Source organism: Vitis riparia, chromosome 12, assembly GCF_004353265.1.
Source record: "Vitis riparia cultivar Riparia Gloire de Montpellier isolate 1030 chromosome 12, EGFV_Vit.rip_1.0, whole genome shotgun sequence".
NCBI classification, from domain to species: Eukaryota; Viridiplantae; Streptophyta; class Magnoliopsida; order Vitales; family Vitaceae; genus Vitis; species Vitis riparia.
This window is the reverse complement of record NC_048442.1, coordinates 5,932,601-6,004,237: the sequence shown is the minus strand read 5'-3', so window position 1 is coordinate 6,004,237 and position 71,637 is coordinate 5,932,601. Positions and strand designations below refer to the sequence as shown.

General features: G+C 31.8%; 1 protein-coding gene and 1 long non-coding RNA gene across 3 annotated transcripts; one reads left to right on the top strand and one right to left on the bottom strand.

Moving 5' to 3' along the window:
• Positions 1 to 13,814: 13,814 nt before the first annotated feature.
• LOC117926388 lies at positions 13,815 to 14,797 on the top strand. Its single transcript, XR_004653124.1, has 2 exons — positions 13,815 to 14,424; positions 14,512 to 14,797. It is a non-coding gene; the product is annotated as an uncharacterized LOC117926388 (long non-coding RNA).
• Positions 14,798 to 38,241: 23,444 nt separating this feature from the next.
• Positions 38,242 to 61,426, bottom strand: LOC117926722 (phosphatidylinositol 4-phosphate 5-kinase 8-like). 2 transcript variants are annotated; one of them, XM_034845977.1, is made up of 11 exons: positions 61,317 to 61,426; positions 61,160 to 61,220; positions 57,676 to 57,837; positions 56,441 to 57,559; positions 51,699 to 51,866; positions 47,209 to 47,374; positions 43,565 to 43,675; positions 43,301 to 43,488; positions 42,920 to 43,083; positions 39,103 to 39,268; positions 38,242 to 38,673 (listed from the first exon to the last, which is right to left on the bottom strand). In XM_034845977.1, exons 3-11 carry the CDS (start codon positions 57,690 to 57,692, stop codon positions 38,394 to 38,396), a joined length of 2,379 nt encoding a protein of 792 aa, XP_034701868.1. In that variant the 5' UTR covers positions 57,693 to 57,837; positions 61,160 to 61,220; positions 61,317 to 61,426; the 3' UTR covers positions 38,242 to 38,393. The 2 variants fall into 2 exon arrangements, with proteins under 2 accessions (XP_034701868.1, XP_034701867.1); XM_034845976.1 differs by having other exon boundaries at positions 57,676 to 57,805.
• Between the last annotated feature and the right edge of the window lie 10,211 nt (positions 61,427 to 71,637).

Here is a 71,637-nt window from a genome sequence, read left to right as displayed (position 1 = left end):
CTTGGATATTTTGTGTAACTCCTAATCTACCCAAGTATGTACAATGTAAGTGATACTAGGCTAGAATGCTCATATGGTATAAGACATGGAATAAGGATAAATAAAAGTAAAACTGAAATATTATTAAATAATAAATCCACATTTGTTACATCATGTCATGTTTTTTAAGGCTCTATCTTAATAAGAAGAAGTCAAGAAGGATGGTAAGTTTGACTTTGTTTTATTAAATGATAGGATCTTGAGATTTAAGACTTAGACTTTGTGTCCTAAATAATGATGACTGAAAGAGGGAGCTTTTGGAGGAAGCTATTGTTTTAGGCTTGTAATCCACCCTAGAGTGATGAAGATGCACAAAAATTTGAGGCGGAATTATTGGTGGTTAGGCATGAAATGAGATATTGCAACATTTGTGGCTCAATGTTTGGTGTGTCAACAAGTAAAAGCTAAGCACCAATGACCATTATGGTTTTTGTAACCACTTTGTATTCTTGAATGGACGTGGGAATATATTACCATGGATTTTATGATAGGGTTGCCCAAAACCTTAGGTGTAATAATGTTGTTTAGGTGATTTTTGATGGACTAACAAAGTTTGCTCATTTTTTGCCTATGAAAGTTAGTTTCTCAATGAACTAATTGACTTCTTTTTATGGTAAGGAAATTGTGAGAATGTGTGGAGTGCCTGTTTCTATAGTATATGATAAAGATCCTCATTTTATTTCTATATTTTAACATAATTTACTGAAAATTCTAGATACCAAGTTGAGTTTCAATACTACTTTCTATTTTCAGACTGATGGCTAGCCAAAAATGGTAATTCAAGTTTAGGAAGATTTGTTGAGAGCTTGTGCTGTGGAAGGTAATTGGGATGACTACTTACCTGTAGTAGAGTTTGACTATAATAATAGCTTTCAAACTAATATTGGGATGACAACTTTTAAGGGATTGTATGGTAGAAGGTTTCGATTTCCTATTTTCTAGGATGATGTTGGAGTGAGGAAACTTTTAGGGCTAAAACTAACATAACAATTTCATATCAAATCAAATAAAATGTTTTCAAAATATTTTTATTATGTCTATAAAATAACAAATGGTGTCTAATTGGATGGGGTTTATTGCCTTATTAGGGGAAGTTTACTACTTGATTGGGGAGCAAGTTTATAAATGGGTGGTAAGCCTCAAATATATTCCTTCTAAGGTAGACATGACTAAATACTACAAATACAAATAACCTCTAACCAAACCTTAGAGGTTGAGGTTCAAAGTAATTACATTTCCAACCAAGGAATGTAAACGTTAATAATAATACCCATTGATTTGGGCTAAATAAATTGGAATCAAATACTTTTGTTTAATTTATTCAAACTTATAGAAAACATAGGGTCTGTTTGTTTGTTGTTTTCAAGAACTGTTTTTTATTCTTGAAAACAAAAAACATTGAAAACGTGTTTGGGAAAGGGGTTGATTTTTGTTTTTGGTGTTTTCTGTGTTCTTGAGAGGCTTATTTTCAGAGAACAAAAAAATTTTGTTTTGGTTGTTTTCTTCACTATTCAAGGAAGAGTTGTTCTCCGTGTTTTCTTTTTCTGTTTTTTGTGTTTCCCTACATGTGGTTTCTCTTTCCGCAGCAAGAAATGAAGGTCATGGAGGATGAAGATGACAACCATGTTGGTTGACTATGGTGGTCTTGGTGTGAGTAAATGGTTGTGGGTGTGAAAGGTGTCGGGGACCGTGTAGTGCTTTGAAGGGCAAGGCCATAGATGGAGATGCCGTGAGCGACGGTGTGTGGCAGCATGGTGGAAAGTAGTGGTGGTAGGATTCAAAATATCGGCTAAGCTTGGTACAACTCGGCCAAGTCCTACCTGCCTCGACATTGATCGTGCCAAGTCTGATGTTAGGTACAACGAGTCCGATAATGAGATTCTCAAATCCCAATTTCAAACCATCAATCTTGTCCGCCATGAAGATTAAAGAAAGAGAAGAAGAAGAACTATTCTCGTTTAACCCAACCGCTACCTCTTTCGAAGTCTACTAAGATGAGATATCAAGGGATGAGAGCTCCCTTACCTCACTACAATTGACGAATCGCGGGAGCTTCAATGCCAGTGGATGGTGACTCATCGTCGCCAATACCGAGACTGAACAAGATTCCTTCTCTAGCTCCGACGACCCTCGACTATAATTAGGATTTGGGGGAGAGCTTTGGGTTTGGGGATTTGCTGGTGGTTGTTGGGATAGGGAGAACCCTATCTGGTAAACTTGTAATTTTATAATTTATAATGCAACATCAAATTTAATATTTGGTAAAGTTATATTTGTTAATTTATATGTAGCATCACATTTAATATTTGGTAAATTAATATTTAGTAATTGATAATTTATACATTATAAAAAAAAAACTTGTAAATTTTATAATTTATATGCAATATCAAATTTAATATTTGGTCATTTATATGCAATATCATATTTAATAAATAATAACATGGTTTGTATAAGATATATTTATATGTGGATCAACTTCTGACATGTATTTATACGGTAAATAGATTATATTTACATTTGAATCATTTTTAATTTATTATATCATGTAATTTTTTTTATCTTATAATATTTTAAATTGCATTAGAAAATCAATAATTATTTTTAAATGGTATAAAAATTATATTTATATTTGAATTATTTTTTATTTTATTAATTTTTTTTACCTTATTTATCTATATCATATTCTATGTTCATATTTATCTACTAAAAGTTAACAAAAATTATAATTGGTGTAAATAAATTTGAGAATAATTTTTTTAATTTTAATAAAATGTGAATTTAAAAATTATATATATGCTTACGATATCAAGTTAATTGAAGAAAAAAAACCTTTAAATATGTTTTTTATTTTACTTGTTCTAAAAACATTTTTTTATTTACTCAACCAAACATGTTTTTTTTTTTTTTTGAGAACAAAAACTGTTTTCTAGAATCTAGTTCCCAAACACAATTTTATTTATGAAAATACCAAAAACTGTTTTAAAAACAACCAAACATGCCCATAATATCTCCATTTTTTTTTTTTTTTTTGTCATGAACAAAAAATGTTTTAATGTATTTATCATGTAAAATGTATTTAATCAATGCAGAGAAACAAAGATAACATTTCACATAATCAAAACAACATATAAAAAAAACATTTTCTTTTACAAAATTTACATTAATTTCCCTCACCTTGAAGAAGCACTCAAAATTTTGAAAAATTTACTCTTAAAGAAATTAATCCACCTAATATAACAAAAAAAAACTATTATTATTAACTATTTATCTAAAATTATAATTTGACATTTCTAAAGTTTTTTATATTAATATTATTATTTCTATTAATATTAATTTAATTAATTTATTCCTTATTTAAGTAAAATTAATAAATTTCTAATTTATATAAAACTATTTTTTCAATTTTTTTTTTTATAAAAATATATAACTAAATTGATTTAGCTAAACTAAAATTTTATTTCATTTATTAACTTAAAACTAAATATATATATATTTTTTGTTATTTTATTATACCATCACATTATTCCTCCTTCACCTCTTTGTACTAAATCTTTATTGACAACATCAAAATCTCCACCAAGCATTCAAATACCACTGCAGCCTTCCTTTATTTATTTCCCTTATTTACTATCTTTATTTATTGCTTATACCGACTGCTTCACATGCATAGCCAATGCATTGTTTTCCCTTCACTCTACAATCCTACACGCACAACCATCATCTCCAATTATTTTCCTCTTTCTCCCATGTAGCTGTCACCCTCTTCCACCATTTTTTTATTTGGGCAATAATGTATGTGTCCTTCATCCATTCATTTTCCAATTTTTTTCCATGTAGCAGCCCTTGCACTCTACCACATTTATCACACTTCCTAGTATTTTTTACTATGGTGGTTCCATTCTATGCACACACTATAGTTTTTTTTTTTTTTTCCCATACCCTATGATCTGTAGATTTTGTCCTTTTTTTTTTTCTATTTTATTTTTTATTTTTATTGTTTAGATCTACTCATCAAATATTCACAATTTCCTTATTTCCACCAATAAGTCTACTTATGTTCATATATTTCAAATGATTTAATTAATTAATTAATTATAATAAATCAAAGCCTAATCTAAATTTAGATTTTCCAAAAGAATATTTATTTTTTTTAAAATTAATTATTGAATATAAAATACAAATCTAAGGGTAAAATCTTACCTAGAAAAACTTATTTTCAAACCCTAAGCGATCAAATCTTCCACCCTGGTTGCGCTATGTTTTTTGATCTCTTTGATTACTGTGCAAAAGGATTTTTGTATAGAAAAGTCACAAAATCTAATTTATACCTCAGGTTTTTAATATGAAAAGACCTTTCCACCATTTTTTAATTACTTAATTTATTTTTTATTTTCAATTTATAATTTTACCCTTAAAATTTAGTATGGGGCATAAAAAAAAACCTCTCGAAACCTAATCTACACCTCTTTTGTCTCTTTCATTTTTTTGAAACATATAAACCTATGAACCCTAATTTCTCCATTTTTTGCTTCCTCATTTCTCTCATTTTCTAAAACCCACGATGTAACGAACCCTAATCTTTACCTCTTTTCTCATTGAAACAAAGAAAAAGAAAAAAAAAAAAAAAAAGGAAAAATCTCAAACCCATAACCTTAATATTTGTCTCTTCTCCTTCGCACCTGTTTCTTCAAACCTACTAACCCTCTAACCTATATAGATAGTCTAACCGAAACGGACCTCTATAATAGCTTCCAAATAAATACTATTAAGTATAGTAATGGCTTGATCTCACACGAACTTTTTGACGCATATTCTGAAACCTTTGATTGTAATGCAATAACCTTGTGGAGCTTGGCACTTCAATGAGAGAAACCCTTACAATGGTAGTTAAATGCAAGTATACCATTGCAATGTTTATGATAAATTAAAATTATGATGAATGAAGATTCTAACCCTAATTTTTATTGCAAAGGTAATTTTAGAATATGTTAGATTCCAAATTTTTAGTTACAAAAATCTATAAGAGGATCCCTAAAACCACGAGATTCATTTTATTTTATTTCCATATTTATTTTGTTTCCTTATATTTTCTTGTTCATATACGGATAAAATATGGATGTATGTTAATAAAATGGAATATTTTGGTAGACTTTATAAAAATAAATTTTCATGAATTCACTTTCTAAATAGAAGTATTTATTTAAACCGGAAGGTGTTTGAAATAAGAATTTTTTTTTTGTTTTTATAAAAAGATTAATTTTTTTTAATTATTCTTAAATATTTTATTCTAAAAATCTTCTCAAAATCTTATTTGATCTAAAAATACCTTGAACTCATTGGGTTTAAAATGTAAGGCCCTAGTAACAATCATTTGGATTTAGGTTGGTTTTGAAGCCTGAAATCATCCAAATGGACTTGAATAAGTCCCCAAAGATGTCAACTTTAAGGTTTCATGTTTCATTTGGTCCCAATTGTCAATGCATTAGGGTTCAAGATCTATGTGCCAATCAAAAGCATTCCCTTCAAGTGAATGAACAAATTATTTGACCAAGAGGTTGCCTTTTGTTCTACATTGTTGCAAGTTTCGATGAAATGAGCAACATATTGCTTTAGATTTTCTTTTCCATTGAATGGTTGAAATTTTGAAGGTTGATAACCTATAGGCATTTGTAGGTTATCAATTATCTTAGTTTAAGGTTTAGAGTACATAAATGTACTTTGTAATGATCCACTATATTGTACTTTAATGATGTTCATTATCATGTCCTAAAGTTGTTGGATAGATAACAAGGCCATTAAAGCTCAATAGCTTGCCTTCTAACTTATATGTACTTAGATGCATATGGTGCATCGCTTTAAGATGCAATCCTTAGGGGTGACTGAGTCATTGACTTGACTCAATTGTATTTTATGTTTGTGCCTCAACCTTCTTCACGATGGAGGATATTTACTGATCTTTCTCCTTAATAATCATTTCTAGTTTAGTCATGGCATGAGCCATCTCAACCAATTGTTCTTCTATGGAGGCAGTATCGATCATCATTATTGGTATAGTCATTTAGAGGAAAGAGTTAGAGGAGTTGGAACATTTTAACAAGTCATCATCCCCTGACATCTCAGTTGATGATTTAAAATGTGAGTTAATTGGTGCTAGGGTTGGCATCGGCAATAGAGTAAGAAGACCTTGGTTTTTTGCCTTCAGCGAGATTAAATTCATGAGTGATTAGTGATTGTGCATTTCTATTGGTTTTAGCAAGCAAGTGTACCCTCTTCCTTGTTTTGTCGAAACTACAATGGATGTCTTCACTTTACTACTAGTCATGGGGTATGAGAGTTGTTATGCATTGATTTGAGAAATGATAATATCGTCATTGCCCTTGTTAACATGCACAACTTGAGTCTTTTTTATGTCATCATCTTAGTAATTACCATTTTTTTTTAAGAAAAATAGATTAAAGATAGAGAAGTCACATCAAGAGTGCTAGAAATTTGTATGTGCAAATTTGGGAACTCCTATAAAAATAAGTAAAAATAAATAAATAAATAATATGTGAACAAAAGTGTTTGTAGTAGAAAAATTATGAGGTACAACTCATTGTGATAATATTTGATTGAAAATCAAATATGTGCTTCAATGACACATTGTGACTACAATTTATGCAATATAAAAACTTCAAATCATCTAACTTAACATAAACTAATAATAAGACCCTAGTTATGGATCTAACTTCTATTTATAGTTTAATTTCATGTTTAAGAAATGAAAAGAATACAAGTTGTAAGAGTCATTTTCATCCATAGTAGAGTAAGGTGCGATTAAATATTCATAAATGAGAGATTCGAGACTTGTGGAGCATGAGGAGACATAATCAAGGACAAAACAAGCAAATCATGGGCATGAAAGATGAGCAACGAGTGTTGTGGATAGAGTTAGAGAGTAAGTAAATATGAGAAGGAAGGTTAAAGGCCATAACTTGAAGATCAAAATGGAATTCGAAATTTAAAAATCTAGTAACAACATATACATTGACTTTGAGGTGAATTATGAAGCACTTTTTAAAATTATTTAGGAGAAAAATATATATTATTTTGAATATCAGGAAGTTAGGAGTCCAACACTTTAAACGATGTGTGAACTAGAGTTGAAAAGAAGAAGTTATTGTCGTTTAAAGTCAACTAGGTAGAACATGTGTTGATTTTGAATTTGGAATCATGACAATTTTGAATTCGTTCCTTGCCAAGTTAAGATAGGCAACTTACCAATTCAATTCCAATTTGAATGGGGCCTAATTTTGAATTCTCTCACTATCACTTCGATGTCAAGACGACTCCACCACAAAATTTTCACTTTTGGAACTCCACAACTTGAAGTTGATCTTGAAAATTGTAATTTTATTATTCTTTATTTATTTTTAAGAAATTATTTTGGAATAAGTGACCAATTAGAACATGTCACATATCTCTTTAGGTTTAGGCTATATATATTATTTATTTTAGGGTTAAGAGGATATAATAACAAAGAGGGACGGAGACATAAAATGAAAAAGAGAGAGAGAGAAATTGATCTCTTCTTCTTGAGTTCTTCAATAAATTTTTATTTTTCTTTCTTCTCTTTTCAACCTGTCTATTCTATTTTCTTGGCAACCAAACATGTGTTATGAGGAGAATTTCTCTAGCTATCATGTTTGGATAACTTGATTGATTTAGAGATACTAATATGAAGGTGAAGAATCCAAAAAAGTAGCAAGAATATGGTAAAGTTATGGTTTTCTTTTTTGTTTTCCAGTTTGACTCTTTGATTTTAGCAACTTGTAAAATATTTCTTTTTAATTTCCTTTTAACTCTAATTATTTGATATACTTTTATTTTACAAGATTTGATCTTGTAGTCTTCCAAATTTTATCACATGTCACCCTTTGAGTGACATGTCACATGTTTAACGTATATGACTTATCACTTATTAAAATCAAATTTGTTAAGTTGAAGAGTCATAATTTGGTGATTACTTTTGTGGGAATTTAATCCATCAAAATTTTAACATCTATAGAAGTCTTGGTCATTTACAACTCCCATGCCTCAATCATCCCATATATCTACTATCGAAGAATCCATTGAGAGAAGAAAGTAGATATTAGATGAGGAAAAAGTGTGTAGTTGGTGAATCACCACATATCTACCATCTAACCAAAATTAGTTGGTTGACGGTCAAGTACTTTAGATTTGGGTCGAAAAAGAAACCAATATAGTCTAAGAACAACTAATTACTTTAATGTTTGATGATTTTTTTTCATATTAGATTCCATTAAAGTAATTAATATTTTTTAGATTATAGTAAATTAATTTACATGCAATTGATCATCTAAATAAAATCAAACGGACTTTGATCAAACTTAACTTGATGCAGTGTTTCTATCACTAAAATGTTGGTTTAGTTTTTATTTAAATATAAGTAGTTGATTAGGTTTTAGATCACACCAACCCACCTACATTACATTCCATCACTCATAGCAATTTCATATTATCTAGAATTGAGGATTAATGGGCATCCATTCTTTCATTCTATGGATTGGTCTCCTCATTTTACAGGAGATTTATTTTAATGCAATAAAACTTTTTCTCAACAAAATTTAATCAATAATAATAATAATAAAGAAATAAATAAAGGAGGAGAGAGAATGATTGAAATTGGTGTAGCGGTCAACCGAGGGAAAGACACAAGTTGTGACTAAAAGCAGACGCACTGACACCCATCCCCCGTTTCGCCGTTCCGGGGAACCCGCCTTCTCTCGCTTTCTCTGACCCACATCTATCATCATTAACACATAATTGCCCCCCACCGGCCCCACCCCCTCCCCCTCACCAATCACATCATCCCACATCGTCACCCTCTGTCACCTCCACGCACACCAACGTAGTCTTGTCCTCTCACCCCTTGGCCCCCCAGACCCCACCGTACATACCTCCGCATTTAATTAGACCACGTGGTGGTCGATGAGCCGTACATCCTTCCAGCAAATCTCCTCCGTTCATCTCGGCGCGTGCGTGATGCCCGATGCTGTCTGCTTTTGACTCTCCTGGGGGTTGTTGGGTGGGGGCTGTCAAGTACTTAATGCTCATTTAAGGATGGGAGGTCCACGCGCTGTATGGGGAGGGAGCGTGGAGGTTGGCGGGGTGGCAGTGAAGCGTCGACGTCGGCGATTAACTCGGTCGGTCCCTCGTTACTCGGGCTATTCTTCTTCTTCCTCCTTCCGTTTCGCGTATTTGCCGCTCCCGCTGACATACCCACCTTACCGGTTACCGGGAAGATGTCATTTTTGTAATTTGACGGCTCAGATTTAATGATTCCCAGTCTTCTGTTTGTCGTTGTTCCGAAATCAGCGGCTGTCAACATTAAGGAAAAATACTCTTTAACAAACTATTTATTTATTTAAAATTTCCACATTCGTAACTTATTATTTTTGTTTGAAAGAAGCCGTTATCATTCCTTATCGAGAATAATTTTTTTTTTTACTTAAAAAGTAAATAGTGATTAATAATATTAAGTATTAAGTAGTTTGTTTTTATAATATTTTATTTTTATTAAATATTGAAAAATTTAAAAAAAAAATTATTTTTTAATTTAAAATTTTAAATATTTTAACTTTTTCTATTCAGTAAAAAGTTTATAATAAATTATAAAAAATATAAAAATAATCAACTTAAAATCTAAAAAAATAAATAACTTAAAATTTGAAAATAAATTACTTTCAACATAAAACTAAAAAAAACACTCTCGAATTTTTATGTTGGTTTTACTAATGTGAGAAAGCTTTTATTACCCTTTTTAAATATTCAAAATCTGAGTCATGAATAACCCCACTAAAATCAAGAATCACTCTGTTTCACGGCATAAAAGCGTTTCACCTTTTTTTTTTTGTGAGAACTTTTTTTCTTGTGTTATTGTTATAAAATAAAATAATGAGAAAAGGAAAAAAAAATACAGAATAAACATAAATACTCAAAGAAAAGTAGAATGTTATTTCATTAGAAAGCATCCTCCTGGAAAAGATTTACAATATGGATGATTATCCGCAAGCAGCCTCCTGAAAAAGGTTTATAATATGGATGATTATCCATAAGTTCGCACAATCCGATAAATTTTCATGTTTTATAATAGTTATGAATTTATATGTATATTTTTTAATTATTTAATTTTTATATAGAAAAATTGAAATAAATTAAATGAGTTTTACTATATCTACAAATATTTATTTACATTAAATCTATTTTTTATTTTATACTTTTCATCTTTATTTTTTTTCCTTTTAAACATGCTATTAATAGTATATACATATGTGTCACCATTTTTAAAAATAGAAGTTCTTAATTAGGATATATTTATCATCATTTTTAATATAAAGTCATAATTAAATATAAAAAATTATTGTATATAATGAAGAAAAGTGGATCTTGGAAGCATAAATGATCCCTCCAGCGTTGAGTCAACATCATGTGCACTGACTCATCAATTGCCTTAGAAATAATTTCAAATTCTGCACTGTTCTAATTTATTGGTATTTAATATGAATCCATATATTTTATACTATGTACTACTTTAACACTCTTCACCATCAATGCTTATATAATGTATTTTAATTTGAAATTAAATCTAATTAAAAAAATGAATTGGCCATTTTATATTTGGCTAAAAATGGAAAAATCTCAGCAGAAAATAAGAAAGAAAATATTTTCTACTTTTACTTTTAAAAATATTTTTTATTCCTAATTTTCCCTTAGATGACATGTGGTTGAAAAAAGCCAAAAAATAAAAATAATTATTCCATTTTCTTGAGATGTAATTTGATTGAGAAAAATGAAATTTCCGGTTTCCAATTAGTATAAATTGTATTTTTTTTTTTTTGTTTTACTTTCTCTGCTCTACCTTAGGGTTCTTGGCTTTAAAACGCATTTACATATAAGGATGACAACAGGATAGGTTCGAGACAGGTTGCTCCCATTTCAATCTCACCCCGCTTATTTAAAATAATTCTCATCACATCCCATTCAAAAATTTAAGTGGGGCAGATATGAGAAATTCCTATTGCAGCTCGCCCCATCTTGCTTTGTTCAATTTTTAATTTTTGAACATTTTTAATTTTTAAAATTTTTTTTTAATTACATTAACATAAATATATTTTATAAATAATTAAATTATTATAAATTTTATAACTTTTATTTTATTTTATTGTAAAGTATTTTATTATTTTATTATTATCTATATATTAAAAGTAGGAAAATAAAAATTAAATTAATTTTATATATAATTGTGGCAAACAATACCGAGTTTTAAAAAAAATTTCAAACTCATCTCAAATCTGTTTATTTAAATTTTAAACATGTCCCATTAAGGGTGGGACAAGGAGGTACGCGAAAAAATTCGCCCCATTGCTATCCTTATCTACATGTTTAAGAGAAACACATATGTACATAACATCAAAAACTTTTCCTTTCATTTAATATGGGATATCACGATCACCTCTCATGCAAAAACAACATTCTTGTGGGTTCAAACAAACTCTCATGCTAATGTCTCATTTGCAACGATGTTTTAAAACAAATATATATAACTAAAAATAGCTCATACATATATGGTTTCAAGAATTTTTTTTTTCAATATCATATGACATGTTCATTTAGTACCATAAGATTTTTGTACAATCAGCCAAGTCAAATAAGCAAACAACCTTTGTAAGGTCAAATAAACTCTTATATAAGAATATAATATTATTTATAACAACTCGGTTTTAATTAGATAGATATTATTCGACTCATAGGCAGTGACTTGGTTAAGGAAACCCATTGGAGTTATAGCAAAAACAAGTCTTCATAGAGCAATTGTCACTGCTTATGGATTCAAGAGATACTTTTTCTCGAAATATAGACAAATGAGAGTTTAATTCCTAAATAAGTACTTTATGAAGCCTCCCATAATTTAATTGATTTATTTATTCTTTTTCTATATGCGACGGGTCATGCGAAAAACGATAATAGATCTCATTGTTTAAATAATGATACTTCATTATTTATTAGTGGGTGGTGAACCTTATGACAAATATGTTAAGGAACATAGACACCTAAAGACGAGGAAGGGTGTAATAAGCGATAAAATATTTCAAGGAGTTGAAAATAAGTAAGACGATTTAAATTATTCTAACATTTGATTATTTAGTAGGTGCACAAAAAAAACTTTTTGAATTCCCAATACAAGGAGATTTCGCTAAAGCAAAAGCCTGTACTCAATGGACTATAATAATTATAGACAAGAAATTCATTAGTATCCAAGTTCGCATGTATGATTCAAGCTCAAACATGAATTCAATACCCCCTATGCCAAATAGAATAAAACAAAAAGAAGCAGCAGGGCATCCATAAAAAATGGTGGGCCAAAAAGGTTGGAAAAAAAAAAAAAAGGAAAGAAAAAGGTTGAATAAAGCTAAAATTAAATAATAAAAACTGAGAGCTTTTAAGAGTTGGGGGTGGTCAGCCGTACACAAGAGACTTAAATGCAGAAAAACAGATTTTTTTTTTTAAAAAAAACAAGGGTAAAGTCAATAATAATAAGGTAATGATGAAGAATCATTATTATAATTATTAATTAATTAAGCCCATCCAAGTGCAGGTAGGTTGACGTGATGTCACCCCTCTGTAAATACCAATGGAATCTACAACTAACCTTTCAATATATCCAAAATTTTAACTTTTAAAAATATTTTAAAATTTACCTTTTTTTATTACATTTTCTTTTAAATTTAAGTGGGAGATTTAAGGCTATATTGGATTACGGGAATTTGAAAGAAAATGTAAAGGAAAAAAAAATATAAAAAAAAGATTAAAAATAAGTAAATTAATTTAATTCATCAATATAAGTATTAAATAATTTAAAATATAAAAAAATTAATTAGTTTTAAGTTTTAACTATATTTGATTTTTTTTTCATAGGAAAATTTCCTTTTTTTTTTGTTTTTGTTTTGTGTGTATTTTTTGGGAATCAAATATAATCTAAAACTCGGAAAAAAAATTATGGTGGAATAATTAATTTAGAAAAAATAAAATAGAGGAAATTTATTTTTTCCTAATTTTAATTAAGTCTAAAATTTGTTGACTTTGTGATTTACTGGTGAGCGGTAAAAAGGGATGGGGTGGGGGAAGGTGACCGGCAGCAGCCGGTAATGAGATAAAAATGAAAGGTACAAATCACTCAGCTTTGTTAATGGTGACGGGTGACAGTGCTCCAACTCCTCACATTTTTAGCGAACCCCAAATTTAGTGCACTATTTGGTAACGCTCCATTCTGCGCCTGTCAACCCCCACTACACTTTGAAGAGCGTGCAACTCACTTTTCACTTGAATCAATTCTATTTTCAATAATTGGGTGTCTTAAACTCGACTCTCTTTGATTCATAAATGGAATTATATGAATGATTTTAAAAAAAAAAAATTCAAAAAAAAAATATTTGTGAAATTTTGATTTACTTTTATTTCTTCAAATATTAATCATATTTTGTAAAATAAAATAAAAATAATTTTTGTTACAATAAATACGTTTTTGCTTCATTTTTTGAGTTTAATAAGGTGGAGAAATGGTTTTTTTTTTTTTATTATTTAAATTACTATTGGAGCGTGGTTTGCACGAGAGAAGAAAACTCGTTGGGGGTTGAAATATCAACAAATAAGGAGATAAAAATTGAAGTCTCTGTGCCGCCCCCATCTCCCCATCTCTCCAGCTCTCTATCTCTCTATAAAAGCTATGTGGGCTCTAGGGTTTTCTTATCCATACATGTAGAAGGTAGAAGAAGTGTGTTTATTACCCTAGGGTTTGAGATGTGTTCTTGTTTTAGGGTTTTAGATTTAGATTTCCCTCACCCTAGGGTTTTGAAGAGGGAGGAAGAGAAAGCAGAGTGAGATGACTGGCTGTTTTTTGAGGGGAATGTTGGCTGGCTCGAGGCATTCACATAAGATGAAGATATATAAGTGAAGGTGTCGGACCAGGCTTCATTCCTCTCAAATATACATGTTCTATCTATATGCATTTGAATCTCTTCCGTATGCCTCTAGGGTTGATGATGTATAGACTGTTGTTCAGTCACGGCAATCTAGGGTTTTTGTCTCCTTTTGTTTTCCTAGAAAATTCTGAGATTTTAGGTTTAGATCCTTATGGGTTTTTCATTTCCCCATCGACCATCTCCCAACTCTCTCAAGGTTGCAACTCTCAGGTAATTGATTAATGGCAAACCCTCTTTCTCTCTCTCTCTCTCTGTCTTTTTGAAGGTTGCATGGAATCAGTTCCAACCACTTGTTGATAATGAAAACAAACACAGATCACTAGATGCCATTGACTTTGAAAGGGTAGGTCCTTTTTTTTCTGTTCTTTTTTTCTTTTAATGTTGACCCATTATTGTTCTTTTCGTCTTTATCTGGATTCTGTTGTTTCAGTCTTTCCTTTTTGTGAAGTTGAAGTTTCTCCCCCAGCAAGAACACAGCCTTTGCTCATCAACACTTTCCCAATTGGAATGGGTCTTTGATTTCTAGTTATGTTGCTGCAAACAGAAAGATTTGCTTCTCCAAATGACCAAAATGATCAGTTGCTGAGAAAGATTTATTGAAGAGGACTCTGAAAACCAAAAATCTTGCATCATATTAATTGTGGATGTCAGTCAAGTTTCCTAGGCATCTAGGGTTTCTGAACAACATACCTATAAGATCCTAGCCTGTTTTTCTTTTTTTTTCTCTCTCTCTCTTTTTTTTTTTTTTTTTTTGTATTTACACATTAATTTCTCCATACTCATGTAAACTTCTCTCTATCTTCCATTTCTTTTTTTCTTTCTGATGTAGTTTTTCTTGAGAATGTTCAACTAGACAAGCTCTGTACTAGATACATTCATGTCTGATCTTCGAAACCAATAATTTATGCAATAATGCTTTCACTTGTGATGAAAGCAAAGCTCTTGAAATGGAAAATAAATGATCATCAGATTTGTATGTATATGGGGTTCGGTTCGATTCTCTTTCTGTGAAAACTAGAGACAAGGAAAGCAGTGATGTACACGCATTCACTGTCAACTCATTCAATGACTTTCATCCTCTCACCCTCATCTCAAAACCCTACTGGGTAAACTTCATTGGGGTTTGATATGACATTTGGAACTCCGCTTGACATTGTAGGCTTGCTCTCCCGTGCGAACTGTATTAGATATTCAATAATTACTGGAAGATCTTAAGTGATTTTAAGTATGCAGTTTCATATTAGAGCATGGGTATATGGAAAGCAATGGAGTTAGTATTTGGATTTGGATATAGGCCTTGTATCGTATGATTTTCTCTATTTGATTTGATGCAGATCCATAAACCTTGTTGCTTTGGCAAGCCTGCAGCTGCCTTGTGATCTATGATATGCATTGTTCTTGTGTTTGGCCTATCTAGAAAGCTACATCTTTTCTCAACCAATGGTGAAAAGATCGAAGAAACATGAACAATTTTTTATCAGTTGCAACTTTCGGAGTCTAGGGAGACTCTACACTAGTGGGTTTTGTTGATGATGGCTTCTGTAGAAGTGTCATGAATTTTTGGCTTTTTCTATGGGGTTGTTTACCAGAAAGATTTAGTTCACCAAAGCCAATCAGTCTACATAATTTGAATAAATCTTAAATTCTCAATACAACTTCTCCTGCCCAAATTAATCTACTTTTCGGTCTTAGAACTCATGTCGAATCTAGTCTCTAGAAACTAAAATGACATAGTATTTTTTATGAAGAAATTAATTTTTAAAAATGTTCTAATGATTCTTTGAGTTAAACAACACTACCAGAATGCTGTGCCTTGGTTAATGTTCTTTAGGAAAGCACATAAACTATTACATTTTAAACTTTTGGTCTTTTTCCTTAGTTAATGTTCTTTAAAACAAAACAATGAGGTCGTAATTTTCTCGGAGCTTGTAACTTACCTAGAAAAACTTGTGGATCCACTTTCCAATAATCATAGATTAATCCATAGGAGTTCATATTATTGAATTATAAGCTTGGTCAGATTAATTTGTCATGTTCTGTGGATGCTGATACGAGAGTAGTGAAAGTTGTACCCCGTTTTGACATATCAATATATATATGTGGAGCCATATATAAGTGTTTCTCATATATAGCCCACATGAAACTTGTGGATTTTCAATGGAAATCGACATGAGGAGCCATATTATCAGATATTAGTACATGAAATAAATGAAGGGATGTTAAGATGACAGATCAATTTTCAAAGAGTGGAACTGGTCTATTCATATTTTTTGAAGTTGTCATCATGGTACGATCAAAAGGAAGAGGCACCAAAAGGGGTGTCATTAATTCAAGACACAAAGGAGGGGTGACTTGTTACAGCAATTGGCAGCATCTAGGACTGGACGATGCATTGGCAGGCATGAAAATGAAGGAAAGAAACACTAGTGCGTGCGTCCATTGCTTATCCCAACATTGTAGCTAAAGTCTCAATTAGTGAACAGTTTGGTGGAACACAACCACAAATTTTGCTTTGGCAAGCGCTAGTGTTTGTGTCCTATGCATTATTAGTGAAGCAATAGAATAGTTAGTGTATTGTTGAGTTGTGTTTGGAAACAATTTCAGAAGCGTTTGATACTCGTGTCTTTGGCTGCTGCTCATGAAATTGCAAGTAAGAGCATTTGGTTTTCCTCCTTGGGGACTCCATAAGGTCCCATTTCATGACTTCTGAACCTGGTTTTGGGCTTTTTAGATGCCGCCTTCCAAACAAGGCCTTAATATTGAGTTTTCTGGTTTCAAAACAATTATATTTCAATTGATTCCATTGACAAGTCTGACAACTCCCTCTCTGTCATCAAATGCGAGCCAGCTTAAAATGAATGCCTCTTGCTCCCTCTCTAATTTCTAAAGCTCTGCTAGTTAGGGTTTTGTTTTTTGGAGAAGATGTCTTTGTCCCCTAGGGTATTGTTGAGGGCTCATAGAGGAAGAGAAGTTGTAGTGACATGGCTTTTTTTAGGGGAAATGTTGGTTAGCTCATTGCATTCACACAGGAATTAAGAGAGAAGTGATGTCATAGGCATTTGAGGTATTTGTTATCCTTTTGGTCTGTAGTGAGAGGTTAGGTTGATAGAGGAAGTTGTTTGGCTCAAAATCACCAGGGTTTTCTCTCTTCTTTTTGAAGCTTTCTTGGTTCTTCCCGTACTGGAAATTTTGAGATTTAGCCCCACTAGATGGTCAAGGTCCAGGTCCAGGCTTCATCCTTGTCCACCTTGCTTATGCCTTCCCTTTTTTTATCTTACTATTTGGCAGTAGCCAGCAAAAGCATTAAGAAGGAGAAAATGAAGAAATAAGGCCTGATCAAGGCAACCATAAGAATTCAGTGGCCACAGAAGGAAGATATAAAGCAACCGTCACAAAAAGAATACTTACTGCCATTAGTTCTACACCCAAGGTCTAAGCCTTAACACATAGCTTCCTGGTAAAACCAGGGAATATGCAGCACCTCTCTTGCCCAACTGTTGCAGCAGAAGATCCGAACAAGCACCATACGACCAGAATTCCATGGTTATGGTAAGGCCAATGCACCAAAATCCGATGATCTAAGAATTTACAAATAATATATACCCAGTTAAACTTGGATCATTCTCAATTGAAGCGACCTTCCTGAAGAAATTAATTGATTTCTCCTTGTGCCACACACTGCTTATAAGTCGCGTCCTTGATTTATATCCTTGTAGTCATTTCTAAAATTTGTGGAGTTCCTCTGCTACCCAAAGTGGAGAACAAGACCAAGGCTATCCTGCTTATTGAACTAATTGCTTTTACAATCTTGCATGTTCTTAAACTCTTCCCATGATTATTTGATTCTTTGAGGTCTATCATTCAAGTTACTCCTTTTATCATTTCTATAATATGAACAAAGAGTCTGTAATTCGACTTGGGCATGTTATGTTTTGGAATGTTTGATTAGTTTAGGGTATATTATGTTTAGAATGTTGGAACAAATAATTAGGTTCTCGTTCAATACTGCATTTAGATTGTTTATTAGAATGAAAATACGAATAAGAAAAATTTTCTCATAACAACCAAATCTCGTCTAATCGATATTTTAATTCCTCTCTTCTAAGTGTCAATCTGTTAGTACCTTGACTACAAGGATGTAAAACGATGGCCCTCGTATGTTGGCATCATGTAGAATGACAAAAATTATAAATGAGAAGTTAAGGAAATTTTCATTTATATGATTATCGTGTTGCAACTTTTGTAATCTAATTATTATGAAATTTATTTTGTACGAAGATAATGTAACCTATGTAATTATATGAATGCATTTGAGTTGGTAACTCACTATTATTCATTAACTTATTGCACAATATTGGTAAATGAAAAGTATAACTCTCGTGTAACCTTTGATGGGAAGACTAAGTATATGTTTGGTAAACTAACTTAAAAACTTAAAGTGACTTAGTAACTTAATTTAAGTCATTAAATAAATTAAGTTTGTTTGGTAAAATAACTTAATAGTATGACTTAAAGTAAAAAACAACTTTAAGTAATAAGTAAAAATAATTAACTTATTTTTAAGTCAATATCTTCATTTTACCTTTTTATTCACATTTGTCTTAATTATCTTCATAATCTCTTTTACTACTCTACGACCTTTATTGTTACTCGACCTCTTTTGTTGTAATTATAATTTATGAGAATAAATATGTCAATTTAATAATTTATAATAAAATTTAAATTAATTTTATCAAACAATTTTAATACTTAAAGTAAAAATTAAGTAATAAATTTTAAATCAATAATTTAAGTATAATTTAACTGGTGGTGTTTGTTTTTTGGTTGAATAGAAAAAAAAAAATATTTTATTTTTTCTATTAAGCTAAAAGTAACTTATTGACATCAACCAATATAACTAAAGTGAAGCTATATAAAGTAACTTAAGTCATTAAGTAATAAGTATTAAGTTTTGCCAAATACCCTCTAAGAGTTATAAATCTCTTTTATAAGGTTAAGGTCTTAAGTCACACTCCCATTCTTAAATTTTTTGTTATTTTCTTTATAACAACATACACCAATCCAAGTGACATGTCTACTCTACTGGAGTGGTAAGTTAAAAAGATATTGAATAGAAAAATAAAAATAAAAATAAAAATCACAAAGTGATTCAACCTTACATCATAAATGTTATTGAGATCACAAATCAAGGCAAGAATATAATTATTGCTTTGTCATTCCTTTAGTGCTTGAATATATTATATTTTACACACCCAATTAAATTGATTTTTAAAATAATTATTTTCCTCATAAAGTTTAGTTTATAAAAGCTTCTTAGTCATTTTGCCTATTTCAAACCTAGAGAATAATGGCTTTTCAAAAAAAAAAAATTAATATGAGGATGAGAGAGCGAAGTGTGCAATGTTAATATCTTCACAAATCAAGTCTCACAATAAATTTTTGAGATAAAAAAAACAAGTCTTATAATCCTAATTAAATAGGATGTAAAATACTAGGAAATAAAAAATTATTAATCCTATTTAAATAGGATTTCTTTCACACAATAATTCCTAAACTTTCGGGAAATTAAAATAATAATCTTATTAGATGGAATTTGTCTTGTACAACTTTTCCTAAAATTTCAAGAAATTTATATTAGAACCCATGAGATTTGGAAATAAAATAGTGTATTTCAAAATTTTAAAAATAATTAAATCTTAATTTGGACCAATCTATCCTTATCTAAGATCCTCTATAAATAGAGAAATTTATTATAATAGAGGGTCCACAGAATTCCACTAGTGTCTTCCAGCACTCTCTAAATTTGTTTCAAGCTTAAATTTCTTGTTAAAATTCTAATATTCTCAAAGTAGAAAAACCAAGATCAAGCCTAGTCAACTACATCTTCAAATCAAGATTAACTTGAGAGACGGAATAAGAGGATTATATATTCTTATTTTAAAGAATGTTGCATAGGAGTGTACTCATATTCCTTTTCTTCTAAATAGAAATTTGTCCATTATATTTTTTGTCCCTTAATCTCATAAAACACAAATTTTGTGTATACGATCTAAATGCAACTTCTTCTCCAAAATCTAGGAGATTTACAAAAATCCAAATTGCTAAAACAAGAGCCATCTCAAAAGCCCTAATGCCTTATTAACATAATTCGCGTAATGGCAAATTCTCAAATTCATAAAAATGAAAAAAAAAAATGAAAAAATTAAAAAATCTTTCCATCCTAAGTTAAGTCATAAATTAAGATTTCATTTAGTAGTGATTTTAAGAAATGTTATTAGTCTAAAAAATGTTTTTGACAAAAAAAGTAGATGTTTAGCAAAATTTAGAAAACATTTTTTAAAATATGAAAAATCATTTATAGTATTGAAAAATCACTTATAATATTTTCTGAAAAAAAAAACATTTAATATGTGATTATCTTAAAAACACTTTTATATAAAACACTTCAAGTAAACACACTCTAAAGTGTAGTATAATAGTTTGACATGTAGAGCGTGTTTGGTAATATTTTTACTACAAGTGTTTTTAGTGGAAGTGTTTTTTTAAAAAAAAAGTATTTTTAAGAAAATCATCTATTAAGTATTTTTTTTTTTTTTATATAGGAAATATCAAAAGTGATTTTTCATATTTTTAAAAGTGTTTCCTAAAATTTGTCAAGCTTCTATTTTTTTTTTTTTCAAAAACATTGCTTACTAGAATCACTCTCGTAGAATTTATTTGACAATGCTTTTGGAAAGCACTTCTAGTATAAAAAACGTTTTTAAAGAAAGATCCAACATTTGACAAAATTTAGAAGCACCTTTAAAAAGTTGAAAAATTAGTTGTAATATTTTTTTTAGAAGCATTCGATAGGTAATTTTCATAAAAACATTTCAAATAGAAACATTATCAAACACACTTTTAATGTGTTTTACTATAATGTTTAGTATAATCCTATATCATTCATTTTCTTTTAGTTATACAATTTCATATAAAATCATAACACCATAACTAAAATGAAGATAAGTGTTTGACGAAAAAAATGTAAGAACTACATGCAAAATAAAATTTTCACAAAATCTATATTAATCGGTTTTTATTTCTCTTTTTTTTTTCCTTCTTACTGTTTTCACTCCATCATTTCACTATTTTTAAAATTTTCTAATATAATTTTATTAATCATTTTTATGGTTCAAAAAAGTAATACTAAGAATTGGCAATCTAAAAACTACATTGTTGGTTAATTAGCTTAATTTCCAGTCCAATTATATATATAAAAGATAATTAATTATTTATTAAAAAATAAATTATTTAAATTCTTGCTAAAAAAATTAAGTAATAAGTACATTTTTTTCATAATATAACATGGAATACGATAAAAGTTTGATCAATAATACGATAGGATAAGTTGTCTCATCAAATATCATATTTCAATCAAGCTTAACAAACTTCTCTTCTCCAACAATCACAAACACTTTTTTGATTGTCGAAATTCAATGTGTAATTTCATCCTTCAATGTGTTTTCCCAAATAATGTCATTTTTCAATTATTATATCATTTCATTTTATCAAATTCAATGCTAGCCCAATTAGTCAACATTTATATGTTTCAATGCAACAATAAGATGTTATTTGTACACACTTTTTTCTTAATAATCCGAAGTTGAAAATGGGATGTCTAATATATCTATCCCATACGTCATAAATGATCCTCCCATACATTTTCTTCATTTTTTTTCTCAATTTTTTTGTCACTTATTTTATACAACCCAAAGAAAAATAGAATTAAAGAAATATATATACAATTTATCCAATATTTAACATATACATATTTCTTTCATATATTTAACATATTGTAATATTTTTATTTATAAATTTTAAATATTTTTATCCAATGTTTTCAGAATTGGACCGGTCATTGAATCGGAAAAGTTGTCGGTTCACGGTTCACTGATCAGACTAACGAACTGGTGATGTCATAAATATATATTTTATTATTTTATATATTATTAAAAATTAATAAATTAATAAATTCTATCTAAATTTTGACAACATTTACTTTGTTTGTTGAGTTTTTTCACAAGTTTTTTTACCTGTAGAAGTCATCAATCATCATATATGATATCTATAACACAATATAAGATGTAATACATTCATAATGTCAATAAACCCAATATTTATCAAATAATCAAACCCTTGTTATCCTATAATAACCAAATTATCAAAGAGTTGTTAGCTTAACACATTGTCCATAATAGATAATACAAATGTCAACCACAACACTTAAATAATTACTCAAAATATAACATGTCAATGTTTGAATATTCATGAAAATTTTTGCATACTAATAAATATAAAATTCATGTCTTCGTTCATTTTGGAAATTAAAATATGGAGATTGAAAATGAGCATCTAGAAAACCAAAGTTCTCCACATCAAGCCCTTCTATAGCCACGCCACCACCATCCTCATCATCTACAAAATATTGAATATATATCAACAAGAAATCATTTTTGAAGAAAAAAAATATATAATTATTGAACTTTTATAAGTTTAAATATTCTACTAACCAATGTGAGAACTTGAACCTTCCACTTCATTTATTGGAATTGACCCTTCTTCGTATAGAAGATTTTCCAATTCTTCAACATTTAGCTCTATTGGCTTATCTTCATCAACTATCCAAAAATCGGTCTCATCAATGCATGCATAGTCAATGGGATCATAGATTCTTTTCTTGTTATAGAACCTAAAAAAGAAAAGCATATACTTATTCATAATTGTGAATAAAAGAATTTAAATTCAAAACAACTAAGAAAACATTTATATCGATTTTTTAGCCGCAAATTGCAATGAACGTATACAAGATCATTAAGCCTTTGATGTTCCAATCTATTCCTTCTTTTGATATGTATATGTTCAAAGACACTCCAATTCCTCTCATATCCAGAAGACGATGCAGTTTGACTCAATATTTGAATGACCAACTTTTCCAAATGTGGTGCATTGTATCCATGTAGCCTCCACCATTCATCTAGTTACCATTTCACATTAAAAATGAGAAAAAAAAAATGCATTAGCAAGTTTAAAATATTAAATAGTAAGTAGGTAACTAATAAAAAAAAACAAACACACTAATAAATGAAAATAATCTTTTACCAGGTTGAAGTACTTCAAATGAAGAATAAGCAAGGTCTCTTCCAAAACTTCCCAATCGATCACGAAACAACTTCATTTCATTCATTGGAAACATGTTCGCTTATTAAAAAAGTTCGCTTATTAAAAAAGTTTTCCTTTACCAGGTTGTATCAAGTTTACCTTTCAGAACTTTCTGATCAATAACATCCATGACACCTCTAATTACAGTTCGCTTATTAAAAAAGTTTTCCTGATCATATTGGAAACATGGATTCAACCAATAAGCTACTGAATGAATTTTTTTCTTTAGTTGTTGATCCCAACATTGCTTTATGATCTCTGTATAAGGCTTATATAGTCTTTTACTGTAGTTAAACAATTTCTTGATGCCCAAACGAACCCCTATACATGCCTTCATACACATATCCCATCGAAGGCCTCTCATCACAATCAACAATACGCAATAAGCGCATTAGTGGAGACATAAGATTCACAACAATCAAACAATCATTCCAAAATCTATTATCTAAGATGATGGAAACTACAACTTTGCTTTTATTATCCTTTGAATATCTAGAGTCCACAAAGAACTTACTAGTCACTAAAGCTTGCAAGTCATGTTTATGATCATGAAGACTCTTTAGTGCAATGAATGTAGTAGCAAAGCGAGTTACACCAGGTCAGAGAATCTCTCTCCATCCGTCTCTTTTTCTTAACCAACTTAACAAAGCAACATGATTATACACAAAAATTGTCACCTTTAATGCACGTCTTACAAGTTCAGCAACATGGTCCATCTTATTAATATCCTTAAAGATCAAATTAAGACAATGAGCTGCACAAGGTGACCAATTGATGTGTTTATGCTTTTGAGAAATCAATCTCCCCGTGGCCGCATAATTTTCTACATTATCAGTCACTATATGAACTACATTGAGTGGACCCATCCATTCAATCACCTCATCAAAGAACAGAAACAAATTAGTTGCATCATTGACAATGTCTGAAACATCAACAGATTTCAAAAATAATATTCCTTCAGGACAATACACAAGGAAGTTGATGAGTGTTCTTTGTCTATTATCTGCCCAACCATCACCCATTATTGTACAGCCAAATTTCGCCCAAATTGCATGATAAAAGTCCACAAGTAACTAAACTTCCTTCTTGGCATCCTTTAAAAGATTAACCTGCAGCTGATGGTAATTTGGACCCTTATATCCAGGACCAATTGTAGATATAACATCCAACATTGGCTTGAAGTAGAAGGAATTCACAGCAATAGTAGGAATGCATGCATTATAAAAGAATCTCCCAACCGCCATATCCATTCTCCAAATAGCTCATTTTCCAACTAATACACTCCTCATGGAAGGTTAAGCTCCTCAATTATTTCTTGGTGCAAAATACTTACCCATTGTTGATTTTTTTCTTTTTTCACTACTAGTTGTCATAGGACTTTGCATTTCTTGAACCTCTTCTTCACCTTTTGCCATATCCCCTTCAAATTGTGATACATTAGGACCATAAGGATTTCTATATCCATATGCTTCTTGGGTTGCTTTCTTGAAATTCATAAACTCTTGCAAAGAATTTTCCATTTGAAATTTGACATCAGGAGGAACCGATTTACATGGACCAATATCTCCTTTCACTCCAACAAAATGTTGTTTCATTCTATGAATACCCCCACCTTTTGTAATCTTTTTACAATACAAAAAAAAATAAAAGCTTTCCTTCCATTTGCATATCTTTCTTCAGAAACATGTTCCCATGCAGGATCGGTCTTACTTCTAGTTGATTGTGAATTGGTAGTTGAATCATGACCAAAGGATGGAATCAAGTTTGATTCCATATTTTATTTCTCTATCAAATTAGAAACAAAAATCCCACATTAATCTAGAGAACGAAAGTCATCAACAATTTATAACAATCACATATCAATGGGTAAATTTATCTAAATGAATAATGGCACAGAGCAATGGGAGTTGTTTATCAGTTTATGCTAGAAATATGATATTTTGTCATATCTCAATTGGCTCCAACCCCATCACCCATTGCCCCCACATTCAAATTAAAATGCCTCTTTCCTATGATTGTTTCACCTGTAAAGAAACTAGTCAAACTACCAATCTAATTGAAACCACTAAAAAGAAAAATATCAAACTAGAAAGACAGAGTTTTTTCTTTGCAATTAAACCCCCCAAAAAGAAACTACCTAACTAATTGCATGAATAATGACAATTTTTTTTTTCTTTTTCCATTTCTTTCTCTTTCCCTCTCTTTTCTCAGTTTCTGATTGAAATGGTCAAAGTGCCAGAATGGAACAAGAAAGGCGCCTGATTAGAGCATTTTCATTGCAATCCGTACAACTCCTGAACCCATTGGTGTCACCTTTCCTCCATTTACAGCCAGTCGGGGGTGTGGGATGTTAATAGCTGAGTGGAGGGGTGGGGTACTAGCCGGTCGGGGTGGTTTCCAACATCAAGGAGGTTTGCCGACTTCCAACGCTGCGGTGGGAAACTAGGAAGAGGCGACGACAGGAAAGCTTGCCAGCTTGTAATGACCGCTAGTGGGAGCTGTCTGGGTGTCGCAGGCCACGGCACGTCGAGGCTGGGTGGAGCGACAATTGCTATAAGGGGAGAGGAAGGAGGGTTTACACTTTGTTGTCGTGATTTTATACCCTCCAAAACGGCGTTGTTTTGATGTTGTTAAAAAAAAAATTAAATTTAATCGAACTGGCCGGTTCAAAGGGAACCGGTTGGACCACCGATTCAAGCAATCCAATCCCGGATCAATGTAATTCCGGTCTAATCGATCGGACCGGACTAGAACCGTGACTGGCCGATCCGGTCTAGTTTTTAAAATCATGTTTTTATCATAAATATTATTGATAAATAAAAAATAAAAAATGACTTATTATGCTAGTTTAGAGACATTTTTTTTGTAACTTTCATATAAGGTATAATAATTATTATATAGAAATATAAATTTATTTATATCTTTAATTAAAAAAACTAATTTTAAAGGTTGAGGTATTAAATTTTTTTAATACCTTAAAGTCGGTTTGGTCGTGTGATTTAAAAACAGTTTTCTATTTAAAAAAGAGAAAAATGTTTTTAAAAATTTGTAATATTGTTTAGCCATTATTCTTTAGAAACAATTTTTAAAAACAAAATAAAATAAATCAATTTTTAGAGAACAACTTATTTTTAAAAAATAAAACGAAAACATAGGCCTGTTTAGTCAACGTTTTCCGAAACTTGTTTTTAAAAATTGGTTTTAAGTTAAAAAATAAAAAAACAATTTTTAAAACAAGTTTTAGAAAACATGGTCAAACATACCCTTACCTTTTTAAACAGTTTTTAAAAATCATTTATGTTTTTAAGATAAGTCTAAACAAAATTTATTACATTTTATTGCCTCAAGAATAATTTTCCCAACACACTTAGGACTCTATGACATCCCATCTCTGTCTCTATAAAGGATAGGTGGGCACAAGGGTTTTCATATGCATACCTATAGAAAAATTTTGAGTATAAATGCTAGGATTTTGGAGAAAAAGAAAGAAGTGGGACTGAGATGAACGATTGTTTTTTGAGGGGAATGTTGGATGGTTTAATGCATTCACGATACAAAGTGAAGGTGTTGAACTAGAACCTCATTCCTCTCAAACATGCATGTTTTAAATTCAAATTCTTGATGGGTCAAGATTGCTACTCTCTGGTGATTATTAACTCATGGGTGACTAACTTTCTTTCTTTCTTTGTGTCTTTCTGAAGTCTGCATGGAATAAGTTTGGGTCTTTTCTTTGTTGACTCGTTATGCATCTTTTCGTCTTTATCTGGATTCTTTTCCTTCAATCTTTCCATTTTTGTTAAGTTTCTCAACAAAAAAACTTTAGCTACATAAGGTGAAAGATGGTAGAAAAGCGATACTTTTCGATCAACTGCAACTTAATATTGTAAGTATTTTTTTTTCTTTATGAATTTTGGCCTTTTCTAGTGGGTGAAAAGTTCTTGTGAAGTTTTCTTGACGTTCAAGCAATGGTCTATTATTATCAGCCAATGCTTTTAATGAGGTTCTTAATATTTAGTTCCACCAAAGCCAATCAGCCTACATAGTTTCAAACTATTTGGATCTAGTCCGATATTGTAGGTTGGAAAATCACAAATCATATAGAATAATTATAGAATCTGATAAATTGAATAATATATATGCCAGAATCTTATACTAAATCTATAGGATAATAATATCGGAAGACATACCTGAATTCATTAAATTATGTACTTGGATTTTATCTTCCACATCTCAAACGAGTATTGCAGTTTTGAAATCATTCACTAATGGGATGTGAATAATTAGCAATTTTTCTATCTCCTCTCATTTAGACTAGGGACCATAACCCTATTTATACCACTTCTTATTTTATTTTATTTATTGGCCTATCATTAATAAATAAAATAAAATTGGTCTCTATAAATTGAAAAGCTCATACAGTCCATATATATAGAGATACTTTGAGGGCCCATCATGAACGTAATTGATCACATTTAATTAAGCCCAAAAATAAGATAGTTTAATGTACAATGTGTTAATATGTAGGTCCATAATTACTAAAATATCCAACAATCTTCCACTTGGGCCACATAGGTCATTAAATAATTGAACATTACAAAAATGAGCTCAGTATTTGCTATCTTAACTATAAGCATCTCAAAACAATTTGGTCCAAGAATTATACCAATATAGAACCAAAGCGATCTTCGTTACATGTTTCGTAACTAAACCCATCAATGATCACCACATTAATACAATCAATGACATAGATCAAGTATGGATGTGTAGCATGGAAATTTCATGTAATTTGATCCCATATTATGCCTATTTTCAACTGGTCCAACTTTATAACCCAAAAGAGTTCAACACATTCTCAAACTTTATGCAAAACTGCAATTAAAAGAATATAACTTTATTTCAAAGTTTTTAATAAGCAAAACAAGAATAATACTTAAGTCTGATCAGAAAAACATATCATTAACTAATGAACATCAAGCAACAAACTCCCACTATACAAGCACATCACCAAGATGAACAACACCCATACAAACCACATGCTCATGAAACACTTTAGGTGGTACACCTTTCCTAAGCGAATCCGCAATCATGAAGTTTGTACTAGAATGTTCAATAGACACCTAAAAACTCGGAACTCTCTCCTTAACAACCAAAAACTTCAAGTCAATATGCTTTGATTTTGACGAGCTTTTATTGTTGTTAGAATATAATTCTGCAGCTTTATTATCACATTTTATCCTTAATGGTCTCTCAATGCCATCAACAATACGCAATCCAGTGATAAAATTTTGCATCCATATTGCTTGATTTGATGCCTCATAACAAGCTATAAATTATGCTTCCATGGTGAAAGTTGCTATGAGTGATTGCTTAACACTCTTCCATGAGACAACTCCTTCAGCCAACATAAAAACATAGCCAGTAGTGGATCTTCTGCTATCAATGCAATCAGCAAAGTCGAAATCAGAATACCCTATGATTTCTAAATGATCAGATCTCTGATATGTGAGCATGAAATCTTTTGTTCTCTATAGATACTCATGACCCGTTTTGCTACCTTCCAATGGATCATTCTTGGGTTACTTAAATATTTGCCAAGCATACCAACTACGTATGCAATATCCGAACGCGTACAAGCTTAAGTATACATGAGACTCCCTACTGGTGATGCATAAAGGATGTTTTCCATCTTTTTCTTCTCAATTTCGTTATTTGGGCATTGAATCAAAATGAATTTATCACCCTTAGCAATGGGAGTATCTTCTAGTGTGCAATCTTCATGCCAAATGTACTAAGGACTTTATCAATATATGTTTTTTTGTGATAAGCCAAGAATACCACAAGAATGATCTCAATAAATCTATATGTCCAACACAAAGGATGCATTACCAAGATCTTTCATTTCAAAATTATTTGAAAGAAATCTCTTAGTTTCATGCAACAGGCCTATATCACTTCTTGCTAGCAGAATATTGTCCACATATAACGCCAGAAGAATAAATTTACTGCCACTGATATTTTGATAAATACATTGATCAATAGTGTTTTCCTTAAAACCAAAAAAGGTAATCACTTGATCAAACTTTCAATACCATTAACGAGATGTTTGCTTTAAACCATAGATGGATTTTTTTTAATTTGCATACCATATGTTTTGACTCTTTGGATTCAAAACTCTCTGGTTGCACCATGTATATGGTTTCTTCAATGTCGCCATTGAGAAACACAGTCTTCACATCCATATGATGTAACTCCAAATCATAATGAGCTACAAGTTCCATAATGATTCTAAAAGAGTCTTTCATTGAAACTGGAGAAAGTCTCTTTATAATCAATGTCTTTCTTTTAAGTGAAACCTTTGGCGACTAGACGTGTTTTATATCTTTCGATATTTCCTTTTAAATCTTGCTTGGTTTTATAAATCCATTTACAACCAATCGGTTTTGCTCCTTCAAGCAATTTGACAAGATCCCAAACATCATTATATTTCATTGATTTCATCTCATATTTCATGGCTTCTATCCATTTCTAGGAGTTTACACTTTGTTTGGCTTGACTAAAAGATATTGGATCATCTTCTAGTCCCATATCAAACTCATGTTCTTGGAGATACACGATATAATCATTTAGAATCATCGTTCTCCTCTCCTTAGTGGATCTCCATAATGGTACTTCCAATTGAGGTTATTGTTGTTCTTCCTCTTGAACAAGAGTGGGTTCTTCATTATGAGTAAGAGGTAACTTAGGAGTGTCTAGATTTTCTAGATTTGCATCCTGAATAATGCTAAGCATAGTTACCTAAACATTTTCAGTTGCAACTATAGGAATAATAACACATTCCTCTTAAAAGACAAAGCTCCTGAGTCCAATACTCCCACCATATTCAACATCCTCAATGAATTTAGCATTGCCCGTCTCAGAAAAGGATTTACTTGAGGCTACAAGGTACCCTACAAAGTAGCAACTTACTATTCTTGAGTCCAATTTTCTTTCATTAAGCTTATATAACCTTGTCTCAGCTGAACAACCCCAAACATGAAGATGCCTAATACTAAGCTTCTTTCTAATCCATAGCTCATATGGGGTTTTAGCTACTGCTTTACTTGGAACTCGATTAAGGATATAAAATGCATTTTTTGTGGCTTCTCCCCAAAGTGATTCTAGCAATGAAGAATGATTTATCATACCATATTCTTTAGGGTCTGGTTTCATCTCTCAACTACACTATTTTGACTTGGAGTCCCTGGCATGGTGTATTGAGGAACAATGACACATTCTTATAAGTATCTCGCAAAAGGTCTTGGACGTTGTTCACCTGATCCATCATATCTACCTAGTACTCACCATCATGAACAGATTTAACGGCTTTAATTTTCTTTCCAAGTTTATTTTCAACTTCAACTTTATATGATTTGAAAACGTCAAACGATTAAGACTTCTCATGAATCAAATATAAGTACCCATAATGAGAATAATTGTCCATGGAAGTAATAAAATATTATTAACCATTCCAAGAAGTCGTAGGGAATGGACCACAAATATCAGTATGAACTAATTCCAAGACACCTGAACTCCTATTGGCACCAATTTTTCTGACGTTTGTTTGTTTTCCCTTAATGAATTCAATGCATATTTTCAAATCTGAAAAGTTAAGGGAATCAAGAATTCCTTCTAACACAAGTCTTTGAATCCTTTGTTTAGAAATATGTCTTAAACGCTTATGCCACATGGAAGAATTTTCACCAGTTAATTTATGCTTTGTACCACAATTACTTGCATGCAAGGATTCATTAATATGTGAGACATTAATATCCAATTTGTATAGATTATCAACCAAAGAACCTATACCAATCATATTTGAATATTGAAAAGTCATTTTTTCCATTTCCAAATGAATAAGAGTAGTCAGATTTGTCCAAACAAGAAACAGATACCAAATTCCATTAAAAATGATGATACATAAAAAGTCTCATCTAAATCCAAATAACAACCAGATTCTAATTGCAATCTAAATAAAGTAATTGCCTCAACAAGAGCTCTATTGCCATTTCCCATATAAATGAATCTTTCAGCATCAATTGGCACTCAACTCCCTAGACAACCCTTCATTGTCACACTTATGTGAGTAGTTGCACTTGTATCTATCTACTAAGTGTGATTTGGTATTAAAGCCAAGTTAACTTCAAAACAAAAAAAGTTGAGAAGTTTACCCTTTTTGACGTGTCATTTTGCCTACTTAAGACAATCCTTCTTCACATGTCCACATTTCTTGCTAAAGAAACAAGTGATGACCTTATCTTGTTTTTGTTGCACCTTAGGTTGTGAGGTCTCACTATTTGCAGTTCATTTTCCTTTATTATTATTTCTCTTTTTTCCTTTTCTTGTTGGCAGCATTATCATGAGAGGTAGCAACTAAGTAAGCTCTTTCTATCTTTTTTTGTTTCAATCTCTCTTCCTTTGGCACACATTGAGCAATGAGCTCATTAAGAGTCCATTTTTCCTTTCGAGTATTATAACTTATCTTTAAATGACTAAATTGTGCGGGGGGAGAGATCAAGACTAGGTGCATAAGAATGTCATCAGACAACTCCAACAATAGTGTCCTCAATCAAGGAACAAGATTAAACATTTCCATAACGTACTCTCTTATGTTCCCTTTACTTTGTACCGCATTGAAACAAGCTTGGACAAAATGGTGCTTGTTTCGACCTTTTCAAATCCAACGAATTGGTCTGCTATTTGGCTTAGAAAACTCTTAGCATTTTTCTCCTTGGGCACTGCACCCCTAATGGTATCTGGGATAGAGTGCTTTATGATCATAAGACTCATGCGGTTAAACGCTCCCACTTTTCAAAGTTAGCCTTTTGTTCCATAATATTGTCATTAGTAAGGGCAGGAGGTCATTCAGTCCGAATCGCATAGTCCAAATCCATACACCTAACTAAAATAGTAATATGTTCTTTCCATTTTCCAAAGTTAGTGCCATTAAGCACTAGAATGTTGTTTCTGTTGGCATATATTAGATATAACAGAAGCATTAACTGTATGTAGAATAAAATAATAAGCTCACAATATACAACAATGTCATTTACTTTAAGCATGTAAGAATTAACTACATGTATACATATGACAATAAAGCAATAAGATGGGCTCTTATAATATACCTAACACAACTTTGATATTTAGTCTTTGGATAAAAATAACAATTTGTAAATGGTACTATTATAAAAAGTAGTCAATAAATATTGATAACAAATTCTACTAACAATATGTCTATCTTTGGATTGACTTATTGCATGCATGGACATCACCAAAATATCACATATTTACTACCACAAGTGTCTAAAATCTGGCTAAAAATAACCTTCCTTTAGGTCGATTATTTTATGCATAGATTTAGATACTACTTATAGAATTCCATAATAAAATCTACATACTTCAAGATAAATAAATTTACATAATAGAGGTCACTTTGGTGACATATAATTTCAATTTAATTTATATTGAAATACTGGATTTTAAACATTCCAAGTTTTTTTTGTGGGTCAACTATCAAAGTCAGTGATCAAAGGGGTCAGTCAAAGGTCCACTGGATCGATCAAATGGGTCAGTCAAAGGTTCAACTAGGTCAGTCAAATGTGTGAGTCAAAGGTCTGACCCTACCCAACACTTGACCCAACTTAAATGGACTTGGGTCCAACAATCCAAATGACCCAATTTAATGACTTAGATCCAATGTCCAAATGACCTTATTAAAAGACTTAGGCCCAATGCCCAAATGACCTTATTAAAAGACTTAGGCTTAATGTCCAAATGACCTTATTAAAAAACTAAGGCCCAATGCTCAAATGACCTTATTAAAATATTAGGCCCAATGTCTAAATGACCTTATTAATTAAAAGATTTAACAAAATGTAACAAGATAATGACGGAAAAAAAATGTCATTATCACCCAACCACTTCATCTTTATCCCCAAAATTTTCAAAAAAAAAAAAAAGACTTATATTTTATCTCAAAAAAAATATACAAACAATTCAAGAGAAAATATCTTTTGATAAAAAAAAATGATATTTATTGAAAAAATTATTTACAATAGAAAATCTGGGGAATCTGGATTAAAGAAAATTTTCCTTGAAACCAAACACACAAAAAAATGGTGAATAAATGAATGGAAATCAGATTATATATATATATATATATATATATATAAACTTTCATCCACCATGAAACAACTTTAATTAAAACCTAATAGATTAACAAGAGTGACTCTGATACCACTTGTTGGAAAATCACAAATCATACAGAATGATTATATAGAATCTAATCAACTGAATAATATATATGTCAGAATCTCATGTTAAATCTATAGGATAATAATATCGGAAAACATACCTGAATCTATTGGAATTATGTATTTGGGTTTTATCTTCCACATCTGAAACGAGTATTGCAACCTTGAAATCACTCACTAATGGGATGTGAATAATTAACAATTTTTCTATCTCCTCTCGTTTAGACTAGGGACCATCACCCTATTTATGCCTCTTATTATTTTATTTTATTGTATTTATTGGTCTATCATTAATAAATAAAATAAAATTGGTCTCTACACATTGCAAAGCTCATACAGTCCATATATAGAGAGATACTTTGAAGGGTCATCATTAAGTTAATTGATCACATTTAATTAAGCCCAAAAATAAGATAGTTTAATGTATAATGTGTTAATATGTAGGCCCATAATTACCAAAATATCCAACATTGTATGTATAAATCAATTTTTAAAGATGTTTTAATGATATATTCCTTGACTGAAAACAGTAATTCACCATAATCTTTATCTTGATCCATGTTCTTTTGGAAAGAACTTAAGTAATTAAATTCATGCATTACTAGTGTTTGTGGATTTTCTTTATATGTATAGTGAATTTTTGGTACACAAGGAGCTCACGTTAGCCATTAGAAAATAGATCATAAGTGTTAAACCTAAAATTTTGCTTGGTTGTTATCTGTGTTGTGAAATGAGGCTTCACCCCTCTGAAGCTAGCTATGTGGGTGTTTTCTAAAAGAGAAGATGGGTTTGTGCCCAAGGTTTTGGTGGGAGTTTATTGAGGACGAGAAGTTGCAATGACATATATGGCAGAAGAAGGGAGACAGGAAAAAAAAAAAGTAAGTTTCTACACACTCATGTAAAAATGATTATAAAATAAGAACCCTTTAAAAATAATTCAAATTTCATGAACTCATTAATCAAAGTAGTACCTAAGATGGTCAAAGGTATAACCTAAATCGTTAAAAGATAGTATCTAAATAGTCAAAATTTGTACATTTGATCAAATAATGAATAAAATGATAATTATTTTTAAATTGTTATTTGAAATTTGTATTTTATAAACTTGGATTCCTATTTTATGGTTTTTGTTATATGAGTACACGGAAATATACTTTTCCCAAAGTTATAGGCAGAAGGTTGCATCTGCTTTTGTGTATTTGGATTTTAAGGTGGGAAAATTCTACAAGCTTTTCTTATGTACCCTCTATATGTTCCCATTTATTTCGATTTCAATTTCAATTTTGGTTCCTTGTAGAATCTTCATAGTATATACATCATGTAACTAAATTTGAAGTATTTATTAAAGATATAAAGAGATACGATTGTATTGTTTGATTTTTTAACTGATTGTTTAAAGTAATTTGCTTTTAGATTTCTAGTTATTTAATCAAAATATTTGACTTTTTTCAAATACAAAAAGTAACTTATTCATCTCTCATCCTCGACCCAAGAAAACACACTATCAATACTCGTTCCATCCCAACCACTCAACTTCATACCTCGTTCAAAACCATGTCACTATTGTCATTACCACCACAACTATCTATCACTATCCAACGTATCACCACTTTCTTTTCATTCACACAACAATGACTTAACCACATTTAATTTTAAAATTTTTATTTTTATTTTATTTATTATAATAAATTATATAAAAAAATATTTTTCTTAATATAAAAACAAAAACAAACAATTTAATATTTAACACTATTAAATTAAGTTATATTTAAAATCAGGTCCAAAAAATAAACATCACCTTAGTTAAAAGAGGAAAAAAACTTTATATCTAAATACGAAAAAGATATGACCAATGTGATGGATATGGCCACTCTTTGTTTGGTTTATATTATTCATCATCTAATATTTTTATTGTTTATTAAAATGAGACTCATATGTCATATCTTATTTTATACTTCCTCCTTTATTATAATCCTTTCTATTATCTAAGACAATAAAAGTATTTTCATTTTCAAAATAAAAGTGTTTTTTCTTTCTAAAATTTGACAAAATTAGTTGTTGAAGTTAGCATTTAATAATTAATTGATTCCATTAAAGTCATGTTTGGTACATAGGAATGAGTATCTCATTTCTTTTCTCATCTATTCCTGTATTTGGATAGTTTAAGTGACAATAGGAATGAAATCAATAATAATTCCTAAGGAAATGAAATTTTTCTTATAAATAAAATTTCAATTCACCCATAATAAGAGGTATTTTGATTCCCTAATGCAAGTTATTTTGAAAAAAAAAAATCAAAAATTTAAAAGGCAAAATTTTTTTTGGATAAATTGTTCTCAAAAACAATTTTTTTATTTTGATTTTGTAAAAAAAAAACAAATTATTAATTCAATTTATATAATATAAAATAAATTTAATTCAAGTCTTATTAAAATAAATAAATAATCTTTAATAAAATATGAATAATAATATTATGATAAAATCATAAATTATATTTTTTATAAATATTATAAAATATATATTAACCTCGTATAAAAGTATAATTGATTTATTTTGTTAAAAATAAATAATAATAATTTAAAACTAGTAATTGATAATACTATTTTTTTAAATTATTAAACTTATTACTTTATTTTTAAAAATTAGTTCTAAACCGGAACAACCAAACAGTGGCATTAATTTTTAAAAACATTTTTTTTTTTTAAATCACAAGTCCAAATAAGTTTTATCATTTAGTAAAAAGAAACTCTCAAAAATGTTTTTTAAAATGAAAACAAAAATTATTTTAAATTATATATATAGTGAGTGTTTTTTAAAAATGAAAATAAAATATTATTTTAACTATATTTATGGAAACTATTAGTAATTTATTTCTTTTTTTTATTCTCATTCATATTTTTTTCATTCTCATACATTTTATTACTTAACATTGAAATAGAAATAAATATTCATTTTAATTTTACATTCCTCTATGCATCAAACTACAAAAAAAAAAAATAGAATCTCCAAATTCATTCCTATTTAAGGAGAAATATAAATGAAAAGAAAATTTTCATTCTCATGTACCAAACATGCTCTAAAATACTTTCTTCATAAATGAGTTGGCGGTCATAAAGTCGGTAAAAAATTGACTTTATTTTGTAATTAATATGAAAATAAAATAAAAAGGAAATGGAAGATGAGTATTGTTTATAAAAATTAGAATTTTTAACTTTTATAATCACACAAAATATGTGAAGGTAAAATTTAAAGGGAAAATCACCAAATAAGATGAGTTGATGGGGAGAAGTCCTTCAAGGGGTCACCAATTTTGGTAAAAGTGACTAATTTTGACAAGTACTCCAAAACGCGAAAGGAAAGGTGAAAAATTCCTCCAAAGTTCTTATAGTAAAAGTATAGGAAAAAAAATACCAAAAATAACCTTCAACTACTAACATCATGATTTTGTTTGTACATAGGTTGGTCATATTACAATTATGATAGAAATATGCTAATACTAGAAATTTATGAATTTTTTTTTTTTTTTTTACGAAACTAAGAAGTTGTGGATTATCATACTATGTTTGCTAGCATATGTGTCTTATGTTGTAAACCAATCTTAAAAGCCAAATAAAACACCAATTAGAATTCACAAGCTAAATAAACTTCAAATGATAATATAAGTGCAATAGCAAGGATAGTTAAAAAAAATTATGAAGTGACATTTTTTCATTACTTAGAAGGACAAATTTTACTAAGATACTCATTTCTTCTAATGATGTAGGAAGCCCATTTCCACAAGAATCCGTAATCAAAAGGCAACAAGCCACATTGAAAAGTAAAAATCTTAGAAGTGGAAAAAAGGGTACAAATTGAAGAGAGGTGGAGGCAAAGGGAGACATTGATGAAAAAAATCTAAAAATTCCATTTGAAAAGGACCTTCAAAACAAACCAAAACCTAATGCCCTAATTTGTTGTTTTAAATCTCATTGCTCATTTCCTCAAAAATCTGAGTATGAAAATAGTAAAAAGAATGAAACCCTAGAAATTGAAATCATTGTAAAACCAATTTCTCAAATACTCAAAATGAATCCTTAGAAATTGAAATCGCTGCAAAGGGATTTCTCAAACATAATAAATCTACAAGAGAAAGAGATTAATGCACTTGTGAAGAAGAGTTTTCTCAAGCTTCTCCATGCCATCATGTACGAAGAAGTAGAAGAACCACAACAATGATGAGATGATCGGAAGGTTAGAGCTTAATCATCCCACAAACACCCATCTGCCAGGACTCTTTTCTCATCTCGCGGCTTAGAGACTCTCTTTTCATCCCAAGGCTTACAGCTAGGATGGAGTTACTCTCATGCTGGAGTGTTCATCTTAAGGTTTTTAACATGGACTTTATACACACTTGTACAAAGCTTTTTGCCATCACATGATACACTCATTCGGAGACTTGGTTATAATTTTGAGGCTTGGCGGAGACTCAAATATACCTATCCAGAGGCTTATAACAAGGATTGACATTTCAAGGCTTACACACTGATCCTAAGGTCATTTGTTGAACCGTCATTTTCTGAGAGACATTATTGCCAATCTAAAAAATCTCTCCCTCAACACGATGTAGCGCTGGTTCTATGGGAACTGTCTCAGCCCAATGACCATAACCAAAAACTAAGCTAATAAGAAGACGATTCATACATACAACAAGAAGATGGGTGCATTTATTGTGTGATATTGTCATTTTACAATCAATGACCGCAAAAGAATTAGTATCGGTTATCACGGAAGCCAAGTACCAATATAATTGTGACAACTAGCAGAAAAAGATTAAAAAAATACCGATTCAAGGTTGTTCGGGAAAAACTTTCTCCAAGAAATTGATGAAGCGTCTCGAGTACAGCTTGGGTTCAACAACAGATATTGTAAGAGGATCGAATTGCAGTGATTTGTATGCATGCTCAGCTTTCTTTCTGACATTGTATACCTGCAATATATCGATGATGCCAAGATAGAGAACAACATCATAAACCTCAAACAGCTCAACTTCTTTTGAATTGGCTTCATCCTGCAGAACCTTGCGATTAGCCTGAGCAGGCATGTTTACTCCCAACTGGACCCGTAACCTGAGGAAAAAGCAAGCACTTGTCATCTATATAAATATGGTTCAACTAGATGTTGGAACATCCAACAATTCCCCTTTGAACCTTCACAAGCGTGAAAGTTCTTGGAATACGGATCCACATTAAGGGGATCAACTATTCTGAATGTTTAAGTTCATCAGAAATCTATATTTTTTGAAGTTGGGAAAATTGACAGCCTCAATAGTTGTCCAATAAAAAACTTGAAAAAAGTCTTTGGATCTGAATTCTTGGAATCTCTTATCAGGTCTATGAACACAAACAGAGCAAATGTTTCTTGAATTTCAACTAAAATCTTGGGCCAATCAGTTCTATGGCATCTAACATGAACTCAACATATGCTTCACCATTAACAGGTAAAGTTAGCAAATTTTCAGTCCATAAGCAAGGCAAAATTGAAAAGAAAAAAGCTACCTTCCAGTACCAGGCAGAAGAAGATCAACTTCTTTGTCACCTACAGAGTGTGCTCTCAAGGGATTTCCTCTCATATGAGGACCCGGGGCAGTGCTGCCATTGGGCTCATGGGTTACCAGGATCAGACCCGATGGAGGAATCCAAAGGTCCCCAATTGAAGTGGCACCTAATGAAAAACAGAACATAGGCTGAAACTACTAAATAGCTTAAAAAATTAAAGAGAAATGAAGGGAGTAATCTAAAAATTCCAAGTAAACATTGTGAGTGACATCAGAACCCACACATGCACAATTTATTTCAAATTTCAAATCCTAATATCATTTAATTAGGGCATATTTTGAAAGAATAAAATATTAGAGAAAATTGTGAAGGTTCTTAAGGTCTCTTTGACATGAACCTTATTTTAGATATAAGCAGAAAATTTAATGCGGGAAGCAAACTCAACTAATTCTCACATAGACATGAAGAATTAGTTCAAGTATCAAATATAATGACTAAAGCAACAAATTAATTTCTCAACCTTCCACTCTACCAGACATATGATGCCTATGCTGTCAGTTCATTCAAATGACCTTAACACCTCTAAGTTTTTATTTTGTGTGCAATGTGTGTTGGTAAGTAGGGTGAGGAGGGGGTGGGTTTTGGGTTTGTTTGGATTAAGCAAGCATGTATATGTTTCAAAGGAGGATACTCCAAATCTTCGTCTATGATATGACCACCGAAAGGTATTTGATATTGTGGTCAAGATCCTACAGGGCTTTGAATCTGCAAAATGAAAAAGTTAGTTTTTTTCTAAAAATCAGTGACATCTAGACCAATATCACTATCTTGATATTAACTGCAGCCGCTTGCAGATATTAACATCTAAAAGTAGTTATTGAAATTTTTCTAGCTAAAATTATTTTGTTAAGGCTATCTTCTGTGCCTAAAACCTAACAACTTCAGGCTAAATCCCAAATAAGCTTGATAGACATTGTTGCTTTACCACCTAACAACTCAAACTTTTAGGTCAATTCATAATCTTGAAACCATTGGTTTTAAAATACTACGACCGAATATTCAACACCATTTTATTGAATGTTTGCATAAGTTTACAATGGTTTACAGAAGAAAGAGTCAGCTTTATTCCCATCCAACAACAAGAACAACAACATAATAATAACAATAATAATTATAATAATAGCAACGATGACCACCACAACCACAATGTCAAGAGATGATGATGATTATAAAAACATATTTATATTTATAACAGAAAAGCAAATAACAAAAAGCATAAAAGATCTATATACTTAAGTGAAAAGAAAAAGAGAAAAACAAAACAAAACAAAGAGCTACATGAAAAAGAAATGCATGTAAAAGTATTTGCAGCACCTTATCAAATTTTAACAGTTTCTACTCTCTGTCGGGTCTTTGCTGGGGTATCATCTCACTATACTAAAACTTTAGATATAGAAGGATGACAAAAGTTTCAATTTTGGTAAACAAGTTAAACTCTCTTTCAACCAAATGCTGGTGAATGCAATTGAAATGGGTGCCAATGTCACAATAGCAATGATTTTGGATGGTGGTGTTAGGGATAAGGGCATTCATGTATTGTTGTACTGTTTATTTTTTGAAAAATACCCCTTGATACAAAGTATTCTTTATGTGTAATGCATTATCGTGTCCAATAATTCTGTCATATTTTTATTAAAGATCTAATTCATGGCTTTCCACTGCTTTGGTGGTTTTTTTACAGTACTTTTACTTATCAAAAAAAAAATTAAAGATCTAATTCATGGCACCAAGCATAATGCAATGCTCACACCATTAACTAGCATGTATCCTTGTTACTGAGAGGTGGGGATTGTGGCTTCTAGATCACTGTATAACTGAGTTTTTGGGTTTCATATACTTCTATTTCTAGGACAGGACAATGGTGGTGGCTTACATGTTGGATAATATGGCATTATCCCCACCCTTGATTAGTGAAAGAGAGAGAGAGAGGAGTGGTGGGTAAGGGGATTTGTGTTTTAATGTCTTTATTGAATCTTTAACAGTGTTCATATTCAGGTTATAAAGATGTTTTCAAGTTTCATATTTTGGGTCTGAAAAACATAATAGTAAGTTCTAGATAGATGCATGTTAGTAGCTTTTCACTTGAAGGCTTTTAGATACTTAAGACAAGTTAATAAAATTACAGGACAACAATTCAGCACCACTCCTTTCTTATCATCACTTTCATCTTTTATCACTAGGGTCCTCCTTGTCAGAACCACTAAATGGAGAGTTATCTCATGTATCTGAGAGAGATTGGAAGTTCTTGCTTGGCTTGCAGGCAACAGTAGAAAAACAAGATGTTTCTTGATTTCGTAGAGATGAATTGCAGTTTCTTTAGCAATATACAATCGCCAATATACCATATTTTCAGTTTGTTTAACAAAACAAAGATTCCGATGCCTACAGAGTGGACGGCGTTATTCGTAGAGTCATCTTTTATTATCTATTTACTCCATTAGTAATCTTCTTTTCCTCACTATTTTATTAAAATCTTTCATTTGTCCACTTTTTTCTAAGGATATTCCTCCTTCATCCTCCCAAAACAATGGTAGTTAATGGTTTAATAACATTTTCTGCAGACCTGTTTCAGTTATATATCATAATCTACAAGACAGAACCATTGGCAGACAAAAGTCGCAACTGAACTCATGAAGATGTTTTTTTGATAGGCAAAAAATGTCCTGAAAATATTCTTGCAGTCCAGGTTTGAAAAATCGGATTTTTTCGCCGAAATATCAGCAAAAAATCGGTTATCAACGATGGCCGAAACGAAATCGGCCACCAATAATCGGTCGAGCGCCAAAATGTCAAAAAAATCACCGATATATCTTTTTTTAAAAGTTTGTTTTTTTAATAAATATATATTTATCTTTTATTTTTTAATTATTCATTTTTAATTTATCTTTTATTTTAAATTTATATTATCATTTTATTTTTAACTAATTTTCATATTTATCTCATTGATTCTACTTTAAAAAATTACTCACTTCACTTTTTTTTTTTCTTTATCCTTTTAATTTTAAATATTTTTATTTTAAAATATTAAAAATATAATTTTACTCAAAAATTGCTACAATATAAAAAAAATTAATGAAGCCCTAATATTTTATAAATTAAAATTAATTTGATAAGATAAATTATTAATAATTTAAATTATTTAAATAAATTAATGTTAATAGAAAAAGTTGTCACCACATATTTGTAATAAAATTTTAGAAACTAAATCTCAAATAAAATATTTTATATAAATCAATTTAATTTTTTATTTAAAATGTAATAAAACATATTTTAATAAAGTATTTTTAAAATTTTAAAATAAATGAATATAAATATATTAAAGGAATTTAAGCTAATTTTTCATAAAAATTTGATAAATACTATCTTTAATCGTACTTATGTCCATTACACTTGCAAAATAACTTTAATATGTGTATTCTTACTTATTTTATCATTTTTTTTTAGTTTTCTAAGCATTTTCATGAATTTTAAACCATTTATGTTCCATCGCCGATATTTCTCTGATATTTCCGATATATCTGTAAAATCCAAATACCGATATATCCATGTTTACCAATATTTTAAACCTTGCTTGTAGTGATACAATTAAAACGGCTACATGCAACCAACAAGAGCAGAAAATAATAATAAAAACAGTTACGGACCATAAATTGTGACATTTTAATGATGCAGGCAAAAGAAAAACATCCAAGAATATAAAGGGAAAAAAATACAAAATTTATAGTAAAAGATGATCATATTGAAAAAGGATAATTACCATAACTACCATCACTACCAGGGTTGTTGCCATGGCTGTGATTTGTCTCAGGAAGTTCCAAGAGGGTCTTCAGATGCTCAGGAGCACTAAAATGTAGTCCCAACAGAAGGCTATAATCAATTATCTGTTGAGATTCCAAGAACATGCAGTCTAGAGAAATTTGTCTGCAAAAGAGAGAAGAAAATGAATTCATGCTGAATTACTAAACCCAGTAGAGACAACAACAAAAAATAAAACATTCTAGGGTATGGGCATATTAAAGAACTTTCAATATTATTTCCATGGCTGATCAATAAAATTTATTTGTTGCCCAAAGTGGGATGACCAACTGAGGTATATTAGCACAAGTGAAATGAAAATTTTCCAAAACTAGGAACTTACTGAAAGAGGGACTTCCGCAATGATTTATCCATATGAAATTCATAAGATAAGTCAAGATCTTTCAATGTGGTATTTGAGTCAATTTTGTCTTTATCTGTATATCTTCCTTGAGATGAACCCTTCAAATCATAACGACGGTGAATTCGTAATTCTGTACAAAACATATTTCCCATGACCATAAAGCGCACCTGAAAATGAAAATATTAACATACCACCTTCCCAAAAATAAAAAGAAACTAGGAAAATAAGACTGGGAAACCGTACCTTTTTTCCACCTCTCAATGTAATCCGATGAAGCCCAAAAAATTTTGTTATAAGAGTATTTTCATGTGCTGCTACATGATTGTAATAGTTAGGCAGCATCTTAAGTAGAACCTATAAAGCAAAAATCATTCACGGTCAACATCCTTCCATAACCATCACTAGGACCAAGCTAAGTGGAATTTTTTTTTTCTGCACTCATTTTTCTTATCTAAACTTATAACTTTATGAGGATTCATATATATAAACACGCATAGAATCCACACATGCATAAATAGACACAAAAATATGCATGTACTCTCATACTCAAACAGACACAATGCATATATTTCCAAGCTCATAAACAAGTACCTCAAATAAATATATGGTGTATCATACAATCATGTCAGTCAAAACAAGCCAACTTTTTAGGGAAAAAAGAAAAAGAAGGGGAAAAAAATAGGATAATCAAGTTTGTGCTCTCAAGAGGAGCCAATCCAATAAAAATAGTTCCTAGGAATCAGTTTAGAACAAGCAGTGTCACTATCACTTTTAATCATGATGAGTTTCAGTGGCAGGATTAGTAATTTTGTGGGAGTTTGCTGAAGTGATTAAGCGGTGCTATTTGAAACTCATATAGCAGTTAACCTGGCCTAGCCTAGTGGACTAACTGCTATAACTCAGTTATATTTCCTTCTTCACATCAGCAACATTCCGGTAAAATGGAAGAACTAGGACCAACAAGTTATAACTTTGATGGGTGTTGTTAGTGTAATCCTAGACAATTAGGCATAGAAGAATGATCAAAGATCATCTGAGTACAATACTAAGTGCCTACTAACCTGTTAGAGTGTGTTCAACTGTTGAAGTGGAAGTACTAGCATTATTGGAGGGTTTGTTGCAGCCTAAAGTTTTCTGTCTCTCCATCGTCAATCTAGAGGGAGATTCTTCGGCTGTTATCTCTTGGGTGTCTAATAGGAGGAGAGACTTATGAAAGTTTGATCAAGCCTCTTATACCTAGTTGTCCGAATTTAACCAAAGAAAGCCATTAACACTTATTACTGAACCTACTGGAAGATGAAACCAATCAAGCATAGGTTTCCCATGTGATCTCTTAGAGTAATAAACATTTTCTAATCTAGCAATAGAAAATTCAAAGGAATGATGTGACATAGGCCTGAAGGGAGGAAAAGTCAAAGAAATCCCAAATAGCTTCTACTTATCTCTATCTACCCTCAAAGATCCTAAAATTTCTCTATAGTGGTAAAAATCATATCAGGAATAAGATAGCCATTCACCAGGGAACTCTACCTTTAAGCTGATTGCTAAAGCCCCAAAAGAGATTAGAAACACATGTCTTACACCTTTGAGGGGCATCCAATCAATCTTGGAAAGAGGACATGATTTATGCCTAAGTCCCAATACTATAAGGTCATGAAGAAAGGCACGATCAATTAATTCATGACTTCCCAATCGCGTGACACATTGATTTAAGCTAAGAGCTTTGTAAGGTCTCCTCACTTGTCACATATCATTTGTATTAAACCTTCTCATTAGTCACAAGTCCTTCAAAAGATTAATCTTAGGTTGACCTTGTAGAAACCTTAAAAAATGAATTCACTAAAAAAAGTTCTGACTATCAATGACTAAATGCTCCCATATGGGAAGGTAGGTGACAGTCTATCATTCTAACAAGAACACTCAAGAACTCTTGTATAATGAGCCACATAGAGAAGGTAGAAAATAGATCCCATAGAAAGTTTGTAAACGTCTACCTATCTTCAAAAACCATTCCCTCAAGTCCCTTCAATAATGGAAAATATAGCTCTGTACCATAAAATTCTCCACCTAGGTTTCCTTGTCAAACCTTAGAAAGCAGTAACCATCACATCTGCAAAGTCTCTCTTAGGTCCCAAGACTCCCAACAAATACCATACAACTGAAACAACCTTTACCACAATCCCAAAGCAACAAGAAAATCCAGAAAAAGATGGTTAATCGTCTCTCCAGTCCCGAGCATAGAATATAGTGTTAGGGCCTTTTTTTCCTTCTCTTTTGCTTCATAAGATCTCCTCACATACAGAAACTCAGAAGTGTCAACCGTTTTATTAGCCACAAATCCTACAAAGACTCTTAACCTAAAAACAAGTTTTAGACCTACAAGAAAAATTGGCAAATGGAAAGCATGATAGATTATTACTCCCATAGAGGACACCAAAGAAAGAATTGAAGAAAAAAATCCTAAACAGCAAGATCCCAAAAATCCAAAATAATAATAATAATAAAAAATAAAAAAATAAAAAGAGGATAGTACATAGAAGAGCATGAAAAAAATGGGGTCTTGAAATCCTGATCTGCCAAGTTGTGTGTGCGTGTTAACAGTGCAAAGGGGCTCTACCAGAACTGGTGATTAGATCCATTATTAGCAATGAACTATATATAAAGCTAGTCAAAAAGGTCATAGTAATAGGAACTGGTCTTATAAGGATAATGATTTAACCTTCTAACTACAAGTCACCCTATTCAATAGAACGCAGCCAGTAAATACTTCTGATGATGTTTGCCATAACAAGCCATACTACTGAACAAACCATGAAAGCTTAACCCAAAAGAACTCTTTTTGCACATAGAGATCCCCCAAGCCCCAGACCCCTTTCACTGTAATTTTTTAAAGATGTCTCCTAGCAATCAAATGATGACACTAATCTTCGCCCACAACCCAACATAAGAAGTCTCTTTTGAATTGGCTCAACCCTAGAGGCAACCCTGACAAGGATCTTAGAGATCGAAAAGTATTGGATGGGGATGTGAGCATGGCAGGAGTAACACTTACACCCGTCAATTCTCCTAGTGATTCTCTCAACATGGTCCTAAAAATGCAAGGCCCTAGCTAAGGGAAGCCTAAATCACTAAACCTAAAACCTATAAAGGAGGCAAGCCTACAAAGATGATCATCGGTAATGTTAACTCCAGTTGGGGTACTCTTCACAATGTTAATCTTAAGATGCAACACTAATTCAAAATTTTGAGAACAACAAAACAATTATGTACAGAGAAACTTGAAGCCTGAAACCTTTGCTAAAAATGGCTCATTCACACAGTCCCAGTCAAAATGGTCACAGGGATTTCTAAAAGTCAACTTTGAAAGCCACCCCACTTTGCCTTGATAATAACTCCTCAACAGCCACTTCATTAGCAACCAAGCAGCATCTAGAATTTGCCTATCCTCAACAAAGCCCTCTTGCGCAAGAAAATTGTACCATGATGCACCTCCCATGATATCTTAGAACCAACTAATGGATCTGAAGAATCAAGCAGGATTTGTTATGACTATCCCTGTCATGGTATATTTTTTAATGCATATAGCAATCCATAATCTTGACCAAGAAGCATTCTTTACATCAAATGAAGTTGGATATCACACATTCATTTTTTTTTTTTAATCAGACAAAAAGAAATCTGAACAAAAAAAACATAAATCCCAATTTCTAAAAGAAATTTTCTTAGAAAGTTTAAAAGATCTGCTAAAAAAAAAATTGCATCAAGAAATGGCAGAAGTCTCAAGTCTGTATGAAATTAGATGAGAGCTACATTCATGCAAATAGACAAGTTAGTTAACATGCCAGGAACTTCAACTAAAAATAATGATAGTTGCAATACGCACATACCTTTAGTTCGGATTTTTTTAAAGTCTTAATCAAAAATCTGTCATCATGAGAAAGATAGAAGAGACTGCCACTTTTCCCTGGAGAAGGAAGCTCCCTGAGACCATCATCACCGCAGATGGACATCATGTAATCTGCAGCATCCAACTTAAACATCTCCCTTAAGTTCCTGAAGATAAAATTCCATGAATATATGCAAATTAAGGTCACATGTTTAAAAGTGAATAAGGTGCGAATGAAACGAAAAGTTATTAGGAAGTTATAACTCTGAATATGATTAAAGGTTTCAAATAAATGTTGAACAACAATAAAAATGGTATGAAGCAAGTAAAATAAGATATTAGTATAAAAATAAATAGAAAGTCATAACTGAAAAATCTCTCAAAATGCATGCTATGAAAGTGTGCTTTAGTTACAAATAAAAAGATGAATAAAGTACTCCCTGTGAAGATTATGCAAAATGCAGGGTATAAAAATTTGATGTAGCAATTAATAGAAAGATAAATATTTCAAGTAAGGAATATGTAATATTATAAGCACATGGATATTGTCCATATCTTACAAAAAACATTCAATATAGTCAAGGATGAATAGAAAAAATGAGAAGAAAAAGGACAATGTCATCAATATATTTATAGGATGTTAACTTATCAAAATATATCAAGAACAGGATTTTTTGTTTTTGTGACCTGGTCTACTCTGGAAACTGCTCTACCCTGAGCTATTTTAGAAGAGGATTCTTGTTTTATCACTGTAACCAACACTTTCCTCTCTTGTGTTTGTGTGCATTAGGATAAGCATGTCACCAACTTTCTTCCTAATTCCAAGAATATAAAACTAAAAATTGTTCCCTATTGAATTTATTTTATCACATAATTCAGAATCTTGTTGTATCAAATTATAAACAGGATTTTGAGTTGAACATGATTATCAAGGATTTAATAGAGCATACAGATCGAGATATATTTGAATGGTGAATAAGGATTCATAAAGGAATTAAGGTATTGTCTAGTTGGCTGCACTCAAATTTATCCAGTAGTTTTATGGTCATATTTCATTAATATTTTTAAACAACTTTCTTCTAGAATCTCACTACATCTTATATGAATATTTAAACAACTTTCTTCTAGAATTATTATATACTCTTACCATCAAGCAACTTTTTATCTAGACATGACATACTTGTTATGTATGAATTTTCTTCTGTAACATTATATGTTTTCTTTCCATTTTAAATTTCCTTTTAACTTTCCTGGCTTTTTAATTTCTAATTCTAATTTTTTTTCTACAATTGCCACCAATTTTTTTATCCATTTTCTAACACCACCATCAATAAGAAGCCTTCTTCTAACACCTTCCATCCACCTTGATTTTCATGACCTTTTTCCATTTACAGCATGCTAGTAACTTTGCTGCCTCTTTTTTAAACTCTTTAGGGAGGCAAATCAAGTATGAAGAAGAATTAGATATCCTTCAGAGGAAAACAACAGAAGCACAAATACCCAACTAGGAGACTGCATAAAAAGTAAATGATGGGGGAGTGAAGCAGATAGCTCCTCTATCCAACAAAATCAAACAAAGGGAATGCTGACAAGTGCCACTGTGGAATTTTATGCAGAGAATCTTCAAAACAGGAAGTAAATTTTCCATAATACCATAGATGTAAATAATTCTTCTCTCCCATCTGGACCTTTCTTTTAAGTCACTTCATGATCAGTACTCCAGGCACCATTTCTCAGGTGGGGAGTGTTTGGGTGCCATTCTTGAAGGCACAATATTACATGGATTTGAAGCCACTTAAATCAATTAAGATGTCAGAATTAAGTTATTCATGTCTCTATACAATTGACACTGAAATCTAAATGACCACATTCATACTCAAGTAGTCATCCACTCAAGAAATTTAAATACAACTAGTATGCAGTAACAGAAGATTCTAGCTTGCTTATGTGGGCAAGAAGAGGAAGGTGGCGTGGCTAATGGGACTGTTATGTTTGTTTTGGGTTATTTGGAAGGCTAGGAATTCTATTGCTTTTGAGGACGGTGTGCTGTCCATCCAAAAGCTGAAAATTTCTTTTGTGTATTTACTTTGGTCGGAAACCAAATTGTAGATAAAAGATGGTCCTTCGACCTTAATAGATTTCATAGAATGGGTGTGTATGCATTAAGGGAGAGGGTTTTTTGTGCTTTCCTAGGGTCTTGGGTCCTTTTGTAAGGGGGTGAGTTGATCTATACTGTAACTCTTTGAGTCGCTTCTTTAGCGCCTCTTTGCAATATATATTATACTTATTGATCAAAAAAAAAAAGATTCTAGCTTGCTTCACCTCCATGTATAAAAATAAAAAATAAACATTTGAAGAGATATAGACCAGTCAAAAGCTTTTAATAATATATTTTATTGCTTTAGTTTGAGAAAATGATTAGAGAATAGAAAAGAACCAAGTGAGGGGAACAGAGCACCAATCAGAATTTCTCTCAAGCTGTAGGGTGATTTTAAAATGAGCCACCGATAGCTCTTTATTTCAGTTGATGGAAACAACACACATCAAACCATTTGAAGTAGGGTCATCTCTCTGTGTCACAAGACTGTAAAGGAAGATTTGAAAATTGAAGGAGCCTACCCATTTCGTTGATGCATATATCTTTTCTAAAATACTTTTCTCAGTTGAGCTGATCCCCAAATAAAAGCATTTCTGCACATGACCAGATTGTTTTAAAATACATTTCAAGACTCAGGTCCAAGAATTTTAGTATTCATATGTTGATTGCAAAAGTTGCTTTTACTAATGGCATGCCCCTAATAAAGTGTCATCATCCATTATGGATTATGAGAGTACTTTGTAAGAAAAAAATTAAAATTATGAAATCTCTTTATTTGAAACAAGAGAAATCGAATTAATAGGAAGAAAAAAAAAAGTGCATACAAGGAAGGCTTAACTATTCCCCAAGCACAATACAACAAATAGATGGAAAGATCAAATTAGATCACAGGGATCCAAAATAAATCCTCAAAAACTCCAACTAGGGCCTAACATAAACCCAACAATCTTCTCCAAGATAAAAGAAATCCCCAAGAAAAGGTTCTAGTACAGAGTTTCCTGCTGTTTGGTAATTTTGATTTGCCTACTAGCTTTATAGCACTCAAACCCTCTTGAAATGTCAATAATATTTTCAATCAAAAGCCAAATTCCCACAGCCTCTCTTCCCTTATAACACACATGAGTGAACAACAGTCATTGAAAAGCTATTTAACACTTCAAAAGAATGTCTCAACCTAACTTTCCAATAAATCCAGGGTCTATTCTTCAACAGCCAAGCAAAATCCAACTAGCTTAGGGAAAGCTGTACCCGTATTAGCCTGAGAACCTCAATATGCTCCATAGATCCCTACTTTTTCTGCCTCACCCAAACAATAGCCATCAAAATTAAGCGTATCAGCCTCAATCCCAGCATTCCACTCAGTTCATATCACCCAAAGAATGTCATGCACCCTAGTATTCTCACAAAACCCTGGAACAGTCTACAATGTCTCTAGGAGAAATCCAATGAAGACTTGCCAACTAACCAATCTTTGCCACATGAACAGTGCAACTAGATAGTGGAGGAAGTGATGGTCAGCCATCCCTCTACTGCCTAAAGAATGAAAATTGTGCCTGGAGTCAATGATTTAAAAGGTTTTCTAATCTAAGACAAGACATTAGTATTAACCTTTTTTTTTTTTTTTTGTTAGGTATATTTTTGTCCCCCTTGGATCTTTAACCTAGAACCTCCCATAAAACACTTACCACTAGAACCAGGCCTCAAGGGTTATTAGTATTAATCTTTTAATCAGCCAAGGTCTTCTAATCTAAAGAAATTAGTATTTACCTTTTTATTGTCCATCAATCATGCAAAGGTTTTGACCCCCTAAAGCCGATTCCATATTGGAGGAAATTTAGACATCCAGATGAAATTGGCATAGGGAAAGGTGGATTGAATATTGCTCTTTAAGAGGTGTTGTAAAAAGGACTTTGAGGGGAAAAGACCAGAAGGAGCAAGGTCCAAGATGCTGACAATGATGATGGTGATGTGTGAGACAGAAAGAGTTGTTTTAGTGCATGCATTATATATGAGAAGCAAAGTTCAAAATTTGCAAACCAAACTGCAGCTTGGGCCAGTGCAATTCCAAAGGAATTTGCTCTGGTTTTGTGACTGAGCTTAAGAAAAGGAGTGATGGCTGGGTCATATTTGTAAGCACTAAAGAATTTTATAACAAATTAAAAATTAAAATGAGTTATGCATTTGATCAATGCCGTAGCAAGTGTGTATATCTGATGGATGAACTAGGTTCAAGAAATACATTTGATAGAAATAGAACTGCCAGAATTTTCTAGAAGCATGATTTAAACTGTTTGTACAAGAAAAGATGCCTGCACTATTAAGACTTAATCCTGTGCAAGGAAAATTTAGGTCAATATCGAGATACATATATCAACCATGAGATTGATAAATACCTGAAGACCATAGGGCAATAGTCCTTCCAATAGAAATCGATAGAATAGTGTGGAGGTGTGAACTGGGAGCCTTTTCTGGGAAAATACATTCTTATTCTGGCACGATCTCCAAAATCAGAAGATCGAACTTCACGCATTGGTACTGGTGTGATCTTGCCAACAGTGTACCTGTGAACTTCAAATTAGATATTTATTAAGTGTACAGAGTTGGAATAAATATACAAATAAAATTAAGGACAGTCAAACAAGCCTAAAAGATTTGCAGCAAGTGAAAATTAAGATACAGTAAAATTAGATGCCAGTTTAATCAAACTGCAATTATCAGCTCGGCAAGAATTCAAACTTAAAATTTAATGATACAATAACTAACTCAAAAGTGATAAGTGAACTGTGAATTATATTTGATCATCTTAAAGACATATTTTCTAATGCCATCCCATATGCACCTTAGACAAGATGGTTATTTATGGCCTGATATAAGTGATAAGACCATGTAATAATTAACAAAAGCTTCCATTTAAAAACTGTCAATGTTGCAGGCACCAACACCCATATTGCAGTTCATTTATTTTTAAGGTGATCATACCACAAAACCAGCATTTATGACGATGCAACTGCCATATCACATGGTACTAGTCACTTGATAAAATATATAGTTAACAATTGGGAAAAAAAAATTTCCGGATAAGCAAATAAGAATATTATTATTAGCATCTAATCAAAATAAAGCGTACCAAAGTATCCCAAGAGTATACAGAGGTGTCAAAATGGCAACGAGATGGAGAGTGCAACAAAAAACACCTCTCCCATCAAAAAGAGCCCAACCAATCAAAAAATCTAAGAATGACATAGAGGCTTCATCTAAAGACTTTCTAGCCTAAAGCTAAAGAAAGCACCAAAAAGGGTTTTTTTGAGAACTTGATCCGTTTGCTCTACACTAACAAAGTTTTATGATTCCACTCTTTTCAAATTGTCTAAAATAAGCATAAAAGTGCAACCCTCAACACCTGCCTATGCTTCTTCCCCACAAAGGTCCCTTACCAACTTGATTAACTCTCTCTACTTGTGGAAGGCAATACCCACTCAACTTTAAACAATTAGAATAATAAGCACCACAAAAAGCTCATTTTAGCACAATGAAGAAAGGACATGATCAACATATTCCTCCTCAACTTTACAAAGATTACATTTATTCACCAAAGTCCATCCCCTTCCTTTTTTTTGTTTTTTTTTTTTATAGGCAAAGAGAGAGTGTGTGTGCGTGTGTAAAGAGTACCAAACTATACCAGAAATATACAAGTGAGAAACAAAATACCAATTACAATAGCTACAACCCTACTTTAAGACTTAGAGCACAGTCGTTTCATAAAATGAACGTGGACCTCTCTGACCATCACCTAGAAGAAACCCTCAAGACCACATATACAGATTAGTTATGAGAAAATCCTTAAGAGTTTAGATAGTGCGTTGCTCCCCTTCAAAGGTTCTCTGGCTTCGTTCCTTCCATATTGTCCATAAAAGGCAAAGAGGAGTTGTTTTCCAAACCATTCTTCTTTTCTTGCCAACAAAGCTACCATTCCATCCCTTTAACAAATCCTTAATAGAAAAAGGGACAACCCATGAGATGCCAAAGAAAGAGAAGAGAAAGTGTCATAACCCTCTAGCTATCCCGCAGTGGATGAGAAGATGGCCTACCGATTCATCTGCATCTTTGCACATACAACAAAAACCAGCCAAAACCCATCCTCTCCTCTTGAGTTGGTCCATAGTTAGGATCCGTCCCCAAGTCGCTTCCGAAGAAAAAAAAAACTCACTTTGGTAGGTGTCCAAGAACCCCATTCTATCTTTGAGGGAAAAGTCATTTCACCCTTCACTTCCAATGCATTGCAGAAAGACCTCATAGAGAATACCCCATTCTTGCTAGCTTTCCAAACCATTTTATCCTCCTCGCCTCTAATTCTACCAAACTCATTAAGTTTTTTAATAAAATTCTGAATAGCATCCATCTCCCAATCATGAAAATTTCTTGAGAAGCAAGGGTTCTACCTCCCAAACATCTTCCACTCATGCCACCTTAGAAGCTGCAAAGGTGAATAATGAAGGAAAAGAATCCTTTAAAGGTATATCATCACACCACACGTCATGCCAAAATTCGATTCTTCTTTTGTTGCCCACCTCAAATCTTATTTTGGCTTTAAAAATTCCCATCCTTTTCTAATTGACTTCCACAAGCCAACTCCATTACCTTCTCTCCCTTCCCAAGAGCACCAACCTTCCGATTCTTCACCAAACTTTCCCACTATAAGTTTTCCCCATAGCATATCTCTTACCAAGGTGAATCGGTTATATGGGATCAAACAGCCACCTAGAGCACTGTTTGAGAGGCTTAGGAACTTTGATGAAAGTTAGACCATTGGGTTTATTCAAAGTCAGTGATAAAGGCGAGTCTTCAATGTGTATTCAAGAAATGGAAGACTTTGTTTATTTAGTTTTTTTGAAGTCTACTTTAGTCTCATTTAGAATTTAGAAAGTTTTTCCTTGAAAGAAGTTTCTATGTTTCTAAACTTTCTATTTTCCAAAAAGTCGCTCTTTCTAAAGTTTCTAAGTCTTTTTCTTGAATTAAGAAGTTCTCTTTATTGAGTGTACAAAACTTCTTTCCCTGAAGTTACATGTTCATCACATTCACCCTCCAACACAAACAAGATGTCTTCATTGTCCCATAGTTCACAAGGTGCCAAATTCAGCATATTTTTGAGTAGTTTCTCTAATACCATCCATCATGACCCACTAATCCTATGTACATATTACCTATTTTAGGTCCATTGGCTATCATGGCTCTAAAATGTGTTTTCACATTCTAGAGAAGCCATCCTTAATGGGTTCTAGGAATTTCCTCCCTTAGGTGATAGGATATCTCACTTATCTTCTCATACAAGCATGACATCCTTATTATTCCATTATCCACAAAGTGCCAAACTCTATACACCTCCAACTGAAGATTAGATCTAATACCATCTGTCACAACCCATTAGTCCTATACGTATACCACCTTGGGTGCAATGACCTTGATGACTATAAAATACATCTACTCATTCTTACATAGACAGATCTTATGAGTGTTAAGAACTCTCCCTACGTTAAAAAAATTGATGTTGGACATAATATTCACCCTCTCATAAAGGCATGATATCCTTGTTTTCTAGTGGTTCACAAAGTGTCAAACTTGGAACAATTCCTACTAGGGTAGACTTTTGACACCAGAAGTCACAACCCGTTGTCCTATAGTGATATCGTCAACTTTAAACCCACTAACTCACATCAATTTAGAATGTGTCCACACATTCTAAAGGAATCACCTGTATGAATGCCAAGAAATTCTCTCTTCTAGGCAACATGGTATCTCACTATTCAAACATTTTATATGGAAAATGACCTAAGACATTACCAACTTTTTAGATTTTGATTGGCAAGCTCTCCGCTAAGGAAAAATCTACCAATGATTGTTGTACACTTGTTAGTTGAAACTCGGTTGCATAGAGGAGTAAAAAAAAGAATGTAGTAGTAGGGTCTACTGCTGAAGCATAGTACAAATATGACCTACATAGCTTCTTTTTTATGGGTAAAGCAAGAGAATTATAAAAGGAAACGTCATCAAAGCACCCCAAAGTACATGAAAGTATACAATGACCACTTAAAGGCACCACCAAAAGAAAGGAAAGGCAAAAAAATTATAAAAAAGAAAAAGAAAAAAAAAAACCCGCAATAAGAGCCCAACCAGCCAACAAGTTCTACTAAAGAAGGACCAAAAACTTAAAAACAACTTAGACAAACCCAACCTACATAACTTGTGAACTTATGTTGATCAAGAATCCTCTACACACACTTAATTTCTCATAAGATAAGTAATGGCACTGTATTATGATAATCAAGCTACTATCCATATAGCTAGTAGTCCATTTTTTATAGAAGAACTAAGCATATTAAAGTAGATAGTAATGTTACCAAGGAACTAGTTATGAGAAAGAAGATGGTGATCTCTTATGTTGAATTAGAAAATCAAGTTGGAGATATAATCACCAAAGCCATGGGAAAATGTGCTTTCTTCCAAGTTGTGCCTAAGAAACATCTTTATCCCTCCTTGAAAGGGTACGCTGAAATGTGATATTAGGGCTATTTATGTTTATGTCATTTAAAGAGATAGCTTTGTTACTATAAATTGTTTTTTACCAATATAGAAAGAGATGGTCATCCAGCAATAGGAGAATTACCTCACATTTGTTTTTCCCTCATTCTTTTCCTTTCTTCTTGGTGTTTTTCTCTTTTCCAACACTTAAATAGTCCAAGTCTCCACCTTTTCATTATGATTGTTTTGTCCTTGGCCATCAGTTCAAAAAGTAAGGGTTACAGATACACATCCAACAACATGTGCAAGAGCCTACTAGATCAGTGAAAGACATTCATGACTAAATTGCAAGCTCTTTTTTCTTTCTAGTGGGAAAGGTGGCTAAAGAAAAACATAGCACCAAAATACCCACAATAATAAAGACAAATAATAATGATGATGATGATAATATAATAATAATGACGACAATAACAATAGCAATAATGATAAAAATAGTGATAATGATAAGAATGATGATGATAATAATACAACTGTCTTAAATAAAGGGAAAGTTTTGTTAAAAAGGTGAGAACTACAGGAAGAGATAAGGGCCTTTGGGTTTCAAACTTCAATTAGTTACCTGATACCAAGTTGCAAATTAAGCATCAAATAATAGCTCCGCCTCCTCTGATGATCTTCAAAAATGCCCATGCATGATCTTTGTTTTGCTTCCTTTGCATGAAATTTACTTCGTTGTTTATTTTTTTCTGACGGCACTGCACTACTTCTAATCTTTTCTTTGATCAAAACTCCTTGCATGTATTCCCTTTCATAAACTAACGTACAGCAATCGCGCATCTCGTGTTGATCTTCATCAGAGGCATGGGATAACATGCCTGATGTGTCATGAGCTATAAATTCTCTAGCAGAATCACAGACACTACAATCTTCATCTAATGACATAGCCCTGTGTGATATTCGACCTGAACTTCTAAAGAGGCCAGCAGTGGAAATCTTCTCAGATAGACTGCGAGAAATCGTCTCAGACAGACTGCGACTTACACTTGGTTTCGGAGCCCTGTGCCCCTCTGAGTTGAGCGACGAACTATGAGACAGCATAGTTTTCCTGTTGTCATCATAATCTATAGAGCTACACCACTTTGTTAGAGATGGATGTCTACTTCCTGCAGGATAGTACGTTCCTGGTCCATCCTTTAAACCCCTAGACCATGTTCCAAAATAATATCCTCCATCCACAAACCTGTAAAATCCTGACCCATGTCTAACCCCATCCAACCAAAATCCATTATAAAGATCACCATTTTCCCATTTCATAACCCCTCTACCACACATTTTCCCAGCTTTCCAATTTCCAATATAAATATTTCCAGAATTCCAAGCATACTTACCACAGCCTTCATGTACTCCCTCTTTCCACAAACCTTCATAAACGTCTGAGTTACAATACTGCTTTTTTCCAAGCCCATGCTTAATGTTCATCCTCCAAGACCCACTATAACTAGAACCATCAGATCCAACTAGGGTGCCAGAACCATGAAGAAAACCCCCAGAAAAATCACCATCATATTTTGCCCCCGTGAACCAAAATATCTGTCCTTTCCCGGTCATTTTTCCTTCTTCCCAATCACCATCATAGACTGTTCCATCCGACCATGTATATTTTCCCTTCCCATGGGGAAACACACCTTTAAAATTGCCAACATAGATGTCTCCATTCGAGAAAACCTTTTCACTGAGACTGAAAATTTTAAGATAGACTTTTAAGAAAAAAGAAAAAAAAATCCAATCCTAAGGATTATGTGAAACTTGCAATTAGTCACTAAGAAATGCAGATTTTCGAAAAATGGTAATCACCTTTCAGCATTCTCCATGAATAGACTATGACACCTTATCTTGCTGTTCCGGTCACTGAATTCATCTCAGACAACTTTAATTTTAAGCAAGTCATCAAGCAGTTTGAGACAGGAACCTCTCCTTTCACCACCTAAAAGAACCACAATATTCAGTTCTGTCAACCTGAATGTACAAGAAAAATATTATAGTTTGAGCAAGAACATTCAGATAAAGAATAAAGGGACAATTAGAACACTACAATACTCCATTTTCTGCTTCTGCAGCTAAAGAAATTTGTTGGTTGTCAATTCTATTTTCATATCCTTTTTCCCCCTAGAAAATGGGATGCTAGACACCAACTGTAGTGAATGGGTTGTGTGATCCATCAACATATTTACTTAAATTAGCTGGATCAAATTTTAGAATATGTTTTCTCAGATAATGTTTCTTGATATGTGCATTCTTTCTTCTCAAAGCAAAAAAATTAAAAAATAATTTAAAAACAAAAAGGAAACAAGGATTGTTGAAGTACCAAGCTAGAGCATAGACATTCCACAAACCCAGCTTGCACTAAACTTTATAAGATTCCCTTTTTGCACTCATCTGATCAATACACTAAAAATTGATCCATATCTTCCCAGAAGGCATAAAATTAAGGACCTATTTGAGATAGCTTTTAACTTCTGGGTTTAGCAGTCAATGGTGGGGCAGCAAGGAAATGTAACAAATTTTCCCTCCTTTACAGCAAAGTCACCATTCAAACCCAGCTCTAACCAATATATGCTTTATTTTTTCAGGGGGTTACTTGCCAGCTCCACCCCTTTTAGCAATAGAAGCAAAAGTTGTTACTTTTTCTTTGCAATTCACTTTATGTCTCAGAAATATATCTTAAAATTTCTGCTCCTAAGAATGAAGATAATTTTGATATTTAAAAAAAAAATTAAATAAAAAAGTGCAGGCCTCCCAACCTTTTCAAAATATAGATCAACCATGTCAAGAAGCATAGGGTCCATGTTTGGAAGTTTATCAAAATACTCTTAAAAGTTATGTTTAACCTTCAAAAGCTTCTTTTATCATTTAAAAATCCCTCCCAAGCAGGGTTTAAGTCATCTACTCATCTCTCTTCTTAATTCTACAAGATTATTTCTAGTATTAATAGCCACCTTATTATCATAAAAAATTCTTATTATATCTTTTGGGTTGAAGCCAATGATTTAATCATGATTTTCAACCATATTCCATTACTCTGAACATTTTTTTTTCTTTTTGATCAGAACATGTGCCATTACTCTGAAATTGCCTCCAACACAATTGTAAACTACTAGCAGGCTAGCAGCTACTTCTCTAAGTCATTAGATAACCTTTCGAAAAGATGCATTAGTATAAGTAGACCTCTCATCACTAACAGAACCTGCTCAATCTGCATTAGCATATAGCATCGTGAGACCACGCTTAAAAATATAAAAGATAAAAGATAAAAAGCAGCAACTTCCCTGGAGCAGATTTTAAGTATCAAAGAATAATGAAAAACACTGCAAAATGAAATAATCAAGATGCATGCATAAACTGTATAACCATTATAATGACCTTCCTACTGGTCTCTAGTATGTTAATGCATGCACCTAAACCCTCCCACTATTCTTCCCTAGCTTGGAATTAGGCTCAACAGGACAATCACAAGTCCACTCCCTATATTCTTTTTTTATCCCAAAGAGGATGAAGGAGATACTTTCTTTGAAAAATGATTTGCTTGGCTTGATGAAGCTTCTTAAATCTATACCTTAAATTCCCTAGCCAAAGAATCTTTAAACTCTACATCTCCATAGGGTTCTTTCCAGTCCATGTCATCAACATAAACAGTAACAACAATAACTTTACCCTAAGTGCTTAAACAATAGAGAATGGTCACTCTGACTCTGTCTATATAACCTCACTGTATCATGGCTCCCTAAAATCCATAAATCAGTTAACGAGGAGACAATAAACATCCATTTGCATCCCAAAGTCACATTGGTTCCTTTTGAAAGTCACCTCTTTGCAAATGTTATTTTTATGAAACATTTCATCTCCTCTACCATGGATCCCTTCCACTTAGGGTGTGTTATTCCATTTGTCCAAACCTGAAGAATGAACATAAGGTGGACAAGGTTGCAGATGCATGATAAGAGGGTAAAACAGTCTAATAGGAACAGATTTGGAGATGGAAAACTGATAATAAAACTCCCTTGTGAAGTATAATAGGAGGTCAGAGTCATTAAATTGGAAATTGAAGAACATGAGATAGTTTTTGCATCATTACCTGAGTGATTCCTGGATCTGGAAAATCCAACTAGTTCTATGGTAATTTGGTTAAGTGACCTTTGCCCTTCTATCCCCATAGAAAACTTGCAATCCTTGTTGCTTACAGCCACTTTTCTTTTATTCATGATAAATGTCCAGGTTAAATCCAACAGAGAGGCAGAAAAAGTAACTATGGTTGGCTATTGATCTTAGGTTTCAGGAGGTAGTGGTTAGTGGTCAGCCAAGTATTGGTTTCAGCCTAAAGGGTCTAACTATAATGAAGAATATAGATAATTTATTTTAAAATACTTGCAAATTGTTTATGTTCCTTTATTGATTTTATTATTTATTAAATTGAATATTTGGGTAAAATAACCTAAGGCTGCAGTTATTGTCTTAAGGACTGCCAAAGATTCTCAGGAGCTTTTAGGTTTTCCTTGAGTATACATATTGAACACTAACTGTATATCAATACCTATATGTTGATATAATGGAGGCTAATGAACTCTTACATATTAATCTTAGTTTTAAGTTTACAACTGCATAGATCATGTTCCACTAAGTCCACACTGCCTACCCTCATGACCACATACAAAGGTGTCTTGGCATGACAGTAACTTGTAATTACTTTCAAATATAATGCCATGGATCCTATTCTACCAAACTGTCCAAGAACTTAAAGTGTCTTACATCTGACCATAAATTTCCTTAGTTTGTCAGTTCTCCATTCTTTTGCCATTACTTACGTGTATAAAAGCCTCCTTTTGAAACCATCCACCCCCCACCTATTCTGACATGGCTCTAAGCAGAAAGAAATTTCAGAATGAATATTCCCATGTTTTTCACAATCTAAAACCAACCATAGATTCATTAAAACAACCTGTGCATTATAACCTAAGAAAAACAAGTTAATGTCCGTATTTGCTTTAATTTCTAAAAACTCTCCCAGATATAAGACAACAACAGCAAATTCAAGAAATTCTTCAGTAAAAAGGTGCTAATAAACTCAAGATTCAATTCAAAATCAAAATAACACAATCTGATCCACTGGACATTGATGCGAACGATAGATTGTTTTAATTATCAATAATTCAGAAAACTAAACTGATTGAAAACTAAAACAAACAAAATGACGAATCCACATAACCATTGAAGACGATCATGATTCATATAAATGAGGAACTCAATGAGATCAAGAAAACATAAAACCAAATTGGACTGGCACCTGTTTTGCAACATAGCTGAAAGCAGATCGAATCCAGTGGTTTTCAGAGAGAGACGAGATTCTGAGAACACAGAAAGATTGAACAAACTGATAAAAGAACACAAAAAAAATTACAAAAAAGAAAAAGGAAATAGAGCAAAGAGAAAGAGAAGGGAACCCTATGCCTCTTGAGTTGCAAGCATCCAATTTCACGCTTTGATATCTCTCTCTCTCAACTTTTCTCTCTCTTCCTCTTCTTCTTCTTCACTGTTGCTGTCTGCCTCGGTCTCTCTTCTATTTTATTTAATGACTTTTTTACTATTATTATTATTTCTCTCCATCTGTGTACATGTGTAGTGTAGAGCATGAAGGTTGGGGGACCCTCTCGAGGAAGCCGTTCTGTCAAGCCACGAGGAACTCTCTCCACAAAAATTTAGCCACGTGGCAGACATGCTGGTTGTACCGACGCGCTTCCAAGGCATTTCCTCTTCTTCTTCCTCCTCCATATATTAAAATAAATATTCCGTATTATAAAATAATTTTTATTTTCCTTTTTTAAATACGGTTTTTATAAAAATTAGAAATCCATAATTTCAAGTGATTTCAAATAAAATTAAAATGAAATAAAAGATAGAGACACGTGAGATAAAAATAATTTAATCATCAAAAGGATAAGTTTGAACGGAAACTATAAAATAATATTTCAATAGTCAAATTTAAACATAAATACTATTCATATTATTAAAAGAAATTTTTAATTAATTAATTTTCTTAAATATATAACAAATAAAATTATTTTTGAAAATATATTTTTTAACATAAAATTTATTCACATCATAATACTAGACAAAGCTAGTATAGAAAATTCTCATACCTGCTCTACCTAGTTTAAATTTTTTCAACATTTTTAGTTTTTTTCCAAAGTTTTATTTTTAAAATTCTAAAATTTATTAAAAATAAATATAATTTGTAAATTAAATTATTATAAAATATGTATAATTTATTTTTATAAAAATTATATTTTATTTATGTTTAACAAGTTGAAAATTAAAAAAAAAAATAAACTAAAATAATTTTTTATTTAAAATTATACATAATATGGGCAGGGACAAAGTCATACTGAACCAACACTGAAACCCATCCCGAGTTTTTAAAATCTTCATAAACTCCTCCTGTGTCTTAACCCATTTATCCTTATCCCAAACTCTTTCTATTAGGGGCAAGATGGAGCGGATATCCAAAAAAAACTTGTATCATTGTCATCCTTACTCGTATAGAAAATTCTCATACTTGCTCTACCTAGTTTAAATTTTTTCAAATTTTTTCCGAAGTTTTATTTTTAAAATTCTAAAATTTATTAAGAATAAATATAATTTATAAATTAAATTATTATAAAATATGTATAATTTATTTTTATAAAAATTATATTTTATTTATGTTTAACAAGTTGAAAATTTTTTTAAAAAATAAACTAAAATAATTTTTTATTTAAAACTATACATAATATGGGCAAGGACAAAGTCATACTGAATCAACACTGAAACTCATCCCGAGTTTTTAAAATCTTCATAAACTCCTCCTGTGTCTTAACCCATTTATCCTTATCCCAAACTCTTTCTATTAGGGACAAGATGGAGTGAATATCCAAAAAAACCCGTATCATTGTCATCCTTACTCGTATAGAAAATTCTCGTACCTGCTCTACCTAATTGAAATTTTTTTCAACATTTTTTAGTTTTTTTCCAAAGTTTTATTTTTAAAATTCTAAAATTTATTAAAAATAAATATAATTTATAAATTAAATTATTATAAAATATGTATGATTTATTTTTATAAAAATTATATTTTATTTATGTTTAACAAGTTGAAAATTTTAAAAAAAAATAAACTAAAATAGTTTTTTATTTAGAATTATACATAATATGGGCAGGGACAAAGTCATACTGAATCAACACTGAAACTCATACCAAGTTTTTAAAATCTTCATAAACTCCTCCTATGTCTTAACCCATTTATCCTTATCCCAAACTCTTTCTATTAGGGGCAAGATAGAGCGGATATCCAAAAAAAACTCGTATCATTGTCATCCTTACTCTCAAATAAAACCTAATATATAATTCATTTTTCACAAAAACTCTATTTTAGCTTATACAAGAAGCTGTGATGCTTAATAAATTTTTGTAATATCACTACATTATTTATTGAAAATATATAGTATGATAACTTCAACTTTAAACAAAAATCAAAACATAAAAATTGATGATTCACAAAAACAATGTTCACCGTCAACAATTACAAAAAATAATTTAATAAAAAAGTGGGGAAAATGTAGCTTAAGAAAGAAGCCGCTTATATAGAAAAAAAAACATTATATATATTGAGTAGGTGTTTGGTAAACTATCCTAATAACTTAAAATGATTTAATAACTTAATTTAAATTATCAAGTAAATTAAGTATAATGGTATAACTTAAAGTTAAAAACAACTTTAAATAATAAGTAATTAACTAGTTTTTAAGTCTATATTTTTATTTTACCTTTTTACCCTCATTTGTCTTAATTACTTTCACGATCTCCATTGCTACTTCATGACTTTCATTATTACTCAACTTCATTTACTCTAATTATAATTTAGGATGATAAATATATTAATTTGATGATTTAGAATAAGTTTTAAGTTAATTTTATTAAATAATCTTAATATTTAAAGTAAGAAGTAAGTAAAAAGTTTTAATTCAACAACTTAAAAGTATTAAGTAATTAAATAATAAGTATTAAATTTTATTAAACACTCATATAAGTTTTTAGCAAATTTTCAAGATTTTTTCCTTATAAAAGGGACATAATGATATCTATGGCCCATTTTGCTTCCACTGCCAACAATATGGACAAAATAATATGAATATTTTTTGATATTGATTGAAGACCATACCACCAATCATGTAATTTATTTATTTATCTTTTGAATAATTGACTTATTAAATCAAAATTCAAAAAATGGTAGGTAGGAGGATCTCTAACTATAATATTATTTTAAATATATATATTAATTTCATATTTTTATTACATATTAATATCATAAAAAATGCACATAAAACAAAAAATATTTGTTTTAAGATAAAGTACAAAAATCAATTATATATTTTTATTTATTTCGAAACTTTTTAAAAATCATAAATTATACCCAAATTTGTAGTAGATTTAGATTTTTTTTTCAAAATTTTCTACCTATTTTTTTTACCGAAAATTTTAATGCAAATCTATTAAAATTTGAGCATAATATAAGATTATTTTTTTTTTAAGATTAAGGGGTATTTGATAAAACTTAATACTTATTACTTAATGACTTAAATTAACTTTAAATTAATTATACTTAATTTGTTAACATAAAACTTATTACTTAATTTTTACTTAAAGTATTAAGTTTGTTTAATAAAATTAACTTAAAATTTATTCTAAATTATTAAATTGATATATTTATCATCGTAAATTATAATTAGAACAAAGAAAATCGAGTAATAAAAAAGACCGTGGAGATGATTAGGATAAATGGAGATAAAAAGATAAAATATAAATATAAATTTAAGAATAAATTAATTATTTTTACTTATTACTTAAACATATCATTAAATTATTTTATTAAATATATTTAATTTAATTAATGACTTGAATTAAATTATTAAATTGCTTTAAGTTATTCAATTAATTCATCAAACACCCACTTAACTTTCCAAATTTATTAAGAGAAAATTTCTAATAACAATAAAAAGTAAAAACCCACTAAAAATGGATACATATTTAATGTCTGATGCCCACGTGACCCAGAAATCAGGCACGTGGGGACATGAAGAATCCCACCAAATGCGTACTGTGCCATCAACCAGAGGATGGCCGCCTCAAAGTTTGGAAATTATGCTTTGGGAATCAAATAGTTTCAGGCAAAAGCATCAAATAATTCTAAAGTATTATTATTTAAAATTAATTATGATTAAAATAATAATTATTCCTAACTTGTACTTACCTATTTTTTTAAGGCTCATGTGTCCCATAACTTCGAATGGTATGCTATTCTCATCTTTTTGTGATTCCATCAAATCCCCATTTTAATAAAAATAAAATAAAATAAAACTTATAAAATTATTTATCTATTTGTATCCGAAATTGGGATGTCCGATAAAAACTTAATCACTTAAGTTAACTTTAAGTTAAAAATATGCTTAAATTATTAAATTATTGATTTAAAACTTGTTACTTAATTCTTATTTTAAATATTAAGGTTGTTGATAAAATTAATTTAAATTTTATTCTAAATAATTAAATTGACATATTTATCATCTTAAATTATAATTAGTGAAAATAAATTCGCATAACAATAAGGTTCGTGAAGTAGTAAAATAGATTATAGAAGTAATTATGACAAATAGTGATAAAAAGTAAAATAAAAATATGAAATTAATAATAAGTTAATTATTTTTAGTTATTACTTAAAATTGTTTTTAACTTTAAGTTATGTCATTAAATTATTTTATCAAATATACTTAATTTATTTAATGACTTAAATTAAGTTATTAAGTCACTTTAAGTTATTAAGTTGGTTTACCAAACACCCACTTAATCTAACCCTAAATTTTTTTATTATGTTTGGTTCTCGAAAAGTATTAAAGAAATAAAAATATATTAAAGAAAAATATTTTTTTTTCATTTTTTATTTTTCTATTAAAAAATAGAAAAAAAAGGTCGAATATAATTAAAATTATTAAGAAATTTATATATATTTAAATCATTTAATCTTAGAAGAGTTAAGTCATGAAAAAAAGTTTAAAATAGTATATAAAACCAATTTATTGGCTTTAAATCTTTTTTTTTTCTTCACTTTTTATTTCATTCTCTTCTTTCCTCTCTTATTTCTTTCCCTTATATTTTCCTTAAAATTTTTCAAAACCAATGTTTAATAAAACTTAATACTTATCACTTAATGATTTAAGTTGACTTTAAGTTAAGTTATTATTAAGTTGTTGACTTAAAACTTATTAGTTAATTTTCACTTTAAGTATTAAGATTGTTTAATAAAATTAACTTAAAACTTATTCTAAATTATAAAATTGACATAATAAATTATAATTAGGGTAAAAAATGTGAAGGTCATAGAGTAGGAAAAGAAATTGTGTAAGTAATTAGGGTAAATAAGAGTAAAAAAGATAAAATGAAAATATAAACTTAAAATATATTAATTATTTTTACTTATTACTTAAAAGTTGTTTTGGACTTTAAATCACACTATTAAGTTATTTTACCAAACATACTTAATTTACTTAATAACTTAATTTAAGTTATTAAGTCACTTTAAGTTATTAAGTTGGTTTATCAAACACTACATAAAAGAGTATTTGATAAAACTTAATACTTATTACTTAAGACTTAAGTTGACTTTAACTTAAATTATACTTTAAGTCGTTAACTTAAAACTTATTACTTAATTCTTATTTTAAGTATTAAGATTAAGATTGTCTTACAAAATTAAGTTAAAATATTTTTTAAATAATTAAATTAATATATTTATCTTCGTAAATTATAATTAGGGCAAAGAAGTTTGATCATCAATGTGTAATAACTAAAAGTAATTTAATAACTTAATTTAAGTAATTAAGTAAATTAAATATGTTTATTAAAATAATTATACAATTAAAACCTAAAATATTATAAAATATATGAGTTTGTTTGACCCTATGGTTTAAAAACAAATCTCTATTTTAAAAAACAAAAAACCGATCTTAAAAATTTTCAACACTATTTATTTGTTGCTCTCTGAAAACAATTTTTATAAATAAAGTGAAATAAAAAACAAATTTTAGAGAACAAACAAAAATTATTTTCATAAATTTTAAAAAGTAAAAGAAAAAAATGGGTTTGTTTGACCATATTTTTTAAAACTATCTTGTAAACCCCTTAAAAAGACTAATGTTTTTTTTATTATTATTTATGGGATTTAGCTGGGACCACCCTAGAGATGGGAGGGGGGGTGGGGGGAGCTTTCTTTTTTGGTAGGATGGGGGGGACCCCTTTCTGAAAAGAGAGCAACTTCATAGACACGAAAAATGGCATGGATGGTGATGTTGGTGGTTGAGGAGGCCATGCCTGCTGATGGAAGAACAGTAAGGCAAGTAGTGGCTTGCCGAGGAAGATAGAGACAGGGGCTTGCCAAGGAGAGAAAAACAGGGGCTGGCTATAGGAGGAGAGGGAATGGACCTTTGACAAGGAGGAGGGTTTTCAAAGAAGGAGGAACCCAGATCCAGGAGACGCCCGAGGTACGTTCTCTATTAATCATGTATTTTCGCATTCTTGGATGATTTTTGGCTTGGTTACTCACTTTTGCTTTGGATGGGCTTGAGATTTTTTTACCTATATTCAGCTTAGTGATTTTTGTGAAATGAGGCTTGACTTAGCAATATGATCCTTTTTTCTTTCATGCATGACTGTCATCCCCGCGCACCCTTCTCTACCTTTCTCTTTCTACACCACGCCATGCACCTCAAGCCTTCTCGTCTTAGCATGGCCATGCATGGCCACCTCTTACCCATATCCACGCCATCTTCAAGCCCATCTCTCTCTCTCTCTCTCTCTCTCCCTCTTGGAGCTCCCTCTCCAACCGCCTCGTACTCGGAGAGTTTCTACGGACGGGCGTTCTCAAAGACATGAGCCGTGGGGGTGGTCTCTCCGCCAAAGCTGGCGCCACTATTTTCGCTGCTGGAAGTCCCCACTCCGCGCCATTCCAATCAACTATCTCCCTAACACCGAGATCCATGCATGCAAGCCGCCCCATCCCTTATTTTTTTTTTTTGCTGCATGCACCGCGTCTATAGGGCCCCCGCTCACCTCACCAGTCACCATTGTCACTTGCTCCAGCCACGCGGGTACTCGGACTGGCCGCCGTGGCGGCAACACCTTCTGGATGCCGCCGGACCGCCGCCACGGCTCCTCTCTCCATCTTGCCGCTGGTGGTGGAAGCTCCCTCTGAGGATGATACGCGGGTGGAGAGGCAAGCTGGAAGAAGATGAAGTCTTGGGCTTGGGTTTGAGATGGGGCACTAGGCCCAAACTGTGAAGGTGATGGGGCCTTGGGCTTGCCCATGGTGGCGGGTATGGGCTTAAGTTAGAGCCCAAGCCCAAAGTTGCTGATGAAGGGCCCCATTACTCCTTAAGCCAATCACCCTCATGGCTCATGTCCATATCAAGCTAGCCCATTAGGCTGCCCAAATTCTAAATAATTCTTTTAAAAACCTCTAATATCCATAATTAATTAATTCAATCATTCCCTTTTATTTGTTATCTTATTTTATTTCTACCAATTTAGTTTGCTCAACTTAAAGACAATTAAAAGATAAATTATTAGGATGGAATATTGTTTTTAAAACTTAAAATAATTTGTATTTTATTTTCTTTACTTTAGTTATGTCTAATCATTATATACGAAAATTTTTATATAATTAATTTACGTTGGACTCAATGAATTTTCTACATTCCAAATTTCAAGTCTCATCTTCAAAAATCTGTCTTTTAAAACCATTCTTCAAAAATCCGACTTCCTAAATTAATTTTTCAATTTCAAATATTCGACTATTTACTTTCATCTGTTTAGATATTATCCTTATTATTATTACAATTATTATTCCGTATTTATGTATTTAATTCTTCTAAAAATTCCAATAATTAAAATTTAAATTCTTCAAAAAATCTGACTTCTTAAATTAATTTTCAATCTCAAAATTTCCCCTATTCAAATCCACTCATTTAAATATTATGTTTATTAATTATTATTATTATTTCGTATATATTTATCCTCTTCTAAGAATCACATTCATTTAAAGTCCAATTCCTTCAAAAATCTCATATCCTAATTTAATTTTCAATCCTAAAAGTTCTATTATTCGTCTAAATGTTACTTTCGTCAATAAAAATTATCATCTCACGTTTATTTATTCATTTAAGATCCCAATTCCTTCCACATTTGAGTATGGGAGAGAGCGAGAGAGAGAGCGAGAGAGATGGTGAGAGAGAGAGAGAGGGCGTGAGGGAGAGTGAGAGCGCGTGCGACAGCGAAGACGATGAGAACGGCGAAGCGAGTCGAAAGTGAAGCTTCACGGTGGAATCCAAGACTTTCGAGCTTGCCCTGGATGAAAGAAAAGGAAAGCGTCAGTTTCTCATTGTGGAGAAGAAGCGCGGAGTCTCGACATGGGTTCGATTAGGGCTGGAAAGCTTAGGGCTTTTCAAGGAGGGGCTAATCCATTGTATAAGAGACGAAAAAGAAGGGAAATGGGAAAAGGAGTGGAAAGACAAAGGCAATCTGTAATCACCGTCTCGTGGTTTCAACAGAGCAAAAGGATTTTTAAGGCTGGGGGTTGTGGATCTGGAACGAAAAAGGTTCTGTATATTCTTACCGAGAGGTAGAAGGGACAAAAGGGGATGGACGGCTATGGCGGAGATAATACGTCAAATGGAAGAGTTGGTTGGTAGAAGAACAGACTTGCAGGAAGTAAGGGTCGTCGAAAAATCTACACCGGCGAAATCATATGCGAAAGCAGTCATGAAAACAAGTTGGAAATGCCCAAATGCAATCAATGTGAAGGTCAAAAGGGAAGAGACTGTTAGAAATTTACAGAAGCTGGAGCACTGCCTCATTCCGAGCTGGAAGTCCAACACAAAGGAAGAAAAGGACTTGGAGAGGCTGGGAAGGCTTTGGGTGAATTCTTGGGGCCTAAAAGGCAAGTTAGGGCTGGCTAAATTGGAGAAAGGCAGGACATTGTTGGAGTTTGAAGATAAAAAAGAAGCACATCGTGTGGTTTTCTCAAAGAGCAGAGTGATGGGAGGATTCCACTTAGGGTTGGAATACTGGAATCCTAAGACGGGCTGTTGGGTAGAGGAGGAGATAGATAAGGGAGTTTAGGTCAAAATTTTAGGCCTCCCAATTTCACTATGGAGCTCGATGATTTTAAAGAAAATAGGGGAGGAATGCGGGGGTTTTGTTGAAATTGACGAGCGGACAAGGACGATGGGGAAGATTCAATGGGCTAGGCTACTGGTCAAAGGGAGATGTGATTTTAGATTGAGTGTGTTAGAAATTGAGGTAGAGGAGGAGGTATACACTCTGTCGTTGTGGTGGGAGATCAGGCCGATGGTGAGACGGATATTCTCTGAGGCGGAAAACAGAAGGAGAAAAGAGGTTAAGGGTGACATGTATTCACGCACGGAGAAGCACGTGGGGAAACAACTGGTAGGCACGAGAACCGGGAAACTGAACCTGCCAGACGATGGGAGGTTTCTGCAGGAGAATGGGTCGAGTCTAGAGCCCGGGAACCAGATCCATGGCCCGGTGCCCCGGGATTGGGCTTTCTCAGATGGAAGAGTGGTTGGGTCATCCTCACTTGGCCCAATCATGGGTCTTAAAGAGACGGAGAAGGATATTGGACTGGCTAAGATCAATGGGCCTTTGGGCCAAAATTTAAAAGACAAGGTAAAGGAGGCTGGTGGTTCAAAGGCAGGCCCATCGTCAAGAAGCCGAGTTGTTGAACTGGGCTGCCACACTTTAGTTGAGGTGGAAGGCTTGGAAAGGGCTGGCCCAATTGCTCCCCAAGAGAAAGCTGGATTTTTGGGTCGTTTCATCTCCAGAAATGGACCCATTTTAGAGGAGTCTTTGATGATCTGGGAACCAGAGGAGCTTAGAAGGGAACAAATGGAAGTTGGCTTCTCAATGACGGACCGATCGCTTGAAGAGGAAGCTCAGAGGTATGATTTGATTTCCCATCTTAAAGGAAAAAGGGTTATGGGGATACCTCTTCTTCTTTCTTCTAATTTTAATCAAGCTCCGGAGGAGGAGTCTTTCGATCGTCCAGGGGGAATAGAGGAGGAATCATGGGGGGACAAGTCAACATGGTTAACAGTTTATGAGGGAAATGTTGAGAATGAGAATGAGTCTTGGAAGTTGGGAAAGGCCAACAAAAACAGAGATAAGGTTAGGGGCGAGGAGGGGAATACTGGTGCCTCTGGATCTCAAGATATCGAAAAGGAGAAAGAGGAAATATGAGAGGAATGTAGTTTGGCAAAATTTAGCCAATTTATGGGATTTTCCACGGAGGGGTTGGAAAAGGAGATATTGAATTTTCTGATTAAAATTAGAAAGAGGCGGGAAAAGATTCACAACAAAGAGCTCTTGGAGAAGTCAAAGTTTGAAAGGGAATTGAAGAGGCTGGAATGTTCTGTCAATTATGAGGGGGGGAACAAGCAGAAAGGTCCTTCATAGGGCAAAGGGAATCAGTTGATAGTTGTCCAATGAAGCTGAAGATTATAAGTTGGAATGTGAGGGGAGCAAATGACAACTCTAAGAGGAAAATTATTAAGAACTATATAAGGGATCAGATGGTGGATCTAATTTGTATTCAGGAAACCAAAATTCAGGAGATGTCGAAGGGTATTGTGAGAAGTCTAGGCACGGGGAGATTTATAGATT

Coding starts and splice junctions, on each gene's coding strand:
- LOC117926722 (XM_034845977.1), bottom strand. Junction 43,084..43,300: donor TTGCGGAAGTCCCTCTTTCA/GTAAGTTCCTAG, acceptor TCTCTTTTGCAG/ACAAATTTCTCTAGACTGCA. Junction 39,269..42,919: donor TGGTAGTGATGGTAGTTATG/GTAATTATCCTT, acceptor GTTTTTCATTAG/GTGCCACTTCAATTGGGGAC.